At 41.3% G+C, this 67,138-nt stretch overlaps 5 protein-coding genes, 2 non-coding genes and 1 pseudogene across 11 annotated transcripts in view; 3 read left to right on the top strand and 5 right to left on the bottom strand.

The window, feature by feature from the left end:
* Positions 1–11,827: 11,827 nt before the first annotated feature.
* On the top strand, positions 11,828–19,259 carry LOC133929248 (kinesin-like protein KIN-14K). Its single transcript, XM_062375937.1, has 21 exons — positions 11,828–12,076; positions 12,455–12,609; positions 12,703–12,816; positions 13,404–13,641; positions 13,911–14,008; positions 14,095–14,178; positions 14,264–14,341; positions 14,424–14,516; positions 14,610–14,639; positions 14,888–15,229; positions 15,306–15,387; positions 15,476–15,571; positions 15,658–15,837; positions 15,925–16,031; positions 16,143–16,319; positions 16,457–16,620; positions 16,700–16,953; positions 17,051–17,214; positions 18,038–18,384; positions 18,537–18,637; positions 18,898–19,259. Exons 1-21 carry the CDS (start codon positions 12,037–12,039, stop codon positions 18,966–18,968), a joined length of 3,015 nt encoding a protein of 1,004 aa, XP_062231921.1. The 5' UTR covers positions 11,828–12,036; the 3' UTR covers positions 18,969–19,259.
* Positions 19,260–26,333: 7,074 nt separating this feature from the next.
* TRNAK-CUU (transfer RNA lysine (anticodon CUU)) lies at positions 26,334–26,406 on the top strand. Its single transcript has one exon. It is a non-coding gene; the product is annotated as a tRNA-Lys (tRNA).
* Positions 26,407–26,845: 439 nt separating this feature from the next.
* LOC133928169 (E3 ubiquitin-protein ligase APD2-like) lies at positions 26,846–30,161 on the bottom strand (annotated as a pseudogene).
* Positions 30,162–31,861: 1,700 nt separating this feature from the next.
* On the bottom strand, positions 31,862–33,025 carry LOC133929877 (uncharacterized). The gene has a single exon (XM_062376633.1). It carries the CDS (start codon positions 32,957–32,959, stop codon positions 32,066–32,068), a length of 894 nt encoding a protein of 297 aa, XP_062232617.1. The 5' UTR covers positions 32,960–33,025; the 3' UTR covers positions 31,862–32,065.
* Positions 33,026–41,122: 8,097 nt separating this feature from the next.
* LOC133929876 (uncharacterized) lies at positions 41,123–42,008 on the bottom strand. Its single transcript, XM_062376632.1, has 2 exons — positions 41,804–42,008; positions 41,123–41,580 (listed from the first exon to the last, which is right to left on the bottom strand). Exons 1-2 carry the CDS (start codon positions 41,840–41,842, stop codon positions 41,170–41,172), a joined length of 450 nt encoding a protein of 149 aa, XP_062232616.1. The 5' UTR covers positions 41,843–42,008; the 3' UTR covers positions 41,123–41,169.
* A 5,373-nt stretch (positions 42,009–47,381) lies between these two features.
* Positions 47,382–47,454, top strand: TRNAK-CUU (transfer RNA lysine (anticodon CUU)). Its single transcript has one exon. It is a non-coding gene; the product is annotated as a tRNA-Lys (tRNA).
* Positions 47,455–47,659: 205 nt separating this feature from the next.
* On the bottom strand, positions 47,660–60,847 carry LOC133929247 (E3 ubiquitin-protein ligase BRE1-like 1). Of its 5 annotated transcripts, none has more exons than XM_062375932.1 (21): positions 59,729–60,847; positions 59,208–59,391; positions 58,933–59,094; positions 54,536–54,697; positions 54,345–54,432; positions 53,769–53,993; positions 53,510–53,677; positions 52,974–53,167; positions 52,806–52,889; positions 52,529–52,648; positions 52,248–52,434; positions 51,997–52,157; positions 51,835–51,906; positions 51,605–51,681; positions 51,058–51,273; positions 50,809–50,881; positions 50,638–50,724; positions 48,819–48,956; positions 48,541–48,743; positions 48,299–48,464; positions 47,660–48,217 (listed from the first exon to the last, which is right to left on the bottom strand). In XM_062375932.1, exons 3-21 carry the CDS (start codon positions 58,984–58,986, stop codon positions 48,086–48,088), a joined length of 2,607 nt encoding a protein of 868 aa, XP_062231916.1. In that variant the 5' UTR covers positions 58,987–59,094; positions 59,208–59,391; positions 59,729–60,847; the 3' UTR covers positions 47,660–48,085. The 5 variants fall into 5 exon arrangements, with proteins under 5 accessions (XP_062231916.1, XP_062231918.1, XP_062231917.1 ...); XM_062375934.1 differs by having other exon boundaries at positions 60,419–60,847; XM_062375933.1 differs by having other exon boundaries at positions 60,440–60,847.
* A 5,374-nt stretch (positions 60,848–66,221) lies between these two features.
* Positions 66,222–67,138, bottom strand: part of LOC133929246 (GATA transcription factor 12-like) — a 2,060-nt gene continuing 1,143 nt past the window's right edge. The window contains exon 2 of the mRNA XM_062375931.1: positions 66,222–67,138. This exon is cut by the window's right edge and continues 285 nt beyond it. Within this exon, the coding sequence (XP_062231915.1) occupies positions 66,578–67,138 (561 nt within the window). The 3' untranslated portion in view covers positions 66,222–66,577.

Genomic DNA, 67,138 nt, shown 5'->3' with positions numbered 1-67,138 from the left:
CACCACTACACAATAGCTCACTACAGCCCGAAACGTCCAGTAGATTGGATTCAAGACGATTTCGTAGACTAAGAATCAGATTTCCTCATGACTGGACTGACTATTGCTATCCCAATCACAGCTCTTACCATCTCGACTCTTCACCAAATTTGACAAGAAAAAGATGGTTCCGGGATTCAATAAGCAACAAGAGGCTAACGGGACGAGTGAATCGAACCCATTGCATGATAAATGGGCTTGAAAATCGGCTAATCTATTTGGGATTTGAGGAGAAAAATAAGCTAAAGTAAGCTTTTTCACCTTTTTTTTCTTTCTTTCTTTTTATAGTGCGTGCGCTCCTATGCGGGGGCTGGAGCTCCTCGACGAAGGCGGAGGTGAGCATGGCAAGAAGGCACTCGAGCTCATTGATGAGCGCAACAATGACGGGCTTGGATATGAGGACCTACTCTGCTCACGATTGAGTAGGACTTGTATCGCTTTCCAATTACAGAGGTATGGGAGGGGTATCGAATTTATACACACGTATTTGATTACATGGAAATAATTACGACAGGGTGAAATAAACATTAACTAATGTAATAGATTAACACATGTAATCCGTTTATATTACAAATGTTCTAACCAAATACTATCTTAATTTTTTCATGTTATTGCTGTCATAACAGAGGTGACGGTAGTAACATATATGATATGAAAAATCATCCATTCTATATATGCCACTTAACATGATCGTCATCTGGTCTTTGTTAAGACTATCATAGCACATAGAAAAAAGAAAAAAATTAAATGATAGTATGAAAAGAATTATAATTTTTTTATGATAAATCAAGAATTTTATTAATATTCAGTAGCACTAACGAACTATCTCGATGAGGAAAGGACTGCGAGACGGACTCACGTGGTCTTCCTTTTCCTTTCCTTTTCTTTTTGGAAAAGGCAAATTGTTTGTCTGGGCCATTGGAGGTGAAATTGGATTAGGCCTATTTAACCACGGCCCATGAGCAATGCAGTCCAGGCCGTACGTGATGGCGTTCGCGCTGGGTTTGGTTGCTGTTTGGGGTTCAATCCGGGCTCTATCTTCTAAACAAATATAATCAACGAAAAAGACATATTGCCTCTCTCAACTATTGTTCCAATCTATTTGTCTCGTTTGAATTGTAAAATTAGGTATCCTGTCTTTTTCAACTATTTAAACCGGTATAATTTACTTTTTTAACTAGTTTTGATAATAATTTTTATATAAAACTATCTAAATAATATTTTAATTAATCATTAAGACGATTATTAATATAATTAAGACTATAATGATTAATAAGAATATCATTCCGATAGTCTCGGTACGTGTTTTGTGTCCAAGATTAGAACACGTGTATTTTCAATAAATACATCACAACAAAGTTTAAGAAAGAGCGAGTAATTAACATTATATTACAAGTTCTTAAACATTCAACTATTTACAACAATTTATAACAAAAGAGATAAAACTGTGCAACGGAAGAACAAACCAAAAAATAAAATTGGTGGCACCATTTGCCCACAAGGGCACCAAATGAGGGCTAGAGTAGTCGGCACCTAACTCCACCTGAAAAGAAAATAAACAACGTGAGTACGAAAGTACTCACAAGATTTAATCTATAATAGGCACATATAAATAGCCCAACTCCAAGAATTATGTATTTATATGTTAGAAAAAAAACGGTCATATGGTTAAGTAACTTCATAAGCGAAAGTAAATTCTAACATAAACATGTAAGCATCTATGCTAGAATACATAAACCAGAATTATCATGTCGACAACTTGAACATAAATATAACTGGAACCAATATAAATATAAGTGTAAGACAGAAACATATCCACCATGCCCCCAACATACCAAACCACCTCATATCATTACATATTCTTGACTTTATGACCGATGCAAATAGATAAAAGCTTTCTCGATAATCGAGAGCACGCAATTCGAATTGATTTTACACCCTACATAGGTACTCCTAGACCCACACGACACGAGACCACTGCTCACACGACCCGTCAGTCGCGAGTGATGATTCACATATCAACCGTTCACGTACCCACCCTGAACCTTTGTGCCTCTGTCAAGAAATATGTGGAGGCCACCTAGGTCCCGAGCGTAACACAACTTATCGAGCACAATCTCAGGCACCCCTAATAGCATTCTCGTCCACACCTCGACTCATAAGTCAAATAAACACGGTGACTTACGATACTTATCTTATCATTCTCATATGCGACATGTAGTAAGTACAAAAAAGTGCTAAAGCCAACAACATCTATAATTGGTGCTTAAACGATGCAAGTGATTTACGGCATCTGGACTACTCTTCCAAACTACCTCGAGAAACTCCTCCAAGGCAATTGATACCCCTAGCACCACCCACATCTCGTCTCGTCCTCACAACTCATTCAACCAACATCCTCAATCTAACATTATTATCATTGTGAAAATAATTAAGCCTATTCGATGATCACTAAATAAAATAATGCATCATAATAAGTATGATGAAATGCTACAAAATATGCTTTATAATTCATGAAATAATTTTTATAGTTAGAACAAGTCATAAGAAAACTAGCAAAATTGGTTTCACCAATTTAGGACTCATAAAGAATTAACGATGAATTAATAAAGACTTAAACTAATTAATTTATCTCAGAATTTTAATTAATTATTTTATGATTGGGGACATTTCTAATAGGTATATTAGGTTATTATGAAACAAATAAAATTAGTTTTATAATTTTTTGAGCTACAGAGAATTTATTATGAATTTTACAAATTTCAGCAAATAGTGAACTGCATTGAAACGGTTCTGTCTGAGTTGACTTTGGTTTCACCAATTTAGGACTCATAAAGAATTAACGATGAATTAATAAAGACTTAAACTAATTAATTTATCTCAGAATTTTAATTAATTATTTTATGATTGGGGACATTTCTAATAGGTATATTAGGTTATTATGAAACAAATAAAATTAGTTTTATAATTTTTTGAGCTACAGAGAATTTATTATGAATTTTACAAATTTTAGCAAATAGTGAACTGCATTGAAACGGTTCTGTCTGAGTTGACCGCAGTCAGACCGCCAACATGTGCGGTCGGACCATGGGAAAATGTGATCAGACCGCCAGAGTGTAGAGAGATTTAGGGTCTAACGGTCAGACCGGACCCTTGGACGGTCTGACTCTTGGAACGGTGGTCAGACCACTGGAAATATGGTCAGACCGCTGTGCTCGGCCGGAGGCACTTGGTGAGCTCAATGACGATGATTCCGATGGATTTTGGGGTGAGGATTTAGACCTAGATCATAATCTTGACATCCTCTACCACGTAGGACAACACGCACATGTCAAAAATGAATGAAACACGATCTTACTTCTAATGGTGATGGAGGCCATTGTTAAGTTTGGTAAGCTCAGATCCGGTCGATCTAGCCACGATGAAGGAATGGGAGGGTGTTTAGGGTTCTCACCATGCCCTAGCAAGCTTGTGGTCCGGTTGTGGAGGTCGAGGAAAAGATGGAGCTCGAAATGGTCATCGGGGAGGTGGTTGGCTGGCCCGTGGGGGAAGAAGACGTTGCTGAGGGACTTAGGCTCGATGGGGAAGATGAACTTCAGTGGCTGCAGCGGGGGAGCTCACCGGAGACCTCCTCCTTTGCCTCCACTTGCTCCTTCTCCTCTTTTCTCCTTGGTTCGGTTGGGTGAGGGGGGAAGCGCAGATGAGTGAGAGTGTGAGAGAGAGTGAGTGGCTGGCGGGTGGGCCCCACGTACTAGAGACACCATTTTCAGTTGAAAATTCTATTATTTTTCTCTCACTTTCTTTCTCTCTTCGCATTGATCCAAAATGAGGTACTCTAGTGCTTCAAAATAAAATTGCTTAACAATTAAATATGATCTTTATGATGCATGCTTATGTTTAATTACATGATTATGAAATTTAGGACATGACAGTTTCGTCCTATGTGGCGACAACTCAGCATGTCATGTTGGCAGCGTTTCGCTAACACGGCACTGGTCTTGATGACTCAACAGTTGGGGCCCACGCGTTAGACACTCCTATGCGTTATCGACAACATAATACATGGATGACGAAAACGGTGGCCCTGCGCCACCAACTCACTGACAATCCTTCCATCGGCGTTGAGTGCATGCCTGTTGACTGGACTCCACGCGATCTCCTCAACACGATGACATTATTCACGGCAATAGTGGCCCAACGACGATAGGTACATAGTAGCTCCAGCGGCGATGCATCTCGGCCCAAACAGCAAGATCGACGGTGACACACGATGAAGACCAACAAGCTTCGCAAACGACAGCTATGGCTGGTAGGAAGCCTCCATGAGCAACACAACCATCGCAAGGACCTACGGTGGGAAGCTACTAAAGCATGACGACGACGGAATAGGGCATACACATGACTAGCAAACCACGGCGACTGAAACTCAACAACGAGTGTCCACTTACATCCATCTATGCCTGAGAAGCTCAAGGACAAGGGAATCGGGGCGAGGACCTACCTCAAGCTCTGAGGGGCTTCAATGGCGCCGTTGGTCGACAACCACAAAATTTGACCTAACGAACGCTCTCATGCGAGTTCAAGCACAACAAATGGAAAGAAGAGGTCAAGGGAGTAAAAGACGAGAGGAATTGAAGAATGGTTGAGTGAATACCGAGATCCGTGCCTCTACAAAGGGCATGGCCATGGTCCGCGACTTTCTTCTCTGAGTCCGGTGGCAAGCTCACCGTGTTGATCTCTGTCCTTAGTGAAGGGACCGGTGAAATCCTAAGATTGGGGTGAATTGGGACACTTCAAACTAATTGGCTCTAAAACTTCACAAGATAATTATATATCAATTTCTATCTAAATATGCTCTAGATTTATCTAGTGTGTCTACTTTACTGTTTAAAAGAGATTGCAACCTATCTAGAAAGGTAAATTACAAGTATATAAATGTGGAAACATAAATAAGGTAAAAAGAGCAAACTCGGCGCAAGAGATTTTTATCTCGTGGTATTGATGGCATAAACGTCACCCCTAGTCCATGGTAGAGCACCCTCTTAGGCTATAGCTCCTGGATGGTACCCGTTCACGGTCCTTGAGCCACCAAGCTACAAAGGAAGGCCTCACCACAAGCCTATCTTCCGATCATTTATTGTCGTCTTCACTTCGGAGCTTAAGCCAACAAGGCAAGGGTCTACACGTTCCCGTACAAGAGTCTTGTCGCCGCTCCACACCAAGTCAGATGGTCAAAAAGCTTGAGTCACTAAGACCTAAGGTGTTGGTGAGTCATCAAGACTCTAAAGTGTTGACATAACACTTGGTACAAATTAGGATCAGTCCTTGACCCCCTCTCTATGTAGCAACACCTTGACATAACTCTCTCTAGGCATATTAGCACTAATCACTCTCTAATTATGTGCTTAATTGGATGATCACTTTAAGCACTTTAGTGGCTTTGATGTCTTCTCAAGTGTATGTGAATTTCTATAGACTTCAGCACTTTCAAATGACCGAGTGGAGGAGTATTTATAGTCTCAACCCCGTGGACTAGCTGATGCCCCAATGGTCATATTTCGTTGTACTCACTGGAAGGTCCGGCGTGTGCAACATTACAAGCGCCAAAACATCCTACGTGTACTATCTACAAACTAGTCGTTGGAACTCCACGTTCTTTCTTGTGAACGCTGGAAGGTCTGGCGTAATGTCTCTTTGAACGTTGGAACATCTGGCGTGCATACGATACCAATCGAGCCATTTGCAATATCTTTAGAAAAAATAGTCTAGCGTGTTCATTTTATGAACGGCAGAACATCCGACGTGTATTAGATTTTGATGCAGACTTTTTGTGAACGTTGGAGTATATTTCTTTGTGAACGCCGGAGTATTTTTATGAACGCCGGAGCTTTTTTTCGAGCACTAGAATATCCGGCGTGTATAATTTTAGTAACAATAATAGTATATATTTTAGGCATAACTTTTCGCTCCGAACTCCGATTTTGATGAACTTAGACTCTATGGAAATATTGTGAAGAGCTCTGTAAAGAATGTACAGAAATCCATCCCATTTGATCACATAAAAATTCATAGGACAAGTCCAATTCATTTCTCTCATTGTGGCTTTGGATGACTTCTCTTTTGTTACATTCGTGATACCTACTAAAGCATATACTTGACAAACATGTTAATCATATTGACTATGTTGTCATTAATCACCAAAATCACATACATACTTTAAGAGAACTATGTTCGCTACAATCTCCTTTTTGGTGATTGAAGATAATATAATCAAAGCAAGAGGTAAATTATAAATGATACCAATTGTAAAGGACATAATGCTACAATCTCTTTGCTTGGATGTACGGTAAGAACAACCAATTGATACCAAATGCAAGGGAAATATCATATCTTGCCATACCTTGTTCTTACCTTCACTTTATCCCCATTTTGTTGTAGGCGCCATGAAGATAATTCCCTCTCTTGTTCCATTGCCACTTTCTCCTTTGACCGACCCATTCAAGAGCTCATTGCTTCTTTTCCCCCTTTATCAACCTTGGCGTCATTAGGCATTTTACTTCCTTGCTTGTTCTTCCACTAGGTATGCCATCTTGCTTCATATAACTTGAATTTGTTTTGGTCATCAAAATTCTCTTCCTTTGTCAATAATCTCAAAAAGGCTATAAACACATGTTGAACTAAAAGGAAAATGTTAGAGCACATGAGAGATCTTTATAAACTATGATCCAATAAAATGATATCAATCATAGGGATTCAATTCAAAGATATGATACCAATTAAATTGAAATGAGTCATGTGGATACCATTTAAAATCATCTGAAGATCTTCTTGACAGGGCATTAGCCACTGTATTTTCTTTGCCCTTTTTTATTCCACTGCTAAATATGTCCGTCCATACCAACTAAAAGTTCTGTGCATGCAGATATGCTAAATATGTTCGTCCATACCAACTAAAAGTTCTGCGCATGCAGATATCAACCTTGTATAGAAGCGATACATATCATGATGTTACCCTCACGGCTTATTTCACTTGATATAAGGACATTTTGATATGTTTATATTGTAACATCTTTACATGTTTATAGTTTATCCATTCTTAACATAACACAGCTGGTCACAGCATTGGTGCTTCTAGGATGAAGAACGAGTGCACATCGTTCAGGAACAGCTGTGGAGATGAGAATACTTCCCTCGTTCACATGGTGGTTTTTTGTCTACTAAACACGCTTGAATAGGGATGCTAAACCAATATTGCATGGTTGCATCTTGCATGGTCCAATACTATAGTGACTACTGACCCTCAAGATAAAACTGACTCTCAAAATACTATGGTGGCCACACTAGCCGAATGTGTGGATTTTGCAAATTGACTTTTTGGGGTTTGAATTTGTGGCTGGATTGTGAGTCTTAAGATGACTACACAAGCTAAATATCTTGCGCTCTCTTAAGAAAGAAAAGGCATGGTAAAAGTACTTTAGTTCCCATTGATTTTCGAGTATCCACGAGCACTTTGCAGAAAGCACCAAGACGACGAGTGCCACCTTGTTGGAGTTAGCATTTCTTGGCCAAGGCAGGTAGAACTGTACTGCTACACATGTTCTTGTGTTAGACTGTCAATTAACTCCACATGGATTGGCACTAGCCTGTCTTGTCTCTTGATCGTTTCAAGTTCTAGTTATTTTTTCTTCCGGCGGCTATTAACTTTTTTGGTGATCAATACTTATTATTCATTTCTGATACATCTGCTTCCTATGTTGCGCAGTTGCCTGAGATCTTTACAGAAAGTGAAGAGGGAGCATGCTGTCCTCAAGCAGAAGCTGGAATCCTACTTCCAGGTAATCTTTATAAACCAACCTCATACCCACAGTCATCACCTTGCTTATTTCGCCGCATGCGCTAACATAAAACATGGCTGTGTGCAGCTGCTGCGACAAGCCGGTCCTGCTGGGACAGCAACCAGGCCTGGGATGATGGAAGCAACCGGTTGTTGGCTTGCCATTCTGGGCAGGTGCACCGGTACGGGATTGTTACAGACTAGCAGTAAAAACCGGCCAAGAATAAGAGACTTTTTTCCCGTTTGTAAGGTGGGAATTTCTCTACCTACTGCAGGAGTTTAACTGTATCCTGAAAAATTCCAGCGTTCGAGATAGGGCTTCTCCAACGAACTCTGCATCCGCACCTTTTCTAGCGCTACAGTAAAAATGCCGGATTTCTTGCCATATTCATCTCCAACGGACGTCGTTTCTGCCCCTACAGTGATGCGGAGGCTGCTTTTTACCGGACGCTGGCTGCATTTTTGCGGGAGATGTTGAGCTGCCGTATCACTGTACTGTACGTATGCGGGTGGGTTCGAGAGGAAGAAAGGAGTAATAAAAGGTAGGAAATATGATAGCTGTTAGAGATGAAAAAAAATAGAAAATACTGTAATAGTGTTAGAATATACTGTAATAGTATTGTAGAGGATGAATTTTTAAAGTATCTGTTGGAGATAGCCGATCAACCAGCTAGCTGGTAAATAAGAGCAGTCTGTTGGCGTCCTACGGTGATATGCTCTGACAGACGTGTGTGCCATGTCTGCTTCTATATATGATCAAATAAATTCGGTCGAGTCTGCAAGTGTGCATCATGCGATCTCTGTCTCGCGCCCTTGCCATAGGTTGATGTTCTGATGTGCAGTTACTCAAAACTGCCGGCAACCATCGAAACCGACGATACGTTGCGATGCATGCAATCAAGGTCTGATGGACTTCACTGAACTAACAAGGTCTGTGATGGGCAAGAATGAGCTAATAGCTAGAACATATATATATTCTCATTTCCCAGCCTACTACAACCTATGGTTGCACTGTGTTTCTACCCTGATCGCTAAGTCGCAACCACTTAGAAATGCTGTGACGCGTTGGCTTCGGCAATCAGCACGGCCGGCCTTCGGAGTTGAGATGGAGGTTCCATTTAGATACGCTATGGTTTTAGAGCTTTTGTTTGATTGAAGAAATAATTATGATTGTTAAATTTTGGTGGTTAGTTTTTATAATAAATTTTAGCTTCTTAATACATAAAAATCAGAAAAGTTTATTTTAATTTATTTCTTAACTTTTAATTTATTTCAGCTACAATTATTTTTTCGGCTAAAATTCTATATAAAAAACCAACCCATTATATTACGACCGAAACAAGTTCACAAGTAGCACAGGCACGCAAGCGCGGGAGCAGATTGAATTGTTTGACGTCGTCAGTTTTGTCGAACGTGCCGGCCACCAGCTGGGCCCCACATTCCGGCTACGGAAGGATCCTTCGCTGAACCATACTAGGCCCATAACTCGAGGGATTAACGTAAGTGCCATTCTGGTTGCTACGGTGGGAGTATTGCGAGAGGGTATACCCGTGATTTTTTTAAGAGCCGGGGTCTTTGAAATTGGGCTTCCTGAAGCTTCAAAAGTTCCTGGCGCGCACGTTGTGTGGATGTTGGAGCCATGGGCCCATGGTATACGATCCACTGGTCATGAGCGATTTGACGTTGTCAGTTCATGATCCTTCCCTTCAGTGGTCTTTCTCATCTTTTTTAAGGTTATGAGAATTTTGATAGGTAAGAACTGCAGACGGACTTTATAAACTTCCACTATTTTACACCTATAGAGAGGGGTGACAGGTTATAAACTTGGGAAAACTGCAAAAACCCCCCCAAAAGTCACTTGGATTTTGACTTTCCCCCCCAAAAGTTGTTTTGTTGCAAAAAGCCCCCCAAAAGTTTGACTTTGTTGCAAAAAACCCCCTAAAAATTCAAAAAATAAAAAAATTATTAAAAAAATTCTAAAAAAAACTAGAGACAATTCTAAGACCTTCTGTGAAATTTGTTTTCAAAAATAATATCCTTTGCATCATATTTCATGGAGAGGAAGTTTGGAAAAAAAAGAAAAATGTGCAGCTCATTTATTAACTCATGTTATTTTAACTTTGTCATGTCTACCATTATTTTTCCTACACAAATAATTATTTAAGTAAACTAATAAAAGTGGTTTCACTAATTTTGGGGGTGTTATGGATTAGTTATGAATTAATCTATCTGCAACCCATTTACTGAATCCTGCACGTTACAATAACTATTTCAAGATTTCATGTATTTTTACAAGATAGAGGATCATGTAAGAAGACTAAAAAATTTTGTTTCATGATTTTTGGATTAGTAAATAATTAACTATGCATTTAACTCGAATTAATAAATGAGTTGCACATTTTTCTTTTTTTTCAAACTTACTCTCCATGAAATATGATGCAAAGTATATTATTTTTGAAAACAAATTTCACAAAAGGTCTTATAATTGTCTCTAGTTTTTTTTAGATTTTTTTGTGATTTGTTTTAAATTTTTTTGAATTTTTGGGGGTGTTTTTGCAACAAAATCAAACCTTTGAGGGTTTTTTTGCAACAAAACAACTTTTGGGGGGGAAAGTCAAAATCCAAGTGACTTTTGGGGGGGGTTTTGCATTTATCCCTATAAACTTCCACTGGTTAAAGAAAGATTCGTTTAGCTTAGCCCTTCGTCATAATTTATGTTAGAATGTTATATTGGTTACATCTTTTATCCTTGTAGTTTTACACCAGCAAATTAACGCGATGAAAGGCAAAGTCTCGTATGCGGTCTCACATTAACCCCATTTCCCTTCTAAAATCCTATTGCTAAACTCTGAAACAGGGGAATTTAATTTTTTGCTATTCTTGAAAAAATGACACCTCTTCAAATGCTATTTTTTTTATTGTCCTTCATAATTTATCACATAAGAGAGTACTTTCTTATTCAAGTGGCTATAAAAACACCATCAGAGAAGTTTTATCCCTGTGTCGCTCCTAAGTGACTCAATCGGCATCTCAAATCGTCATCACCCTCTCCTTCCACCCTCCACCTTGTCACCTCCTGAGCATGTTGTCGGAAGCCCATGTAGCTATAAGGACGATGATAATAGGACTACATCAGCTGACCATTTTTCTTCCCCTCCCTCCTCCTCCTCCTTTCCCCGTTCTCTTGTAGGTGGCGGCGGCCGGCGTGGCGCCACCCTATTTTTGAGCATGGACGACTGGTTCTTCTTCCTAGTGGTTGGATCTCTCATCCAGTATCGGTGGCCTTTGGGTTCATGTCAATGGTCGGATTCCAGCGACGTCGACTTGTCCCAGTGCGTAGTTGTCGGATCTAACATGGGATCTCACGCTCAGTGGCTCGGATCCATTACTGTCCTGTTCGGCTGGTCACTGAGGTGTGCGAGTGACTACGCACGGGGACAAATCAACGCTGTTGGAATCTAGCTTAAAAAAGAATTTATTTTTTCACCATATAAACTAGAAATGGAAATAATTTTAGAAATTAGTCTATCGTATAAGAAGAAGAATATTAGTGAATTTTTACATATTTTAGGATTTTATTTGAGACTCTAAAAATTATTAGAAATTATAAAAATAGTCTTTTTTAAGAATTTTAGTTTAAATCATACTTAGAATTTTCAGATAAATCTAATTAAAATAAGTTACACATAAATTATAGAACACATATAAATTTTTTTAAGATTTTTAGAAAAATATAAGACCACTTATTTTCAATGAGCGGAGTACAGCTGTGGCTGTAAACAGTATTATTAAAACCGATGGTACAGAAGTAAATTTAAAATTTTCGACGGCATAAAGGAAATAAGTAAAATTTATAATGGTACAGAGGGAATTGCCTAAAAAACTCACTCCCCTCATCGGCTCAGCCTTAATGACAACGGTAACGGTGACCCCTCACGACCTACGCGAGGGAACAGACCAACCATTCCGAAACGAAACGAAACAAAGCGCACAGAGGCCAACGCGCAGCCGCAGGCCGGCGCCCGTGGCGGAGGCAAAACCCTGCGGCGCATTGTCACCGGACCTTCCGATTCGGCCCGAGCCGAGCTCGGATCCGCCCAATCTCTCCGGCGGCGGGCTCGATCTGGAACGGCCCCCCCGCGCGCCGGTGCGGGCGGCGAGGAATGGGGAGCGTGGACGGCGAGGTCGAGGCGATCCACGCAGGTGAGCCGGCTGATCTGGATGCCCCTGGGTTGTTAAATTCGAGCCTAGGAGCTCAAAGCTTGTGTTAGAGTGAGTTTTCTCGTGATTTTGAGGTGATTGTGCTGGCAATTGGTCAGCGACAGGCAACCGGCTGATTTGAAGCTCTTATTTACTGTTTATAGAGTTGAATTTTAGGTCGGGGGCCTCATTGTTTGGATCTCGATGTTTGATTTATGTTTAGTAGTATATTTACCGAAGTAGCATCAGTGTGTGAGGCCGTTGCTGTCAGGCTTTTGTTTGCTCTGAGATTCTAGTTTGCGGCTACTGAGCTCGGAGTCGTGTTTTTTTCCCTTCATTTTTGTCTTAATAATTTCACAAGATGTTGTGAAAACCTTGCAGCTAATCAACGTGCGGATGTGGTTGAATGGCTCAATTCCTTACTCCCGGAATTTAGTTTGCCATCGGATTCGTCCGATGAAGAGCTGCGAGAGCTGCTCAGTGACGGCACGGTCCTGTGCCATACTGTGAACACACTCATCCCCGGTGTTCTCGAGGCGAGCCTTTTGCACCAGGATAATATATTTTTAATTTTTTTTGTTGAACTGTGGATATGATGTTTGTGCTTTGAATGCGGGCGTTTTGTTCAGGGGTCGTGGGGCGGTCATGCATCGTCCGATCAGAGGTCAGGCAATGTGAAGAAGTTCCTCTCAGTGGTTGCTGATATGGGGCTGCCAGGTTTCAGTGTGAAAGATCTTGATGAGGTGAGGGTTCTCGTCACACGAAGTAGTTGGTATGCATGCCAAAGCTTTGAATTGCTATAACCGCCGAAGCTCATTTCTTATTTCATGAATGTTGTTCTTGTTGCAGTATTTCATACTAAGGTGCTTAGCATTGTTTGTCATATTTGTACCTCTGACATCTTTCTAGTCATCTATGCACAGATAAGTAAAAGTGAGTGTGTGTCTAGAGGCTATTTATTTCCATTATGTTTGGTGGTAAATATCCTCTTTATATCATCTCAGTGTGTAGCTATGATTGAACTTCAGCGATAACTTAAAACTCTGGTTCCATGATACAAGATATGGTGTTAATTCTGGTTTTTGTACTTTGCTGGCTGCTTTCAAGAAACTGGACTACAAAAATGATCGACTGTAGCTTCGTTTGTCACAACATAGTTGTAACTCATAACATGGTATTCAAATATTTTTAAGTTGCTGAGACTCGCAAGCATGGGAACTTGGAGTGAACTTCCCCAGTTTATCTATTTCTGAATCCAAGATGTGACATACTATTTCCTATATTCCTGGTTGTCACATTCTGTTAACGCACATAGATTTGATGATTACAGGGATCAATGTCTTCGGTAGTGGAATGTCTCTTGGTTTTGAGGGACAGTGTGGATCCTAGATTAGGTGGTGGTACTCGACCGGATGTTGACAGGATTCCTTTAAGAAAGCAATGGGGAGTTCCGGAAATGGACATGCCTCAAGTTCCTGGTGCAGCACAAGGGAAGAGATCCCCTGGAGAGGACAGAATAAATGGTGTTCCACATCCCAAGGCCCAGCATAAAACTTCTGTCTTTTCTGGTATGCAAATATTGTTTTAAGACAATTTTCATGAATTCTCTGGAAAAGAAATATTCATATTCATATTACATCTTAAATTGTTTATGCAAACATAATAATTGGTATTACTTTAATATCATTTCCAAGCTTCACATTCACATCCACATCCACAATATTATAACATGTTGCACTTTGTCTCAAGTGCCATGCATTATGTAGGCCTGCTTCTTGCCTGCTTCCATATCTTCCATACCCTTTTAATCTATGGTATAATGTTACATATCCTGCAGGACAAAAGTTTCACGAAGTTTTCCAATTAAAACGTGGATCCTATTCTGATCTTCCAGCTGCCAAGATTTCAGAGATGATGCATTCTAACAGCTTGGATGTAAGTTCTTCAAGGATACTGCTCTGAATTGTGTTACCCTGTTAGTTTATGTCCTTGTCCTAACAGTAATAAACTTCTTCTCACAGAATGCACCAACTCAGTCACTTATTAGTGTTGTTAATGGCATTTTGGATGAAAGCATAGAGAGGAAAAAGGGAGAAATACCACATGTATGTCTTTATTTTGAACTACATACCTCCCTTTTCTATTGCTGACTGTTTACAGCAATGCTTAACTTTAACCTCCTCCCCTCAGCGTGTAGTTTACTTACTGAGAAAAGTCGTTCAAGAGATTGAGCGTCGTCTCTGTATTCAAGCAGAACACATAAGAAGTGTAAGAAAATATTCCTAAAACATGCATTTTCCTTTTTTGGCTTACAAATGCTAGCCTTGAATTAGATGATCCCATTCTGCAGCAAAATATTATCATCAAGACAAGAGAAGAGAAGTACCGTTCAAAAATTAAAGCACTTGAAATATTAGTAAATGGCACAAATGAAGAAAATCAGGTAATGATTCATTTCCCTGATGGTTAGACAAAATATGATTGTTCAAAAAGGTTCCCCCCTTATAATATTGACACATGTAGTTTTCTTCCTCAGATGGCAATAAACAGGCTTCAGATAATCAAGGTGTGGCCCCTATCCGACATAATTTCCTATATTTTTGGAAGTTTCCTCTTTGTTCTTCACTTATTACATTGTGTATGTTTCAATAATAGTATAGAGATGTTATATCAGTGAAATAACAAATACATAAGATCTAACCTGACAAAAAGGACGGCTCAAACATCATTCTTTTACCATTAATACTGTTAATAGAATTATGGTAATGTTTAGGAGTACGATTACATATTGTAATGTCTTTTTTCTTCTTATAGGATGAGAAGTCAAAAATTGAAGAGAGAAGAAAACTTGGTGAGCAAGATGTTGTTCGGTTAATGAAAGAGAAAGAACATTCTGAAAACATTATAAGTAGCCTCAAGAAAGAAATGGAAGACACAAATAGAATGCATGAACACAAGCTTGAGCAAATCGAAAGGAAGGCAAAGCAAATGGAGGAACAATTAACTACCAAAGTTAAGGAAGTTGAGTATCTTTTACTGCAATCAAACAAGAAAATTGAAGAAGTTGAGGCTGTTTCCGAGCTAAAATCACAATTGTGGAACAAGAAGGAGAACATTTTTCAGAGTTATATGGATAATCAACAACTGCATGTCAAGGTTTGTTTATCTTTAGTTGTTTAAATTCATTTTGTGCCATTATTTTACTTACATGCTATTCATTAAAAAATTATAGGACATAAGGTTATCATCACGATCAATAAAAAATGACATGTATACCCTTCAATTGAAGTGGAGAGATGAGATGTCCAATTTAGGTACACTTTTATTGTTTTGTGCTGTACAAAAGCTCACAATTACTTTAATGTTTAATATGATTTTCTTTTGCTGCTCAAACTTGTGTAGGATCTGGTTTGAAATGTTTAGTTGATGCCGCTGAAAATTATCACAAAGTTCTGGCTGAGAATCAGAAGTTGTTCAATGAAGTGCAAGAATTAAAAGGTATTTTGCTTCTCAAAGCATTCTTTATAACATTAGCTCACAGCTGTGGATGTGACTATTTTATATCAATATTTTTTCTCTTTTAGGCAATATAAGGGTATATTGTCGTGTAAGACCATTTCTTGCGGGTCAAGACAAAAAATCTACCACAGTTGACTACATTGGTGAAAATGGTGAACTTCTTATTTCAAATCCATTTAAGCAAGGAAAGGATGGACATCGGATGTTCAAGTTTAACAAAGTGTTTAGTCCAATGTCTTCTCAAGGTATGTTTTTGTCAAAACTAAAATCGGTTGATAGTTTATTTTCACAATAATAGCCTTGCATGCTGATTATTCTCTTTCATTTCACAGCTGAGGTTTTCTCAGACATACAACCATTGATTCGATCAGTTCTTGATGGATTCAGCGTGTGTATTTTTGCATATGGCCAGACGGGTTCTGGCAAAACTTACACTATGGTACTAACTAACTTGGATCTCAATCGTAATTAAATTATTGTTGACCCTATATTAGTAATATTACTTATTATAATATCTGTTTCTTTATTATCTGTAATTTTTATTCTTTAGAGTGGACCTAGCACATCGAAGCAAGATTGGGGTGTCAATTATCGAGCTTTGAATGATCTGTTTGATATTTCACTAAGTAGGAGAAATGCCTTCTCGTACGAGGTAGGAGTACAGATGGTTGAGATATACAATGAACAAGTGCGAGATCTTTTGTCCAACGATATTGCACAGAAACGATATCCTTTTCTAAATTGTCGCTATGTTTTTTTAATTACATTTCTTATGTCCTTTTCAATCAAAATAGACTGTGTAGAACAATGATGTTATTCACAAGTCTAAAATGATTATGATATTCTCCTTAACATAAAGAAACACTTGGAATTTGGAGCACTTCTCAGCCTAATGGGCTTGTTGTCCCAGACGCAAGCTTGCACCCAGTTAAATCGACATCAGATGTATTAGACTTGATGGAAATTGGGCAAGCAAATAGAGCAGTTGGTTCAACTGCTCTAAATGAAAGGAGTAGTCGGTCCCACAGGTGGAGTAAACTGATAATTGAAGTTTTTCTATATGTATTTGAGTATTTCAGCTTATTTTAAAAGATTTATTCCATGCAGCATTTTGACTGTACATATTCGAGGGCTGGATTTGAAGAATGGATCCACCTCTAGGGGTTGTCTACATCTCATTGATCTTGCTGGGAGTGAAAGGGTTGAGCGGTCTGAAGCAACTGGGGATAGATTAAAAGAGGCTCAACACATAAACAAATCACTCTCTGCTTTAGGTGATGTGATTTTTGCTTTGGCACAGAAAAATGCCCATGTGCCATATAGAAACAGCAAGCTAACACAAGTTCTTCAAAGTTCTTTAGGTAATCAAATATTTACTTACCATTAGTAAATCATGAATGTGGAAGTAGATTCATGTGGAAGTAGATTCATGTGATTGCTGTAATTTTTTTCTTGCAGGTGGACAGGCAAAGACACTAATGTTTGTTCAAATAAATCCCGACGTTGAGTCATATTCAGAAACTATAAGCACTTTAAAGTTTGCTGAAAGGGTGTCTGGAGTAGAGTTAGGTGCTGCGAGAAGTAACAAAGAGGGAAAGGATATAAAGGAGCTGTTGGAACAGGTTCTTATACTCTTCCGTCTGATTGTCAATAAATGGATTTGTTTGTTTTCCTTTTTCATGCTGGCTGAGCTATTTTTAATTCTAAAACAAAGTGTTCCAAAAAAAGGCATGCCTTTATATAAATGTGATGTTAGTATTTAGCAAATCTAACTTCCAAAGTACCTTTTTTAATTCTACGATCACTTCTTATCCGTTATCCCAGCTTAGGATTCGATTTCAGAACTCAAGTGGTTGTGGTGATTGCATTTAGTTAGTTACTCAAAAGCTATGGACTCTATTAGCTGATTTTGATTGCTTATTCAATCGATGTTAATAATGCTCTTCACAATATTTGTGCAGAAAATGTGTAGAATCAGCATGTCTTGGAATCGTTATGTTCTTTTTTTGTAAAGAATAGTAGAATCATTCCAAGCTCTTGTTAGCTGAGTTTTCTATAGGTTTATGTCTAGTATTTGTTTCTGTTTACCGGTTAGCACTAAGAATACACCACAAACCAGTAAGGAGTCAGAACCAGTAGCATCAGTCCTGCTGAGGTTATTTTGGAAAATAGGTCACAACAGCCTGCTGCAAATATACTTTTGGATCAATTATAAAAGGAAACAAGAAAGGGAAACATATCAATGTTTAGAACCTTCATTGCACCATTTATAATCTCCAAATTTTATGTCGTTCTAGATTTCTAGAAAACTAGGACTTGAAGTAGAACTGTTGAATGGAAATCAAGTTCTTTTATGTTGATAATGATGTAAATTTTAATAAACATGTTACTATGAATATTTTGGCATCTCAGTTTGTAAAGCAACATTTTACATATTTTACCCAGGTTGCATCTTTGAAAGATACGATTTCACGCAAAGATATGGAAATCGAGCAGCTCCAACTCATCAAAGACAAAGTCAAATGCCCAAATTTTTCGTTTGAAAGAAATGGGGCTACCTTGACAAAGAACATAGTAAACCAACCAAGCCAACTATTATCGAGTGAAAGAATGCTCAAGTCTACTGATAGAGTTCTATCAGATCCGCAGAGTTATGCTGAGGTGAATGGAGATTCTGATCATAATTCGCCCACTGACATTGCACCTGTGGGCTTGGATGAAGCAGAATATGAAGACAATGCATCTGATGATGGTTTATCTATGGGTGAAACTGAGATGACAACGGAACGGATGTACGTCATCTCAACTTGCTTAATCAGTTCTAGCAAATCATCATTTGTCTGTCAGTTGTATCTTTTTTCATTTTATGATTTTATTCATCATGGGAGCTTTTCATCTATTTTCAATGATGATTGCTTCTTTGGTAATGCTAAATTTTTTTCAGGCATAGAGTTCCATCGAGAATAACCAGATTCACTCTCACAAAGAATGGGCAGCCAGCAATGTCCAGATCAAAACCAAGGGATGCTGTTTTCAAGACTCCAAGTATGTATTGTAAACCTCCAAGTCATACAACTTATTTGATATAATAGGTTGTTACTATAGTATCTACCAAATTTAGTAACACTCAATAACGATTGGACATTCAGAATTCAGAAAACTAGCATGCTGCTTGGTGCTTGCACATCTTGGCATGATGACATATGGTGATACTAATGACAAATTATATTGACTCACGCTGTAACACAAAAATGCTATATGATAGTCATGTGGCTACTCAAACGAGAGTTGTATTGATTTACCAGGTCATACAAAAGCTCCATCGAGCCAGTCAACAGGAGGCTCTTCAGTCAGGGGCTCTAAAAGATGGCAGTAGAAGAGCACGATTCCGTTTGCTTTTTTGTATCTTGTATGTCCATTGCAATCCAAGAAATGTGAATTTGTGAGGTAGCTGTAGGATTGATGTATGATTGTAACTCTAGAAATGCTGAATATTTCGTTGGTAGAAGATGTGTAGTCCTCATTTGATCTTTTGTTTATTTAGATCAAACATCATGCAATACCTTTTTGCTGTGAAATGTTCTGGCTTGTGACCGTTTGGAGGGATCGGTGCACCTTCAAAGTTGTACATCGCTACACCACCTATTTGTTACAATGAATTTTCCACCTTTTCTGTGATCTTTCTGGTCACCAACAACACTAGATTTGTTTTGTTCTCCCATGTACTGCCGATGCTGTTGATTGGTTTGGGGATGTGATTTTCTTCTACTATGGGTCATGGAGAGGGATGTGATTTTCTTCCAGTATGGGTCATGGAAAGTGGCTAGTGGTTATTCTGATATTGAGTTTCTACGAAAAGCAGTAAGTTCACGCGTATTGTAGACCTTTTTTTTTAGACGAAGGCAGAGTTTATCCATTCATAGTAGTGTTTGGTACAGGTATAAAATCTGGAGGGTGAAGCAGCCAGACATGCCTCCCCACCTGTGAAGAACAGAGATTTTTGCAATTTGACTCTGCCTTCATTCTTGAAACTGATCTCGGGGATCATGTGTTTTCCGGATATGAATTTCCTTCAGGATCATGCTATACGCACACTGTCAGATTGTTGATCACTTCTAGGCAATCCGATGCCACCGCACACTTGAAGCACCAATGCCAAGAAGGAAATTTTATGATACTTTTTACCGAAAGATTCTTGTGAGATTCTGATTCATGTCCGTTTTTACTGATATAATAGTTGACACGTGCAACTGAGAGAAAGTAGTGAGACACGTGACATGTACAATAAGTGACATGTACAATAAGAGGTTTTTCTGTGAGACTGAATTTCCTTCCCTATGATACACCCTCATTGACTGCTTGCGCTTCCAAAGTGGCTGGATCCGTGAGACCTTCAATAATCAAGGCACTTGCGCCTACACAATGTCCTGTGCTGTCTCTGCAAATAACACCAACAGCTCCGCGGTTACCCGATCGAGCCACAACAACATCCACATTTATCTTCAAAGCACCAGCTGGTGGCAGGGGCGAAGCCCAATGGACCCACCTGGTGCACAGGCACCAGGGCCCAATAAAATTTTCTAGCTGTAGGCCCATATCTCACCTTTTGTGCACCCCATGCCTTAAGTGTGTGCAACAGGGTGGGTTGAGCTCTAGCTTCGCCCCTGGCTGCTGGAGGGATCCATTTTGGAGCAGAGCGTCTTTCTATTTTCCTTGCTGCAACATGATCCTGCTCAGTGTTCGAGAAAAAAAAACATGATCCTGCTCAGTGTTCGAGGAAAAAAAACATGATCCTGCTCAGGTTCAATCTCCTCCAGATCCTCCAAGAACCACAAGTGATAAGTAGATAGAGGACTGAAATTCATCGTCATGAATAGCCTTTCTCCGTGCCCTCCAAATCGCCCAGCAACAGATCAAAAGTTTCCTCAAGTGTACCTATGACAATGACTTCATCAAGAAGAAGAACCACTCTTTTGGATCGGTAGTACAATTCTCAGCTATATGTTTGATTAAATCTTCATCCACCAGCACCCACACACACCTGGCTAGAGTACAACTGAAAAGCATGTCTCCAACTATCACAATCACAGCCACAAAGCTTACAGCCTGCATGTGTTGCCATGGACCTATTATTCAGCACTTCACCTATCGACAGTGAGTTAAGAGCTAATCGCCATGCAAAAATGCCAACTTTCGGTGGTATCTTAAGCTTCCAAAAGTCCTTCCATTCTTCTGACTTGCCAATAATATCAGAACACTCGGTTCTGCTCTCTAGATAATCTTCGCGCCTGAACTTGTTTTGAACCAGCATTCTGTACGCCGATCTAACAGTGAAGATTCCACTCCTTTCATAATGCCAAGCCCAAAAATCATCTTGCTGCACAGGGCTGAGAGATATCTGTTTTACCAATTCATAATGTGGAGTTTAATGATTCCCTGCGATAAAACATCTCTTCCATCTAGTATTGCTCTCCATATCTGAGACGGCCTCTCCCCAAAGATGCATTCATAAACTCCACATTGGGGAAATAAACTGCTCTTAGCAGCCGAGCACTCAAAGATTTAGAATTCTGAATAATTCTCCATGCTTGTCGTGCCAACAGGGCAACAGGGACAAATTAAATAACTCGATGTTTCTGAACCCAATGCCTCCCATAAATTTTGGTCGAGTCATTTTATCCCACTAAACCCAGCATGTCTTTCTCTTCCCATTTTTGCTACCCCACCAAAAATGCTTGATCAAGGAATTTATTTTCTACATAAACCCCTTGGCAATCTGAAGCAACCCATGGAATCTGTGGGGATAGCCTGCACAACTGATATAATCAGTATTTCCTTAACTCCTACTGATAGAGTTTGCTTCATCCAACCTTGTACTCTTTTCCAAATCCTATCTTTCAAGAATTTGAACACACCAGCCTTTGATTTCCCCACATCTGTCGGTAGGCCAGGATATGTTGGTAAAGGAATATATGTCTTCCACGAACAAGGTGCGACGAGAGCCAACCCACGGGGATGACTTAAGTTTGGAGGAGAAGTTGAGAGGAATGGAACACCATGAATGATTTTCTAGGCTAAGGTTCCCCTTCACCGTGTATCAACGGTCTGTATTTATAGTGTCTTACAGAGGGTTAGTGCACATGTATATCCCTATGGGAGGGGTTGAGATACAAATTGTTGCTATATAACCGGAATTTAGGATCAGCCTAATAAAACATTGCTCATGCCTAGATAATTCTTTACTTACTCTGATGACATCATCTAACCGTGGCACTACAATGACGGCAGGTGACTACCGTGTGCGATCGGTCGCCGATTGCGACGCCCGTCCTACACATGGTGTCAGACCGACCGTCAATTAGACCGGCATTAAACGCCGGTCACTTCATGACAGACGGATGATGACTGATAGGCCCTTTCTACTGATCATTTTTTGGGGAGAGGGGTTCAACCGCCTCACCAAAACCTCCGAGAGTTAGTGCCTCTAGAGGTCCGCAACCCTATGAAGACTTGGGGAGAGAGTCCGGAGCCCGTAGGCTACGGAGGCTCCAAAGCCAGGTGATCTTCGGATCCAAGCAGACGGAGTCTAGACGCGTCGGGGGTCTTGATGACGACCCCCAACAAGATACTTCTCAGTTAGAGATTCAGTTGGAAGGTCCGCTATATGTTTAATCTCGCTGCACCCATTACTAAAGAAGATACGTAGAAGATTTATCATAATTTATCTGTTGACCCGACGCACTGCAGTACCTTGTGAGCAGTAGATTAACTTCTTCAGCCGCTCGTGCTGAGCTCTTTAAGAACAACAAGCTATCGTCAGCCAATAAAAGGTGACTGACGCGAGAAGCTGAAGCCGCAATCGTGATCCCCAAATCTGTGCTATAGCCTTTTTTTTATACAGAAAGAGCCTTTATTTACCAAGCATGAAAGTCCCTCGGCACAAAGCGAAAAAAGATATGGGGAGATAGGATCTCCCTGCCTTAAATCTGTTGTCGGTTTGAAACTCTCCAGAATTGCTCCATTGAACACTGAAAAGACACAGTTGTAACACATTTCATCACTTTTCCCACCCAACATCGATGGAAACCCAACTTGATCATCATGGATTAAAGATAGCTTCACTCCTCTCTATCGTATGCCTTAGCTATATCAAGCTTCATCGCACAACGTGCATTCTTCTTTGACATGTTTGTTTTCATAAAGTGTAAACACTCATATGCAGCAATTACATTGTCCGTAATAATCCTCAACTTTTTGCACAAATGTTTGAGTTCAAATTTTGAGCTCAACTTTTTTGATACAAAATTGCTGATTCAAACTTTAAAAAAAAGTTTGGTGAAAAAATTTCAGTTCATTTTTTTAGTAAAAAGTTCCTGTCCAAACTTTTTTCACAAATGTTAGTTCAAAGTTTTGAGCTCAACTTTTTTGTTACAAAATTACAGAAATAGTCATCAGTGCCAGCTCAAAAATACGATCAGTAGCGATTTTTGAACCGGCACTGATAATCAGTATCAATGTCAGTTCCTAAGAGAGAACCAGCACTGACCAACACTATCAATGTTGGTTCCTATTCTGACTGGCACTGATACATATTATAGAGCCAAAAAAAACTTAGATCGACATAACCGTATCGACATAACTACATCATTTCAATTTAATCTATTTTTTCATAACCACATCAACATCGTTCCAATTCACATAAAGTAATAACACACTACTTAGCGCGCAATAGAACAAATAGCCTACGCGCCAGACAGATTTGCTCATGGTCCCCGACGCTGTCCACCGCCACCAAGATCTACTCGAACGTCTACTCAAGCGGACAATCGGTAAAATCGGTGCCTTCCTCGATGAATTTGTCCCTTCCCGCGCTCAGAATCGAGAGATCGAGATCGAGATCGAGAGAGAGATAATACTGATGCATTCCTCGCCGATGTTGATCTTGAGCGCTAGAGGATAGGAAGAATAAACTAATTAATCAAACTATGGATGCATGCAGCACACAAACCCACAACAATCTGAATGGAGAGAGAGAGAGAGGGAGAGAAAAATCAAATCTTTATATGATAAGCTCATCAATGGTGCTGCAAGACATCTTCAATCTGCGTAGCCTAGTTGCGGACTTGAAGCGAGGCATGGGAGCTCGGTTGAACCCCCCGGTTGAACCCCCAACAAGTCCGGTGGTGTTGATCTTGAGCAGCAGAGAAGAGAAAGAAGAAACTAATTAATCAAACAATTCATGCATGCAGCACATAAATCCACAACAATTTGAATGGAGAGAGAGGGAGGGAGAGATTTGGATCTGAGCGAGAGAACAGCGTGGCAGGAGGGGTGAGGTGATAAGGTTGAGCTCTGAGCATGATGAGAGAGCAGCAGCAAGAGGGGTGAGGAGATAAGGCTGAGCTCTGAGCTCATAATTGTACGAGGAACTTTGTTCATTTTACCTCCGAAATTTTTTGGGTTTGGCTCAAATATCGCTGCCATTCCTACTAACGAACCAGCACTAATAAAAGTTATCAATGTCGATCCATATTGACGAACCGACATTTATAATGAGTATCAGTGCCGGTTGTTAACTAGAACCGACACTGATAACGAGTATCAGTGCCGATTCAACCTGGCTCAATCATGGATCGAGCTCAGAATATAACGAACCGACACTGATGCTTTATTAGTATCGGTTTGTGCTTAACCGGCACTGATAAGGCGGCACGGATGATTTATTTTGTTGTAGTGCTTCCTATTTTTCTAGGGGGAGATTTCAATCTTTTATAATTACGTGAAAAGGAAAAGATGAAAGAGTCACCGCTTACCTTCCTAAAAAGGGAAGATGGGAACCGTAGTGCTTACCCACAATTGAAAAGACATGTTGTGTAAAATCATGCGCTAGCGGTTCCCCTAGCGCGCATGCGCTAATTATCAGCATCCGTAATCATGAGTGCGCATCACTTATGATCTAGAACGAGTCCGACTCTGGTGCAAGGCACCCTGTATATACTATATACAGGGTCAATAAAAGTGTGACACCTATCTCCGTCTATTGACAAAACGTTTCATGCTAATCGATCTTCTTTCCCACCTAGTCTGCTACACGAACAACCTAGTTCCACCTGTCCTCTATTTCCCACTGGTCGCCTCCTGATGCACCGCTGTGCTGAGCTCACGCTTTGCTTGGTGAATCCGTCTATGGCGCCTTCGCCTTTGTCGCCACTCCAATCGGCTTTGGCGGCACCACTGCCATTAGAGCTGCTGTTCTTGACCCCTGCCTCCCCTAACAACTCTGATCATGATGTCCCTATCACTATCACCGTCCACCAGTTGTCCTCCACCACCACGACCGGCGACGCCCCACCACCACCTCGTCTCGCTCACCACCACTGTCGGGCCGATTGATCTCCCTAGCCATCCCTAGTGTAGTACCCACCAAACCCGAACTCCAACCCTTAACCCTAACCTCACAGAAGAAGACAACCTCATGGGAGAAGATGATGACATCGTCGGGGATGATGATGACCCACCCGTGAGCACGAATCTCCTCACAAATCCTGTAGCTACAAATTCGAATGAGTTCACCCCTAATTTTCATGCACATGACATTAAGCCATTCGATATTTATACGTAACGGAAATGAATATAAAGATGTTGAAAGCCACCTTCGCACTTCGCAAGTACAATGAAAGAAAAAAAATACAAGTTAACCCATCACCAATATACTTTTGTGCGCTTATACTTCCTCTTCTTTATTTGCCGCAGTTTTGACACACCTCACAATTTTTCAACCCTGGGCACTTGTCATGCAGTCATTTCCTTAATAAAATCTGCAAAAGTTTTTGTGAACGCTGTTGATTTTACCGCCACAAAAGTTTCTCGAGTCTCGACATAGCTCGACAACACAAAGTGTGGCAGAACAGTTATCGACCAAACTTACGTTGTGCCCCTTGGTATTATCCCACATGCATGATGAATCCTCATTAGTTTAGTACAGGGATGGAAAAAACAAAGCTTGCCGTACGTCGGTAGTGTTTTGTTTGATTAACTGTCTTTGGTGTTCTTGTAGGTAGTGTTTGGTTCAGATAACTGTAACGTGATTTGATTAAGGGGCAACCAATCCTGTTGCTTGATGTTTGTTTCGGACCTTTTGTAATCGAGTCCTAGCTTTATCAAATACGGCTTTTTACAAAGCCCATACCGCTCCCATTATAATCAGATATCATCTGTACTCATCTCAGCTCTATACAGTGTTATGGTTCCACCTTCACCTGCCTGGTACTTGTAGCTGGAGCAACTCCACTCGTCCGCCAGAGACCAAATTTTCGCCCCCGCGCTGGTGAGTCTAGTTGGTTTCTCCTCTCTCACCCAATCAAGTAAATCCTCTTCTCACCTATCTCTAGATCTGGGGAAGAGGAGGAGAAGCAGAATGAAGGGGACGATGGCGCCACTCGTGACAATGGCAAGGTCCTCTTCGTGGCTTCTCCTCAACCACTCTAACTTTGGTTGGATTCATGTTGATGGAGGTTGCTGGCCTGCAGAGATTGGGATTTTTTTTTTCTTTTTTGCGTGCCATCATGTATGCACATATTGGTTTTTATGTTGAATCTCTCTTTGGATCGGTGCTTCATTCAAGACTCGTTCGACAGTTTATAATTCCAAGTCCGTTCCGTTTTTTGCAAAATGAAGCGAATCATGTTATCAAATAACATACATAGTACAAGACTATAAAAAAGGTCATCACAATAGCAAGGCCCGTCTAGCTCAGTCGGTAGAGCGCAAGGCTCTTAACCTTGTGGTCGTGGGTTCGAGCCCCACGGTGGGCGCAGCATTTTTTGTGTTCTCCTTTTGCTACTGCCACCCTTGCCCATCTAGCCGTGCGGCTTGGCCGTGCCGTATCGACAGCCGGGAAGGCCTTCGTCTCGCCCTGCCTGCACGTCACTCATTATTGCTCCTCGATCCACCAGGATGCTTGCCACCGGCGCCACGTTACCGCGCCCCTGTCAGGCCGCACGACGGCGCAGGGTCACCCCGCCTGGTCGTCAATCTGCTTCGAGGGCCGCCGGCGGCTGACCGCGCCCCCACCATTCCGATGAAAAAACGGGAAACTCTGAAGCCTTAACATACGGTCGGACCAATTGTCCTCGGGTTCTCACTTCTCAGAAACAGCACCAGACGTTCAAGACTTGGAGGTGTCGGTTCATGCCGGCCATGATGGCGATCGGTACAGAGCAAGACCATCAGAGAAGCCAGCGGTCAGGTCAGTCAGACAGCGAAGATCCTTCTCACTTTCTTCAGCTTCCTTTGGCAGAACGGGCAGCCACCACCTTCTTCCACAATCCTGCAACATCATTCTCCTCATTAATTTATATTGGCCATGTCTCGTATGTTAATCTTGTATTTAACTTATCGATTCTAATGATGTTTGTTATTAAAACTCTAATAACTTATTATCACATTATATTAAAACTGTCCAAATGTATCGTGTCTACTAAACTGACCTGAGACATATCACTGTAAGCATGATCCAAGCACGGCACGATCCGAGCTTAGCTGGATCGGGCCAACACGGCACGAGCATTAGACCGTGTCTAGGCTGAGCATGCGACATGCCGAGCCGACACGACACAACCTGGCTTAATGGGCTGGCACAAGCACAGCCCGCTTTGGTTGCCCGATCACCCCGCTCCCACCTCGCCACTCGGTCCCGACCACCTTGCCCCGTCGCTCGGCTGCTCGACCTCGCCGCCACCGCCTAGCCACCCCATCCCGCCACCCCATACCGCATCGCCGCCCGACCACCCTGCTGGGCATGGCACGGCCCGTCGTGTCGTAACCGTATCCGGACCGATCTGACACAGTACTATGCTTCACAAACCGTGCCGTGGACCATGTCTCTGACACGCGGACTGACACGGCACAACCCGGTTAACTGGCCAGGCCAACCGGACGGCCCATTTAACAGGTACATCATATCATTACACGTTCTCGAAAAACGTCACATCATACGCACGTTCCAAAGTTCGACGCTTACCTCGCATCGCAAGCGTAGCAGGTTGCGGAATGCCCGCACGGGAGGAAGAGGCAGTCCTTCCGGGCGACGCAGCAGACCACGCAACCGTCGCTGCCGCCCTCGCCCCTTTCCTCCGCGTCCTCGTCGCCGTCGTGAGAGACGGAGTCGTAGGACGAGCCCAGGCTCGCGCTGTCTTCCTCTTTGCTCGTCAGCAGTGGCGTTCTCCGGTCTGCACCGCCGCCTCCGGTGCAGGGGCCGAAGTTCCGAACAGCATGCTCAGTATTTCGTACGAGACCAGCAGCACAACAGCCAAGATGCCTACAACGGTACGAGGGATTTCCATATTTAGTTGGCAAATGGAAATCACAGGGTATGCTAACACTTCAGAGATGTTTGAGCTGGAGTAGTACCTGACCCGACAACGTACACTATCCAGCGAGGTTGGTATGCCAGTTTCACGTACTGTTCAGCAGAGTTCAGTCCCTGACGAAGGGTCATGTATTAGATCAGTGCATGATACTAAAGTGAACATGGAATATATGTGAAAGAAGCTGAAGATTACAAGCCTCAATGTTTATGTTACTTATTTGTGGCCGGATGACAGAACTGCAACATTTTGTCCTAGAAATTGTAATCTGTACGTGCAAAGATGCTGACCCGGTGAGCATCTGCAATCTGCTCCTGTGGTGTTGTAGAACAAGGTCCTGATTCTGAAGTCCAGCTGGACCTGCCGAATGAAACCTTCAAAAGAAATGCAAATGCTGTTGCACGGCATCTAGGAACTCCAGGCGTTCACCTGATGATGGCTACTTTACCGTTGTGTCCTGACGATCGTTTAAGTTGTGGACGGCAATGTAGTACTCAGAAGAGAGATCGATGGTCTGCCCGATCGTTCCATTTCCTATTGTTGGGCAGTCTAATAGTATTAATATTTCGAATGTTACTGAACTTGTTGTTGATTGCTATCACATTTCTTACCTTGCACTAAGTGCCAAGATAATGTGGTATTGTGTACTGATGACTTCTCAACCCAATGTGTAAAACTTTCCTTACCTATGGAGCACCACTGGAGATCACACAACCAGAATTTCAGAGCAAAATAGAGATTAACATGGCACTTTGCTTGTACCGATCGAGCAGATGAGTGGTGTAATAGTACTAGTATACATATATAGATAAATAATACTGAATACTCTTGTTTTCATATCCTGCAGATCATTTTCTTTGTGCTTACTTTGATTACATCTTTATACCGTTTAATGTGTTGTGTGAAGATGCAAATGAAATAAAAAAAATTTCATATATTCAACTATCCGATATCTATACAACAATCCGCTCTGACTCCGACTTCGAGAACAAAATATAGGATAAGATAGATGGTGAAGAAATAATTATTTAGCACTATTTGCGTCCAACTCTGATTCTGAGAAAAATTATATTATAGATACATGATGCGCTATCCGATCCGATTACACACCTATGGAAGATGGCTGCAATGTCAACACCTCAGCAAGATGGCATGTTTATTTTAGCTTTAAATTGTGAGAATTCAGTCTAATTTGTAGAATTTATGAAAGCTCTTTAATAGATTATAGATTATAAAATTTTGTAGTGTAATTTAGCTTGTGGATTGTGAGAATCAAATTTTATATTATAATTATTTATTTATACTTTTGCTTTTAAAATTAAAATTTATAATTAGAATAAAAAACAAACAGACTCTTAATAAATGGATTGTGCTTGGGGAAGGATAATGCTCTCCGTAAACGTACTGGGAAGGCATACTTTATGAACGATGCGAAAGTTTATCTGATCATTTGCTTTTGATCCAACGGTCGATACGAGTTTCCATTCTCCCGTTCCTACTTCACCTCACGGCCAGCCGCCTCTTCGAATCATGAAAATTCCATTCCGAATATATAGTTTATGAGGACTGGATTTGTATGGAAAGAATAGGTAAAAAATTATAAGTTAAATGAGATAATTAACAGATAGATCGTGCGTATTAGATGGAAAGGGTGATAGGTCGTGCGTGCACAGCGGCCGACTGCCAATCCGTCCGCAGCGACCACGACACACGCGAAAGCAACGCCGACCAGCCGCGCCGCTCGCTCGCTCGCTCGCTCGCTCGCTAGATCAATGCGTGCGCAGGCGCAGCAGCTCTTTCCGCCGTGCCGATCCCTTTCCGCTCATCAATTCGCGTCCAACTCCAGCAAGCAAGGGGGGCGCATGAATTCGACGCACGCCGGCCCGCCCGCCCGCCCGCCTGCTCGCGCGCTCTGCTCTGCATTATTGCGCGGGGAGAAAGCAATCCGAGGAGGAAACTGCACTGTGAATTAAATACGGTCGCACGAATCGTCATTTTTTTCTCCTGCAACTGTAGCATCCAGCACGTCTACGGTTTCGCTCCGGTGTTCGATCTGACCATCTCCCTCTCCCGGCGCGAGGATTCCACACGAAGAACGCGTGCTTCGGCCGATCATTTGGGTCATATTTCTCTGACCAAACCTGCCATGATTTGGGCCGCGATGACCCGGTTGCATACGGCGTGCGGGCTTCCATTTCCATGCTGGGAAACGTACGTTGGATGCCTGAACTTTCGTGTCCCTGAATGATGGAGGGATAGTTGGTGACAATGATCCGTGATAATTCGCTCGCAATGTTGACGCGACGTGTGGCGAATTTCGCCGATGCGTGAGCGAGGCTGAATGGTCAGTGATTTGCTCGAACTGATTGCGAGGCAGTTGATGGTCTCTCCCTCCCCCGTGGTCCTGGCAATTGAAGGAAAAAAGTCTCTTGCCGTTTGGCTTGAGCAAGTGTGACTGTAGGTCCGGGAGAACCATCAGAGTTAAATTGTCATGATAAGCTTGAATTATGAAAAGAGAAGGAGAACTCACGATCAACTTGGAAGTCAGTCCATACAGACACTGCTGCTACACAAACTGACAAGCCGGACATGGAAAATTTGCATCTGTTTCTGAGGCAATTTGTCAGTTCAAATTACATTTTTCATGTAGTCAAGAAGTACTGGACAATAACATACAAGCAGAAGTGTTACAAATTTACAAGGATAAAGCAAGCCAAATAGAGAAAACATGATACACTACTAAAGATCAAACACGGTAGAGAATGCAAAATTTTCAATTTAACTAGGTATCAGTTCCTCTGCAGTCCGAAGATGAGATGCTTATCCGATTCTCTGCACTTTCTTGGAAAATCAGCAGCCCACTCAAATTGTGAAAGTTAAGACATATGGTTCGAAACATCTATCAATTCCTTCATTTCTTTATGAATGAGCAAACTAATAATGCACGGACATTATACCCTGCACTTTCAACTTGTCACGAATCAGAGAAAGCAGCCCATACTTCTTACAAAAGGCAGCAGAAATACTACTGCACTGGTTGGAATCATGGATCGAAAATACCAAGACAGTGACTTTCTTTCGACAAAAATACGACAAGTGTATGTCTTCAAATGCTCTAATTACTAGCATGATTATGAAAGGCCATTTCATTCTACCTGGTAGTTTCTGCCTCTTTAGATGAAATAACATGATTCTTTTTTACCAGAGGTAGCACTGATGAACATCAAATACGCGTGAAAATATATCGTTCTTCTGGTTTATGCGTGAAAATCCCTGAGACCCTGGCGACTAGGTCGTTCAAGTAGGTGATGCCGGAAAAAAGGTCATGGTACGATCTCAAAATGGGGGAGGATATGTGCAGCCTGATAGCTTTACACATCGACGAGAGACCTCTCTATATCTAGTGTTACTTTGGTCAGTGCTATATAGGCTAGTAGCAACGAATGTGATGCATATATGAACACTATCCTTCTCTTTGCCCAAGTCTTGACACAAATTCAGTTTCAGATTTCGCAGTGACGTCAATTCCGAAGCATGCATCCCTAACCTGATGTTATAGGCGAAAATTGACTGCGCGTCACAAATTAAAATTTTCTCAGCAGCGATCCCCAGCAAAGCGGCACATTCACAACCAGCAATGTAACCCTAGCTCAGTGCTCAACTGAACTTCCTGGGACACATCTAAATATGCGTAACTTCAGTATACTCTGCTAAACACCGAGGAGTATGGATCAAATCCAACCGTCAATTGTAAGAGATATTATGGACTTCTGTGTTAACCTTTGGAACTCTACTAAATTAAAAGCACTCATAACTCTACTAAATTATTTCACCACATATTTGGAACTCTGCTAGGAATGTAAAATAAAATATGAAAGTTTAAGAAGAATTGGAAAAAAAAAAACAAATTCAAGCACTGTGTTCGGAATAACAAAAACCAAACATTGCAACTTGATCCGATACATCAACTGTCAAGATGGTAGGAATGGTTTACGCGCTCATCGATCTATGCATGTAATCTTATCTAATAATCCATGCATTGATCATGACCATGCATGAACAATTCACAAGACTAGAGGCCGTGCTCTGCTTCTGCACCCCTAACCTATCTGACCAAGTAGTGCGCCGTACTGCGCTGCTGCTGCGTGCGCAGCTGCTCGTGGAACCACATGATGAACTCGTCGGCGCGCCTGTCCACCACGCCCTTCCCCTCCTCGTCGATTTCCTCCCTCGCCAGGAACGGCGAGTCCGTGATCCGCACCTGCCGCGGCGCCGGCCCCACCGCCAGTGCCGGCCACGCCACCGCGCTCTCCAGGTCAAGGTCGACATCGTCGTAGTCGACGTCCGTCTCCTCGGCCGCCTCCTTCACGTCCATGAGTTCGAACAGCCTCGTCACCGCCGCGGCCGAGCCGTAGTACTCTGGCTCCGACGGTTGGTCACGTCCCTGATCCGCGGCGTCGTGCTGCAGACCCAGGGCTCGGCGCTGCGCACGTCGGCGCTTGTTCAAAGGCGTGCTCTTGCAGCTGAACTGGACCTCGCGGGGCCGGTACTGGTACTGGCACACGGCGGCGGCGGGGTCCATGGACCGGCACGAGAGCGAGGAGAGGGAGGCGGCCGCGGGCCCTGACGACCCGCGTCGGTGACCGTGGCCGCGCGGGTACGAGTGCACCACCGCGGCGGCCGGGTCCATGGACCGGCACGACAGCGAGGACAGGTACGTCAGCGCCGGGTGCTGTTCCCGCGCCGCGGCGAGGCCGCGGTGGTCGCGCATGCTGGAGAGCAGGTGGTGCAGGTGGACGCCGAGCGCGGCGAGCTTGGGCTGGTGCTTCTTGACGAGGACGAGGTAGACGGCGCGCATCACGCGCCACAGCTTCTTAGCGCTCACAGCTAGGGCATCGCCATGAGGACGTGGGCCATCGCTGGACTCCATTGGCGCCTGATCACTGCTCATCGATCTCGCCTTGTCGCTTTTCTCGTTTTGGAAAATTTCAGCGTTCATGGCGTGCCTTTCAGGAATGGCTATGTGTATGACAGTATCGCAAGGAGAGGAAGAGGTATTTAAAGGCTGGGGTGGACTTGGCGTTGGGAATGGGTACCCAAATTTTCGTTTTTGGAAGCTTTGGTTTTGATTGCTCACACAAGCTTTGGATTTGATTACTCACTAAGCAGGTAAGATCGGGGCTTAAAATTTCATTGAAAATTCGGAAATTTTGGAGAAAACGAAATATCTAATCCTAGATTTTTTTCACTGACACGTGAGACCTACAAAGCTGAGAATGAAAAATGACTGAAATTTCGTTGAAACTTTGCAAATTTTAGTTTTTTAGCTGGTGAAAAAATTTGTAAAATGAAATTGAAATCCATGTATAAGATATCTATCTCTCCGAACAACTAAATCTTAGAAGAAGAAAGAAAGATACATCAGCTCACGTACAACCCATTTGTACAACTATATGTGACAACCAATACTCTGGCACGACTCAACTAGTGTAATTAAGATGCATTAGCTCATCCATAAACAAGAAAAAATGTGTTAAAAAAAACAAACATCTCTCATTGCGGCAATGAAGCAGCACAATGACAGGGGGTATGTAAGGTGTATTGCACAAGCAGCTCCACACATTTCAACAAAATTGAGTGCTTACAACGAGCCAAGAGATGCGGCACACAACAGACAAATTAATAACAATATTAAGTACTCATCAATAACTCGCAATATAGCCATGTAATTCATTGTTTTTTTTAACAAAGTGTCATGCCACATCATATCAAATGTTTGGTGTTGTCTAATAACCATCCTATAGTCCAGGATATTTCTTTTAGTTTAGGTTATGAACCCGGTTATAAACTTATTCCTAGTTATATTTTATAATCCATTGTTCCATTGTATACCCATAATGTCTATAATTATTTTCATTATAGCTTATCCCAAAAAAAATTACAAAACTTATCAACATTATGGCTATTGTTAATCAGTTATTTATTAAAAGTCTCATGGAACAAATTTACCTTCCTTATCTTACCAAAAAAAATTCAAATGGCACACATTTTGAAGAATAAGCAAAACAATTTCAAAAGTAACACATATTTAATTTAGAATATCCTCAATATTACAAGGGTAGTGCTAGAATTATATAGACTACAATATTTCTATAAAGCATTTATAGAGATAATATATTTATGCAAAGGAGTAGTTGTGATCTTGCTATGTGACGCTGACGATGTTGCACAGACTAACACCTAAGGTTATCAATAGAGTAACAAACATCAATACAAAACAAGAATAATCCATCACCAGTATATAAGTTCTAGATCTGGTTACATAAGAGACATATAGTTAGTTAGCTACCAATAATAGTTATTTTAATCAAGAGATTAAAAAAATGATTTGAAGATGTAAAGCGAACCAAAGAGTTGAAAAGACTAGATAATATGTTTAGGATACAAGTAAATATTGAACAAATATTTGTATTAACTATGCACACCCCTTTTGGATGTTGGGTCCGCCACTATTTAAAGGAGCGTGGTGAGATGATCAGTTCAATCTTGGCATTAACGCTGGCAGAATTATTGGTAAACAGTATACGGAATGTCTTTGTATTGTTCTTTTTGTGGATATTTATGAGAGATTAGGTACTCCGTCTGTTTAAAAATAGTAGATATATATTTTTAAACTCGGTCTTTAAAGTTGGATTTTAACTAAGATTTTCTTACAAAATATATCATTATTGTTACAAAACCTATATAATTTCAAATTATTTTATATTATGAACCTAGTTGTATAATTTTTATACATTAAATATTCTTATAATTTGATTAAATGTTAGTCAAAATACACAAAATTTGATTTTTTTTTCAAAGAAATACGACTACTATTTCTGAATGAATGGAGTAGATCTTAACCAACTTCAATTTCAAGAATGCAGAGCAATTATACTTTGTGCTAACATAAATGTGGTCAAAACATACTATTTTCATAAAAGATAATGTTTCAAACATGTAATTTTGACATATGATAAAAATATATTTTCGAAGGAAATTGGCAATAGTTTTGCCTTGCGATTAAAAAGATAGAATGTTGAAATAAATTATATCATTGCACTTTATTACCTTAAGGTATGGTAATAAAGTTTAGTGGTGAAAGTTCCATATATTGACTTAAGATGACGAATCACTTATATTTTGATTGAAGGTAAACGTTTTCAAATATTTCAGAGGTTGTATGGAGGCATTCGATGATTCCACCATCATCTTCCTTAAGTCAAGACAATTAGAATCTTTCTGATTGAAAGTGACTCGAAAATCATCAATCATTTGGGCTTGCTTGGGCCTGTTGATAGGAATATGGAGAAAATGATACATAAACTTTTCATTAACTAGTGTAATTAGTTCATAAGGTCGAGATCACCATGATGAATATTCATGATGATGATGTATCCAGATCTGAGAAAATAATGCCATGAATCCTTATGAAAGCCAGAGATAAGCATTCTCGCGACAAATTTCGAATCTTAACATTGAAAAGAATAAGTGCGAGGTCGATGCTAGCTCTAGCGAAAGCTTCATAAAAAATTTACCGAGAGTATCAGAAGCATATAATTGAATTGTGAATAATAAAAATATAGTACATTAACAGTCTACATGGGAGATCTATCGTGTGAAAATCATGCTAGCTAGCTAGGTACAAGAAAGATTTGCTAAAAAGATGAAGATAAATATGCATGTTTTTCTCCCTTCCATGAATTATGACACAAAAACCAGTGGAATTTTGATGTCACCACCCACCAGCTGCAGCAGCAGTAGTCGAGTCAATGTTCATTACTAATTCAAAGGTTTTATTCACTACTCCCTCCGATCTTCTAATTTCTGACATTTTAGACATGATCTCATATACCAAAGAGAGAGTAATTAGGATGCTTATTTCCTTTTGTGTCCATATATTAAATAGCTCGGAGTACTACTTTGATCAACAAATGGTTACAGTTTATGTGGTTAGATACCTACTCCCAAAGCTAAGTCTAATCGTGGGTGCGCCAGACATTCATTTTTTGCACTCGCGCCACGCCAGCCTAATCGTGTTCCCGCTAATCTACGCTGCTGCGCGAGTACATAGTTGTAGAAGAGAGGAACTCATAAGCTACCTCTAAGCTTGATATCACTGTCCAAATTTAATAGCACCCCACCAATAATACACAGCCCTGGCCAGCTCAAATAAATACTCCGTAGCTAATGAGTAATGACCAACAGCATGCACGTATTCCAATGTGGTAGAACCTACGGATGGTGGCTGAAACTACACGTTTGATTTTGATGATTATCACGTTGGACGAGCACTACTTGGATAATTGTTTGTTTTCCAAAGTACTACATATGTAATTGGGCCTCAAATACCGTAGAGATAAGTTAAGCATTGTGATTGATGTATTACTTCCTCCAATTTCATATTAGATATTATTTTAGATAGGATTTAAGATACAAGATGACTTAAATAAGATTTTTTTACTATTTTATCCATCATAACTCAAGTACCTGAAAGTTATTCAATACAGCAACAAATATTGAATAAAATTAATGGTATATAAAAGACTATAGTAATTGTAAGGGTAAAACAGATTAGATGATCCTTACAATTCTTAAACGATAACTTTTCAAACACCTCATCTAAAACTCTCCAACGACATCTAATATAAAACCTGAGGGAGTATATTATTATTAAAAAAGATCATCGGGTTCGCTCTTAAATTCACGAAATTACTATGTTAATCGAGATAAAAATGATTTGGACCACTCATTGTTATGAGCACCTAATAGTCTAGATTAAACCAAAGAGTACATATTAAATATGATTAACAAATAGCTAAATCTGAAAACCAACAAGTCGATATCTAATACAATTAATATATAGCTAAATTTGGAATAAAATATATGAAAAAATAGTAGTTCAATTTTCATACAATTTGGGAAGCAAATTATTTAAATAAAGAGTCCAAATAAAATATTCTTAAGTCACGAGATTACCATATTAATCGAAAAAAGAAAAGATCTAGGCTACTCATTTATAAACATCTAATGGTCTAGATTAAATCAAATAGTTAATATCAAATATGATTAATAAATAGCTAAATTCGAAATTAAAAATTATGAAAAAATTAGCAATTCGATTTTCATACGATTTGGAAAGCAAAATATCTTACTAAAGAGTCCAAATAAAATATAATAAATAATAATTAAATTTTACCTAGAATAAAGAAAAGAAGGATCCATATCAAATATAGTTTTAGAAAAATGCATTATTATAAAAATTAAATACCTAAATAAAGATTTCATGTAAAATACAATTAATCAATAGCTAAAATTCATAATAAAAAATAATAATATAATTAAAATTCTTACTAAGATAATAGATGAAGGTCTTGTTTGGCACAACTTATACTCGTTGATTCTAAAGGATTCTGCAAAAACTATGCCAAACGTTAGGATTCTATATCAGACTATCAGTAAATAGATTATGAGAATGATCTGTATAATCCAGGGAAGCAGAATATATTTTTCACATGATTCTTTAGGAAGCGGATTGTGTAGAAGCACAAGTTGTACCAAACAGAGCCTAAGAAACACGGTGTAGCTCAAGGTCGTCGCCTCGAGCAGGCAACAGACAAGTCAAATATATTCTAATTTTGGTTGGACTGCCTACAAGTGACACATAATTTTGGTAGTTAATCAAAACATATACAAATCGAACCAATACATATATAAAATTTGGGTACAAGTTTGAAGTATAAATAATTTTCTCTTCCACTAACATATTTTGTATCTCTTCTTCTAATTTTATATATTTTATAACTAAATGATACTAACCTCATAAAAAAGCTAAAAATACTCTTTTTTAATTAAAAAAATATTATAGTGAGACTAGCCACACTATTAATGTAGACCACCTTACTCGTTTATATACAGTTACATACAATTAGACTCCTTTGAAATAAAGAAAGAACATACAATCCTATAGGAAAATCATGTATGTCCCTTTGAAATGAAGGAATGCAACATACGGAATTACTTTGGATCCTACAGAAGGCATGAATCTATAGGAATTTTGAAGGAAATCTGCCACAGGTTAGACCTTATGGAAACTTCTTTTGCGTCTCTCTCTTCGAATTCCTATTTGCATCCAAACGTTCTATCTGAAACTTTCCAACATTCTTATATTCTGTAGGATTACAAGTGCCGAACAACTTCAATATTATGTTTATCATATTCATGTATCTTTGAAATCCTTCGTTGACCATTAGTTAGAGATTCATGTAACTAAAAGATTATAGCTGAAAGTTGTATGCAACCAACTCTACAAATGCAGCAACCATTATTCTCTCCAAGCATGTAATTAAAATACGTATGATTCATCGTTCATCCACTTTGATCCGTTTTGGGGGCTCGTACCCTTCTGCTAGATATTTCTTTGGTATATTGAAGCCTATCTCGATCTAGATCACCCATAACGGTGACAGGTGCCCGGGTGCTGACTGGTCAACAGCATACAATTCAGTATTACCAAAAATAACTAAGTTTGGTTAATTCTAACTCAGCTATATATGATAGCCTAATCTAGATCTTTTTGTTAGGCAACAAATTTTGTTAGCCTGAAATGGTGTCTGGCGACTCGATTCGCTATCCTTGACTTAATTGGGCCGGTTAACTGGTATGGTTGGCCACTTGGCCTAACCATGCACGAGATAATTAAATGAAAATTTGTAAAAATTCGCCTGCAATTTTAAGAGTTTGCCAAAAAAAATCTCTACAGCTTGTTTTTTTATCAATCCACTTAAACTCTTATTTGGTGTCAAATAGCTCGTAATATCGTTTAACCGTATGATACGGTGCTTGTGTGACTTCCAAAATGACTTGTTGGCTTCTAGAATAATTTTCCATAGTCTCTTAACCATTAAATTAGATACATCACTCTAGTTTTAGATACTTAAATAAGATTAATATTCAAAAGTATGTGAATAAGGAGCGTAAATGTTGAAATGCTATGCCGATTTAAATAGTCATCTGGATGTCTAAATCGAAGCTAGATATCCTTATGCCACCGTAGCAACCTTAGGAAGTCACGCAAGCATCATATCGTCAGATCAACGGTCATAGGCGGGTCTTTGACAAACCCCAAAGTTGCGGATGGAAGACCCAAGAAAAAGAGGTTGTAAGGTTTTTTTTACAAATCCCCAAGTTGCGATGGATTTTTTCAATTTTCCCATAATTAAAAGGGTTGATTTGCTCTGGTCCGGTTACTTAAAGCAGAGACTTTTGATTATCGTAGGAGTTCAAGTAATCCCAATTGGATGATTGAAACTTTCCTTTACTCGAACTTCCGAGTATTCTAAACACGAGCGTAAACTTCATATTCATTTCCGTGTAAAAAGTTTGATGACCTCTCTCTCTCTCTCTCTCTCTCTCTCTCTCTCTCTCTCTCTCTCTCTCTCTCTCTCTCTCTCTCTCTCTCTCTCTCTCTATCTCTCTCTCTCCAAGACATGTTTTCCTCCGAGATTTATCTATTGTTGCATATGAACTATAAATACACACCTACTGTTCTGTTTAAAAAAAAAATACACATCTACTGTGTTTTGTTACGGGGTCATGAATTTCCATGGAATTCTACTATGCTTTCCTTAGGTTTTTCCATTTTTCCGGACAGGACTTCACCGCGGTAAATTAACCCACTACAGTTGTACAAGGAGGTGTAATTACTGGAGGAAAAGTTTAGCCCAAAAGTAGCCCGACCCAGTTAGTCATTTCGAGCCCAACTCAGCCTAAACCTCCGAACAGAGCCATACAGGGCCGGGCTTGAGGCCGCCAATCCACGGCCAGTTTTCTGACACGGCAGGTCGCTTCTGACCAGCCAAACGCAACCTGAGAACGGGGCCCTAAAGAAAACCTGAGAACGGGTTGCTAGCCCGGTGGTAAGAGCGATGGTTCGCTACGCTTGTGTCTCACCGGCGCTTGCTCATACTTCTGTTGTCTCTCACACGTGATGTCACCAGAAAAATGTGACGTGCTCATCACCTATGAAATTTTGATTGGTTCCACCGATTCCCTTAGGAACACGATCTTATAAGCTACGTGTAATTATAGATCTATATATATATGTATGGGTGCGAGTGAGTGTGCGTGTGTAGGAGAAGAGGTGTATATTTGCATATAAATAGATACTGCAACTATATTCTACAGGGATGTGTAAAAAACCAAACCAGAGGTCATGTTGATTTGAATATGCAGTGTAGTATGGACGCACATCTAGGGGGGCTAGGGGCACCAGCCCCCTTCCTACTTCATAAGCAATGAAAATTCATTAGAGCCTGCCCCCTTACTGCTTGGTAAGTAATAGAAGCCCGTTGGAGGTTTGTCATGGATGAGAGAGAGGGGGAGAAAGATGAAAAGAGAAGTAAATGAACCTCTCCTACATGACTTCTTTACATTCATCACTGCACACAACGTGGGCAGAGACCGCCAATCCACCAGAAATTTTATTATGTAACAATTACACAAATTAATTTGTGTAACAACCAACCAAAACCCCATGTTAACCATCCTGAAAAATTCCACCTAGGTTCCCTAACAAGGCAGGTCGCTTCTCACCAACCAAACGCAACCCGGGACTGTTCCCGAACCAGAGGCCATGCTGATCTGCAGTGTAGTATGCACGCACAATTGTTGCTGGGGAACCATCCGCGCGTGCATGGTTTAATTGCCGACTTCGCGCAGGTACATAGTAACATACATCATGGACCAGGCATGATCTAAACGACAGAAACGGCACAGATCATATGAACAGGGTACAGCGTACATCACAAGCACAATACCTGCACAAGAAACCCAATTGAACATATATATACACACACACGTACTGGCAGCGTATGGACTAATAGAAATAGTACTGCCCATGTATACAACATAGTGAGTGTGCTGCTATGTATCACGCATAAATACCTTTCGAATTAATAGTAGACGCAACATCAGTTGCAACTACAGTACGTACCAGCTACATGCATGGCCTACGCAACATATACATGCACGTACGTCGCGTGTCAGTGTATATATATATATCACGGAGAGCAGTAGTGCGCATGCCGTCGAGCTAACGCGCTCATGCTGCTGTGTGAGGCTGTGTAAATCGTTGGCGATCAGATCGGGAGCCGCGCGTCCATGCATGTGTCAGACGTACGGCAGCGCGCAGCTGGCGGCGCGGCTCAGCTTGTCGCCGCCGCAGGCGGATGGAGGGGTTGCGGTGGCGGCACCGCTGCTCCGGTGCTGGCAGCTCTTGCGCGCGATGTCGCGCATGGAGCTGGCGAGGGAGAGCTTGGGGTTGAGCCGCACGGTGGTGTTGAAGTGCTCGCACAGCGACGCGTGCGCCTCCACGGCGGCGCCCACGGTGAGCGCCGGCTCCCGCGCCTGCCGCTCCTTGACGGCCTCGGCGCACAGCCCGCACACCCACTTCCCCTGGAACCGCTCCCGCACGCGCCCGATGTACGTGGGCGTGCACTCCTCCGCCATGCCGCAGCACTCGCACCGCACGCTCCGGGCCTCCCCGTCCACCGATTCCCCGCCGCCGTCCGAGCTCGACCGCTGCAAAAAAGCACGTCGTGCAGGTCAGTACAAATTCAATTCGCTCTCTGGCTACTGATCATGCATAAATCCGCGTGTAAACATCGAGCAGGTAGCTAGGTAGTCCATGTCGTGTTCGTGCACATGGAAACATTCACGTATATGGTCGCGTTGGTCGATCGATAGAAAGCATAACCATGGTAGGAGGTAGGAGTAAGATCGAGTAGATCAGGTGTCATTTTACCGTGGGGGTTTCTGTCTGTCTAGCTAGACGCCACGGCATTACGGCCAACCGACGGTCTCTCTCGAACCTTCGGTAACCAGCTTTTACGCGCACGGTCTGCTGCTGCTAATCAAGTAGTTAGCCCTGATCTATCAGTCGGTCACTTCTGCACACGGGCTGGCTGTGGCTAGCGAGGGCCTCCCCCGGGGGGCCTATTTATAGGCGCCGTGCATGCCGGCGGCGGGGTTGGTCCCGCCCACAGAATCGCAGTGAAATCCATCTCCTGGAAAGCGAAAATCCTGAACGCGCGGGTGCGGCGCAAAAGGGGAGGAACCTCCTGACCATGGAGCAACTTGGGCCAGGCAATTGTTACCCGAAAAGTGACCGTCTCTTTTCCACGGGATCGAAATATCCTGTTCAATCTCTCTCTCTCTCTCTCTCTCTCTCTCTCTGGCAGAAACTTGCAGCTCTGTTAATCTGCCAGAAAAGTGCACGGCCACGGTGCTCTATCTAGGTCTTTCCGAGCTGCCAGATGTGAGCTGGGATTGATCAGCTGCAGACATTTGGAGCCTGCTTTAATCTCTTTCTCGTCAGTTACCGCAACTGTTTAGTGGAGTGAGCCCCAGGCTATATTCCAATCCACTGTCTGCATTTCCATCATTTACATGTAAGTGTGCTGCCATTTGCAGGCATGCGCAAGCAAGCATGGCGGCCAGATACGTGGATCGAGCAGTGGGTTGTCGAAATCGCGCCCCGCGCGCCTGTGAGCGGCTCACGGGATGCTCATCGGCGGCGGAGTTCTGCCATGACAGAGCTCCACCGCCTAACCTGATCTCCTGCAGGATGACGAGTCACTTTTTTTTTGTTCGTTTCTTTTCTTTTCCTTTTTCAGATCACTCGACCGGTCGTCCTCGTTCGTCTGTGCCTCGCCGAGACGACGAAGCTTTCGCCCGGCGCAGGGTGACAGACTGACTTACGAAGAGCTAGCAAGCAGGAGCACCCAGAAGCTCTGAGTGTCAGAGGCTCAAAGCTAGTGTCCCAAGTGGAGCTCCCAGCCTCCCAGCTCCTGCAAACTGGTAACTTCAGTAGCAGAGATGATTCTGTCCTGGTTGTGTTGCACGGGTACGAATACCGTTGTATGCAGATCACACCATTCAGCAAGGAGCAACAGGGAAAGCATACGCGTATGTACCGCCGCCAACAACATCCGTCCTTGGGGATCACATGGCAAGGCATGAAGAATGAGAAAAACAAGCTGAACGTACACACGGGTGGCTGTACATGCACGAGTGCAGAAACACCAACCATATATCATAATTAAGTTTTTTTTTTCAGTTTTTCAGGAAAATCTGTTCAGTTTTTTCAGGAATGCTGTGCCCTTTTTTGCTTGTACTATTTCATAATGTATTGAAGGAGCACGATCTTTCATGTAAAGACTCATAGGTATGCATATGATCTTTTTAAAAAAATAAGAGAAAGAAAATGCAATGACTATACAATTCGATTCATATTCCTTAATCGCTAGGGTTTACCTCCCTATATATAACCACACCGCCCTTCTCACTGCATTCACTCAGTTAATTTTGTCAGATTAACTTCAGGATTCATACGACTAATTGACAAAAATACGTGGTTTTCATTGGAGAGATTACTAAAACTATGTGTATATATGAATGATTTTAAGCTTTCGAATATATATGGAGGATATATTATATCGATAGAGATAAATGCTACTTTTGGGAATATCAACTAACCTTGACTCTTATTCGATGTTTTTTTAAATATTTGCAGAAATTTTGAAGTAGTTAATTTGCCATTTGCATATGAACATTTTTTTATATTTGCATTGTTATTTGGTAAATAATCTGTACAAACACTCCTCAATATGGAGAGAAGAATTTTGAAGGGAAAGCCATAGATGTTGCTTATGGTCTCTCTGTCCTACGAAGCATTCCTCAATGTGGAGATAGAAAAAAAGGATCAAATAAGTTTGGAGAGATGTTGCTACTAGTACACAACGTGGGTTTTTTTTTTTGTGCGAAATACACAACGTTCTGATTTGATTTTTCTGTCACAGATTTAAACACCTGGGGAAGTTATAAAACATGACTGGTCCTTAACAATAGCTAAGGAAAACAATAATTAATAGAAATTAGACGGCCAGCTATGTGTACGGAGACATATAGGTGATCAGTCCATTACTTCAACAACAGCTTCGCAATTACTCTAATGAGATAAAGTAGCAAAGTATACTTAAAATTTAGATATTGTGGTGCAATTTTTAAAATTATATGTGTACGTATTTTTAAATAATATTTAGGTTATGCCTTCCTATTTGTTCAACTCTATATATCATTTTGTCATACTCAATGCTAACTATTTCTGGGTCCAGACTTATATACAAGATAGAGGCTAGAAAACTACAAAGCAAAATGAAACAGAACACATAAAAGTCACATTGACATCCGAAGTACACGAGTCATAAGCAAAACCACTTCTGATAAAACTTACAATCTTTCCAACATAGCGCCCATGGTATATTGATAGCCCTAAAAGGTAGCTCTCCTAGTAGTTATATGTATGAGTTGCTATAATCTATTCAAGATTTTATCGAATCAATGGTAAGACAAAAATGAACCAATTTTAGTTTCTAAGTGGGTGAGACAATGCAATTATCTATAAAACATTTTTTAAACGATAGGTGTATGCATATGTTATGATATTGATCATGTCAATCTGATAATTGTAAGGCTCACTTATAAGTGTTTGTTATAAATAGACATTATGCTACATGTGTAGGTATGAGATCACCTCTTGTTTCCTAGTACAAGATATAAAAGTAGAGGAGAGATTCACGAGATATAGCTGGTGACAAATATAGATCTCCTTACACTCACTTTTCCCTCTTTCTCTAAAGCATCATGAGATATCTAATATTTCCCTCACCTACAATGAGGCTACAACTCCACGGTAAGGAAAAAACCACTGTCAGTAATTGGCGCGCTCCGTTCACTGCCCCCAAAAGCCACAGCAAAGATAAAACCGCCAAGATAATTCACTAACGGGCCTTTTGTGCTGGGCCAAATGTAGCAGCAGCCAGTGTGTAGACCGAATGATTGTTAGCAACTTCACGTGGGCCTCTAGTCCCTTCCTGAACCGAAACATGGGCCAGCTTTTTTGACATATTTGCGAAGAAGAAGAATGATGGTGACACTTTCTGCGCATAAATTTCTGCTTCTTTCGCCCTCAAAATCGTCGAGATCGCATTTGAATGAAAGAAAATTCGTCGAAACCGGTCCTTGAATCATCACGAAGAATTGATAGGGTGGGCTGATCAAACGAAACTGTTCATGGTTAGAGAGTTTTTCAAGCAATCTCTGCGGTTTGGTTCAGCTTGCTTCCACTGCCGTAACTGAAGAATCCAGAAGCAGATCATCAGCTCGAGAACTCACGCATGCAGCGCTCCGGGTTCAGTGAACACTTCGCTGGTGTCTTGGATAGTTGGATACGCAGGCACCGGATTAGGGATGGCAATAGGATTTTGTTCTCTAATAATTTATGGGGAATTTTCTTATTAAGGAATGAGTATGGGAAAATTTGATTCCCGTATAGGGCTGGGACACGAACGGGAGAACTTTCTTCGTCCTCGCTCACTGCTATATCCCCATATCACACGTATATATTTTTTAATCTATAAATATATGAACATTACTTTACATAGAGAAAATAATAAATTACTCTTACCTTTCTTATCTAACCTACAAAATTTAACTCATATTGTATTAATTAACCATATATATATCAATAGATTATTTATTTATACTGCAAACATATTCTTAATATATAAAAATAATCAATTATAATTCAATTTTATATTCTCATTCGGAACACGGTTCTCATAAAATTCTCCATAACGACATGAATAAGAGAAAACTTCTCCTAACAATTAAATACTTCCTCCGATTGCAAATATAAGTCGTTTTAGACTTATGCCCAAAGATTAAGAAAGTAGATCAAATGACCTTGTTACATCTTATTTATTCTGCATTGAAAAAGATAACTCATTCATTTATGAAAGTGATAGTATTTATTAAATAAGAGTAAGAAGAGAATAAAAGAGAGAGAAAAATGCATAGAAGTTTGAGAATAATTTATATTTAAAGAATAATTGAGAGACTAAAATGACGTACATTTGAAATTAGAGGGAGTAGTGATGAGTATGTAGATATGAAAACACTTTTAATAAAAATTGGTCCCGTTGCCGTCCCTACACCGGACAATTAATGGCGTCACGGGCGCACGGCACGGGAAAGCTACCGCGAACGTAGCCTGCTAGCTGTGTGCGCAGCTCGTGGGGTTCTCACCGGACGCCGGGGGCAGTGCGCCAGTGTGCCTCCGCCGGGCCCAACCCCAAGCGCCGCAGGCCCCGGTGATAAGGCCCGCGCACGCGCCCGTGCACGCCGGCGCATATCCGCGCATGCTCAGGGTCGGACGCTGCGCGCCTGCGCCACCCTTCGCAAGCTGCGGCCTGGCTGCCGGTGAGGAACGTCGGTCCAAAAGTTAGCGAGCCAGGCGAAACAGAGCGGAACGCGGCCGCTTGGGCTTTGGCTTTGCGTGCTGGCCGCTGCCGACTTGCCGCCGTCTCCGGAACCCAAGGGCGCCGCGGCACGTCCGTGTCTCCATGTGAAGTCCCGTTTCGGCCACCCGAATGGATCTGGCTTCGGTGAAAGGCTCTCTCGCTGCTGTCTGATCTGACTAACCTGGCGTGCATCCATCTCCCGTTGCTGGGAGGAGAAATCCGATCTTGGTGTTCCCCTTCCCGTAGTCCGGACTCCGGAGTAACAACTGGAGTATTCCTCTGCCTTCTTTTTAACGGAAAACAGTGAGGAAAACCCCCTACTGCACAGCTTTTATTAAAAGACGAGAGCATATATAAAAGAAGGGGGAAAAAAGGGGGGAGAAAAGAAAGAACGAAAGAGAAAGCATTAACAAATATTCTGCAACCAGGCTAAGAACAACAATTTGAGAGAAGGGTTCATTCTGTGAGTATGAGCATAGACTGTCTCCTGAAACAATCCTTCCATCTATAGAAGTTTTCTGAAGATCTCTGAGAATTCCTCTGCCTTAATTTGGATTATACAGGGTGACCTGTAGGCTGCACAAGGGGCAGAACTATTCCACGCGCGTGTGAGCAGAGGAACGAGAAACTTTCCAATAGCAACAAAAAAAAAAAATCCACTTTTGGAAAAAAATTGGCCGCAACTTTCCTTTTTTGGAAAGTTTTCCATAAATTTTTTCAGCATAAACATTCTCGACAAAATTTTCAACACGAACTTTTTTCAACAAAAAAAGTATCAGCACAAAAATATTTGAAAAAAAAATGGTGGACAAAGTTTTACATGTCCCATTATTTTGTGTTTACAACCACGGTTTCGCACGCATTTTCGTCAAAATGGTCCAAACCGTTCGAAGCCCAGGTGCAGCTTCCTTGTCGGCTCGCATTGATTGATTGTGTCACTAGGTTGTACTGCACGTCTGCACTCAACAGCGTTAAATGGCCGAAACAGTTTTATGTATTATCGAGCATCACGTTCGCAAGGCCCGTCTAGCTCAGTCGGTAGAGCGCAAGGCTCTTAACCTTGTGGTCGTGGGTTCGAGCCCCACGGTGGGCGTTCTTTTCTTTTTTTTTCCTCATGCGTCCACTCCTGCCGGCACGAACCCGAACTGCCAATTTGCCACTGCCTTCCCCGCCCATGCACTCCGTGCGACGCTTGGCCATGCCAAGTGCCAACCGACTGTTATTACCAGGCATGGCTGCCAAACAAAGAAAACCGAAGCTCAAGTACAGGTTCACTTGTTCAAGTGCTCAGCAAACAATGCATCCAACTGAAATCTCACTATTGCCAATCTCCTGAAATGTACAAACTGGAGACCAGTCCAAAAAAACTACAATCTTATTGTCAGCTACATCAATGAGGCTAACTAAAGCTATATATTGTACATTGCTCGCTATGGCGGGAAGCACTAATTCCCATGTGTTGGATCTTTTTCCCGAAACAACTGAGTCATAATACGGTCAGACTATTCTAATTGCTTGGGCAGGGCAAACAGACTTTACAAAAGGTGCATGAAGCAACACTGGCATTATTATGCCAGCATGGGCACCTGCAATAACATGTAGCATTACATGTTCGGTTGTACACGCAAAAGCTTATGCTACATCTTCGACTGAACCACCATGGTCATCTAGCGGATATCAGCAATTAGTAAGCACCAAAGCAGCTTGACCTAGATGCCTGCGTTTCATATATAGATAGGTTTCACATCGTTAACCCCAAAGCTTAGTCCACAGGATGGACACCTCTTCTGACGGTTACCGAGTGACTTCTGTATGCACTGATTACAGAAGAGATGGTAACACTTGGCAATCACAACCTACAATCAGAAAAGATTGTCATTAGATTAAATGCACATTGTTCATTGTCAAGAGTGTCATGAATGAATCAAGAACGCTACCTCTTTCTGCCTATCATGACAGACACCACACTTCAAAATTCCCCTGTACTCCCTGACCTCATGGTGAAGCTTTTCCAGGAGTGCTGATTTATCAGTCTTAGCTCTAAGAGAACTGACTTTACTTGACATCAGATCTAAGTCATCCTCTATTCTCTTCTTACTATACCTGGACCATAACTTCTGTTAGATAAAATATTAAGAAATTAATTGCTTACAGAGAAGAGGATGTTTGTATCGGCCACCTCTCCTTCTCTAGTTCTATAAGGAGTTCAGCAACTTCCAGTCGATTGCTTCCGACCTTTGCTTGTATTCCATCCATCGACTGCCTGAGCTTTGGAGCCTCTCCATGTATACCCACCAGCTTTCTTTGAAAATTGCCTAATGAAATAGATTGCTGTGATCCATCCTCTGCCAGCCTCCTGGCTCTCTCTGACCAGACTCTTAGCTGGAAATTGATAACGAAAAATATCAGCTCTCCGGCCAGAATAGTATAACATTACAACATTAATGTCCCACCAACCTGGTCCTCTAAGCGGACAATTTTCTGGTTGTACAGATCCATCAAAGTGCTTGCCTGGTGCACATTTATATGCAAGGACCGCACTTCCGAATGCAAAGCATCATGCGACTGTTTAGCTTTAACACCCTCCATGAAAAGCTGCAGTAGCAATTCAGTAACTAAGATGTCACTTCACTAACTACTGAAAAATTGTATCATGCTTACAGCTTGATATGTTCAAATGCATCTACGTCTAACCCCCAAATGGATTGAAATGCTCAATGCAATTTGCTCAACCTCACTCAATACATCGTAAGTAACCAAGCATCACTATCAGTACAACTCCAAGAGATTATCACACTAAATTTAGTAGGGATGAAAACAAAAACAGTAAATCTCATTTTACCGGAGCTCATTTTTGAGGTCTTCCGACCGAAGCAGCCAAAAACGATATTCTGATAAAACGAAAATGAGAAGTACACAGAAACAAAACGATTTTGGGATTTACCTATCGTTTCCAAGTTTTCCCATTTTGGGCCGGTAATTACCGCCAGTAATTCCCGTTTTCCCCAGTCCATACTCATCTCAGCGTGACCCAACAGGCCCAGCTGCTCCTGAGTCCCGACGGCCGGAAACGCCCGACCCTCCTCAATTCCTCTCTCGTATCGCAGTGACGAAGAGCTGTCGCTCTCAATCTCTCATTCGTCCGTCTCGTTCCCCTCGCCGGTTGCCACACCTCATCCAAACCCTCTAGGGATGTCATTTTCAAACATAATTTTCTTTGTTAGTGCTGTTCCCTAACTTTTGAGAGAAACATTCTGATGCTTGAGGTAAATCATTAGTATATGCATGTGCCTGTTTAACATCTTGTGTGTTCCAGGCTTCCAGCACTAGTACTGGTAGATTATACATCATGCAGGGTGGACTTAATCGTTTGTATTAGACATTTAAATTGTACTTGTCTTATGGAACGCTTCTTGTTGTTTGTCTTATGAGATGTGTCATGTAAGACTTGTGAGATGCCATCATATATTCCTATGTTATGGTGCTAGCACCTAGCACTATTGTTTGGTGTTTTCCATTCTGAATTATTGATTCCCGATCGATACCGGCATGTTTCTATTCCAACATCGTTTCCGATTTTCCCATAGGACCGATGCCGTATCCGTTTCCAGTATTATCGTTTTCGGCTCCACTTCCGAGAACATGTGAAAGTAAAAGTGGTTTAGGCCTTTACTGATCGTTTCCGAACCATTTCCACCCCTAAAATTTAGGATCACGACATAACTAACTCAACTATGACACCTTACCATCTCTTGGTGGTTACATGCTAAGACATCTTAAACAGATTATCTGCATAAAAGTTAAGTAATGATTTATATTATTATTTTTTTCTCAGGACCCTTGGTAACCCTAGGTCCAAAAGTACCTCGTGCACCATTGCATTGCACAATGATAACCTACAGCATTTCAATCTGTAGTTATGGTGAGACCTAACCCACCCAGTGGTTCTCCCTAGCCATGTTGAGCCCTTGTCCTCCAGATCCTCTCCTTATTCTTCCTCTAGATCCTCTCCTAAATTGTTTCTCTCACTGTTTTAGGTGGCAGGAAATGGCAGGAAATGAACTGGACACCAGGCCAGCCATAGGGACATGGGTCGACACGGCACAAAAAAATGGATGTGAATTGCGCAAATTGACTTGGTGGGATGGCAACCGGAACCTCTTCTTACGGGGCTATGGATTTAAGTAAAATAAGACAGGAGTCATAAACAATAATGCTGAAGAGGAAGCCACATCTACACAGAGTAATTGCTTAAATCAGTTCATTGAATCATCACCTTGGTATTATGATCATCTCTTTCAATGATTTGCTGTAGCAATTGTTGATTTTGTGTCTGTATGTCTTCGTATGCATGGCCAATACTCTGGAATAGCAAGTAAAAACTTGAGACCTCAAAATATTATATTGATAACCATGCCCAAATGGTATACATGAAGATGGTCCACACCTCAATCTCCAACAAATAAGCTTCACACTCTTCATGTTTAGACTTCAGTATATCAGATAGTCTCACTAGATCTCTGAGCCATAGAAATCCAGCACTTGATATCACTTTACGTTATAAAAGAAAACATGTCTTCCATTCTATTTCAACAGTCTTGAGCCCACTCAGTATAAAAAGTAGAAATAAATTTTCTTTTCTGATTGCATTTCTAACAACTAGCAGGAACAGTCTACAGACGCATGAATGAGATACCTTCTAGAAGTCTCCAGCTTCTGCCCTAATTCAGCAATTTCAGCTTCAGCAGTTGCTAGTCTCTGCTGAGACATTGCTTCAGCTTCATTGGCTGCAATTACACGCTGCTCTAGTTTACTTTCATCAAGGGAAAATTTGAGGATGTGGACTCGAGCCCATTCACAGAGCTCCCTATGTCTGGATTCCAACAGCTGTCTGCCACAAAAGTGTAACAGGCTATGTAAATATAGCAGAAGTTCTTTCCCACAATATAAATGAACTTGATAGTTGAAATGCTAAATAAGCTTTTTTCCATCATTAAAAACAGGAAAACAGGAGAATCATCGAATAAAAAAAGAATCACGAATTACAACAGCCAATGTGAGACATGGGCCAATGAGAGTCAGGAATGAACTACAAGAGATATTATGCCATAAACAAGAAGTAACTTGCAACAATAGCATTAAATTCAATACTTTTCATATAAAAGAAGTCCCCTCTCCAGAAATGTTAACTCTTAGAAGTTGCACTATGTTGAGTGGTGATTTTTTAAAAAAGATGAACCTACCTGGAATCAGTGGACTCATGCTTATACAATTCCACAAACAGCTTAAGCTCCTGTGTATTTTCCCTCAGATCATGAACCTGCGGTATGTTATTTTGATATGTTAGTAAACATCGCTGACATAAACAAATCTGCAGTAGCTAAACCACCGCACCTTCTTTGATCACTACAGAAAATATTAAATAGTTTTGAAGGTAATAAGGTATACATCAAACCATTAGCAAAAAAATTACCACAGATCGAAGTTGGCTTATATCAGATCCAACACGAGCAGATATAGATGATGTTTCTTCAATTTTGTGTTCCTATAAAACAAAATATAAAAGTGACCCATCGGCAAATCAATGTCATAACACTTACCAACTGATTAGGCAAGCCAACAACATGAAATTTACCTTTCTGGTCAGGATACTAGAAAGTGAATGAACTTCTGCTCGCAAAGAGTGCAACTCTAAAGAAGCATCCTTGTGTTTGGACAATTCCCTTTGCATGGCATCCATATCCCTCGGTAGTGATGACACCAGAGCTTTAAATTCTGAGATAACTTGGTTCCGACCTGACAGTTCCAAAACATTCATTATTACCTGTTTTAAACAGAGAACGGATGGAATAGTATTTCAAGCAAGCTCTGCAGTAATTACAGCACCAGGTTCTCTTGAAGCCTCTTCAAGTTTCAGCACCAGCATATTCTTTTCATTGCATAATTTCTGCACATCCTTTTCGAGATCAGCAATTCTAGACACGTGGTATGCAGAAACCTTATGGGGAATTTCAGCCAGATCAACTTTTAGATTAAATTGCTTTTCTTGCCAAACAGAGCTATCCATGTCAACCTGAAACATGGCAAGTAGAAGTTAACCGAAGACAAAATCTTTTAGGGAGACACTTCTGCTATACAGCCATATAAATCCAATGACCAGTAACCACCTGTAATTTCTCTAATAATGTTTGGTAGTGATCCAATTCTACTTGTGACTTCTGAAGTTGGTCATTAACAAGCTGAAAAGCTTTGGAAGAACAGATGCTTTTGAAATCCGTCAATATATTCTGGGAATAACAAAAAAAGAAGTATAAAATAGGTCATACAGGACTTGATATTAAAGGTCTAACCCTCAACCACGCAATAAAAGTCAAGCATGGGAGCCCAAAACTACAAAGCAATTGTGCATTCTGAGCTTGATCAGGTAAATTTAGTTCAACAAACCTGAAAAGTCGCTAACTTGTTCAAAATTCCAATTCTCTCTTTATGCAGTCTCCTAATTTCCTCCAAACGCTTTGAAATTAATTCCTGCTTATAATAGTGTGTGTCAAACTTAAGTTCATACACATCTAGACAATAGTTTGAGCTCTAAAAATACGAACTTGCTATTACCGTTAACTCCTTGTGGGTAGCTTCAAGATCTTGCAGTTCCCTTTGTTTATCTCTGACTTTATCTCCAGTTGCATTTTTATTTCCCAGTGTAGGAACAAGAATCGGAGTCCCTTGCTTACTGTCTCCCTGTGCTTTCAGTGCTGCCAGTTTGTGCTTGATTTCTTCCAACTTGGCAACAGCACTGGTCCACTCCTCTTGATAAAATACATAAAATGCCTGAGTTAGTTTTACTACTTTTACATTGGTTCTAGACGACTGCTAGGTACAAATAGTAGAACAAAATATACAATATTGGTATGTCAGGTGATGGCAGTGGCACTGCAAGGAAAATAGTAGCTGGCAATGTCACAACAAATTATTGCCACAAGGCTTTCTTGACTGATTTCGGCTAATTATTAACTTGTTTGACAATTCAAAGGTACAGAATAGAACTTTAAATATTGCTGAACTACTTTCGGTTAAGGACATAAATATTATTCGAGTTTGGAGCCCCTCAAAAGATTAACTCAATCATCTACAAAAAGAATACAAAATACCTTTCAGGCGTTTCTGTTCAGCCCTGTTCGAGGCACTCGAATCTCTTTGTTTTTGATAGTTCTCTGCTAACTGCATGTGTTTAAAGTGAAGATTATCTACTGCCTGTAACACCTTATTAAGCTTGGATAACACGTCACTGGTAGCACTGTGCAGTTGCCTGCTGTGTTCTAGAGTACATGAGCAATAAGGAAACTTTTAGCATAACATAAATGACATGTGAAAACTACACTACAACAGAAAATATGGACTCAAACAAACCATTTTCTGGCAACTTAGTGAGAGCGGCAGAAGCAAACTCGTTAATTGAATGCCACAGATCACTTGATGGAAGTAAGATCTTCCGCAGAACATTAACCATTGATGATTGTTCTGGAGGGACATCATTTCCCATATTGCAACTGGGAGCACAACCTGAACTTTCTGTAGCACCAGCCTCCAAAAATCTTCTAAAAAAATCCCTTTCAATGGGCATGCATGTACCATCTGACAAGCAAGATTTATATGTATATAAAGGACTAAATGAAAAATTAAGAAACATGAAGAGTAGACAACATAAAATAGCAAAGGGTATCTAGTTACTATGCTATTTGGAGAAATAATTTAGTAGCTAACAATCATCAACTGAAAACAGCAAGCTCTGCCGCCAAGCATGCAAAACTTTGGCACAAAATTACTTTTGAAAGATAAATGAACCACAAACACTGCTAGATCATTGCTTCATTAGAAGAAAGTATACAAGCTAACAAAATCAAAGAATTATTCACTCCTCCACGTATGATTCTAGAACAACACCAGTTCCAATATATTTGTAATACATAAAGTACGGCTTCATACCCTTTCGTACATTGCTGTGCCCTGTACCGCAGTCTGAATGCAGAGATTCACTTATGCAAACAGAAATTGACATGAGATCTGCTACAAGCTGTTTGAATAAAAGAATTTCAGCAGAGCAGCTATAATGTATGTATGCATGTATTTATGTATGTATGTTCTATGGTAACATGCACAAGGTTAGAATAACTTACTTGCTCCCAAGAACTTTTGACCAGGACAAGTGTCTCATTATGTGCCCTCTGCTTCTCTTTTAAATCATTGAATTTACTCTCGAGGGCACGGAACTCGAATTTGTGGACTTCCAGTTGTTCCGCAAGCTTTTGATTTTTGTATTTAAGTACAGCAAAATCAAGCTGCCAATTAAGAAATTATAAGATGGCAATGCAGCACAATTATAAACTAAAGACTAGAATTGGATTAAAATATGTCATAGTACTTCCAGTGCAAACAGGAAAGCATAGACAAACATTTAACACCTTTAATGTTCAAACTTCAAGAAAAGCAAATATGCCATGAGATAAAGGAATAACAGTGGTATTATGAGAGGGGTGTAGTTATCATTCAGAAGAGACACCTATATGCTCCCCTCATGGAATTAAAATTGGGTCTCACCATCTCAGCATTGCCCACTACATCAACCCCGCAATGGTGAGTGCTGACAACAAAGAGAAAATTGCACCAGGATTACAGGTGTGCTTCTTTAAGAATTTTGTAACTTTTTCAAGATTTCATCAGAAATGGTTTCACTGAACAAGCGAGTGCTAACTATCTATTATTTCGATTTGCTGTGTATGAGATGAAATTAGCTACAGATCCCAAGTTTGAATGCTAAGAAATACATTAATCTTGCTGGTGATATTGCTGGCAGGAGCTCTTGCATTCGCTAGAGGAGAAAATGGACACACAGGTTACGCGTTTTGGGAGGTTAAATAGTCTGCTACACCAGGCTACTGGAATGTTCCCAAGTCTTCTAATATGTGCACCCTTAGAAGCAAAGAATGCATGCCAAATATGAGAAATTATCACCGGAGAGCTTGGTGCCAAGTGTTATTGCACAAAACAACACGGAAATAGGTGAAGTTCTCTATTTCTATGTTCAGAAGTTGCTTGGAAACAACTGTAGGTACATTTTTATGAAGAATAAATGTTGGAGCTGACATCCTATTGTTTAGGGGTGATGAGTCCTTGGTTAAGCCAAATATCTCCTAGAATCAGAAGTTCATATTGTTTTCTCATCATCTTTTTAGTTCGATCTTGTGGGTTTCATCTCTAGCCTACCCCAACTTGCTTGAGACAAAGTCTGTTGTTGTTGTTGTTGTGTTAGATAGTTAAGTGACAATTCATGCCCAGCACAAGCATAACCTTTGCCGATAGAGTGCACTAGTTCATGTGCCCTTTGCAGACAGATGCTCTGTCAAGGATAAGGTGTCATGGTGTGGTGGTTATTTAGCAGCACTGCACTAAGTGAGTTCAAAAGAAAACCTAACATACTTAACAACAAAGTTGGCGTAGCATAAGTGCAAGTCTTCACCTAATGAGCGCTAGAGTTCCCACTCCAATTGTTAGGGTCAAAATTTATCATGTAATTTCAACAATTTGCATTAGAGTAGCTGAGTTTACAATCAATATCAGAAAGCTAGTACTACCTTTTAGCAGTCATGTAGCCTTAACACTACTTATAAATTAGTGTAGCTTCAACAATCATAGTACTTTGGTCACAAATGTAATATGTTTTCTTAACATGAACTTACAATGATATTAGACAAAATTATAGCACCTTTCAACATATGTGCACTAACACTTATCATCTAATGTGAGATAAATCACAGTATTATTTTAGTTGGAAACATAAGATATGCTTTCTAACTTCAACATCAAAACACAGGTGGGAATTTGCTTCCTGCTGTTTTCAACTTGTGAGGAAGCTATTGTAACTTGTGAGCGCCTTAAATATTTCATTCTTGGTCACTAGGCTATGGTGTCTCAGCGGTAGGGTTCTTGAGTGGCAGCAGCGGTGATGGCTTGGTGCAGAATAATTTACTCCGATGACAGTTTGGGTCCTCGAAGTCGAAGTAATGCAACTATACTATTTCTATCTGTTATCTGTTTCTGACATTGCACTGCTTGTGCCTTAGTTCTTTTAGGCTAGTTCTTGTCTAATTTACATAAGAATATCTCCATGATTGGAGTAATCGACATACTAAGTTCATGACAGAAGATTACAGAATCTACCAAAATGGTATTGGCAGTTTCGGAGATGAATATATTGGTAGTTTCTTGGCATCACAACTAGTAGATTGTTCAATGACGGTATGTCTGTAAGAATAACTCATGTTGCTAGCTGCTGCATCTCTATTTGCCTCATCCTCTGGTGTAGGTTGCATGCGCACAACATATTGGAATGCTCTGGGCAGCAGACATGTATGTATTGTGGTAGGGGGTGCAGCAGTACTGCTGGAGATGGCTCTGAATGGGTGGGGTCTCAGAGGTGGCTAAAGTGATGGGGTTTTGTCACTTGGAATCAAGGCTGGGCCAAATTGGCCCAATGCCCAATCCGCACCTGACCATAAATGGTCAGTGGTGACAACAAAGAGAAAATTACATGAAGACTACATGTATACTTCTTAGAGATTTGATTGCTGGCAAGATTGCATGTACCATTCCAAACTCAGTTTAGTTACCAATTGAAGCACTTACTCTTTCCAAATATGAGTCCATCTAGCCTCCTTCCCAATTCTACAAATATAAGTCCACCTACAATTTCAAGGCACCTTTTCCCATCTATTTTCCTGTTTTGCCCCTATTCAAATGAATCCTAATTAATGTATGCCAACCACCATAACTATTGCAATAATTGATGGACAAGAGAGTCATTATACCACCCATCTTAATCCCCGTGCACAAGTCTTGAACTTATATTTGGAATCAGACAGAGTAACATATGGTTTAGCCATCTCTTTTACAAGAAAGTATTACCAAAAAAGTTAGAAAAAATAAATCACAAAAATCATAAAGAAGTACACACATATTCCTGGTGCAATTCTCTTCATTGTCAACAGTCACCCGTCACCACTGGTCATTGCTGGGCTGACACTGAGTGGGCGTTGAGCAACGGTGCGTCCCAAACTCAACTCCATAGGGTCAAGCACACAGACAACTCTTCCTGATGATAACTCCAATCCCCTCTTCGCACAGTACCAGTGTTATTCTCTTCTCTCATTGTGTCTCATCTCGCCCTCGTCCTCTTCTCCTCTCCTCCCCTTCTGCTCTCTCTAAAGTCTAAACACACACCGAAACTAATACAAACTCCTACCTCCTACACCTCCACGATTCAATCGCATAACCACATCCCCTCAAACCTTGGGGAATTGCACACTACATCTTTTTCTGCGATTTTTTGTTTCATGATTGCTTTAGTGATCCATGTTCTAGGATCTGGGAGTTGTCTGGATGGGTTTGGGCATTGTATTGGATAGGTAACTGGTTGGAAGGGTTAGCTTTTGTGCGAGGGAGGTTTCAGTCGCCACAAGTGACATGTGATGAATTGGAGGCCATGGGAGAGGCTAGAGTTATGGTTATCGGGAACATGCGGGAGATAGATAGGAAGTGGTGTTTTCCAGGTCCATTGCGTCCATAGGCGCCCCTGTTGCCCTGCCAACCGGCTGCCAGCAGCACCAGCCTCCGAAGATAAGAAGGCATATGTGCCATTTGAAGTCACCTAGTAGAAGATTTTTATCACTGAACTTCATGTTTATAATGTTAATTTTGCTTGGTAAATAGTTGCATGGTAGCTAGATTGTGCAATTGCAATAGATCTTAGCATTTTTTTTCATGTGCTAGGCTTTGCGCGTCGTATTTTGCTGCTTGTAAGGTATCCAACCAAAAGACCTTTCATCAACTGTTTGTCTGTAGATAAGAAAGGAGTTCCTTGGTGACTATTTTAATGTTTATATACTTAAAATGACTATTTATGGACATATTATATATTTCCTGGTGTTGATATTATGGCCATCTTAGTAATAATGAAGTTTATTTCTTAGTGATCATGTGGTAACCATCTATGACAAATGATTGCCTACCTAATTATTTTGTTTTACAAGTATGCCTAATGCTACTTCTACCTCATTGCTCCATGCCTTTGTTAAGTATTCCATTTTTGGTAACTTTAAGTCTTCAATCATGTGTTACCTCATCTGGCGCAACCTGGGAAACAGATTGCACTGCCCTCACTAGGATTACATCTAAAGTAGGATTTTGGGTAACAACATCAGATAACCTCTAAAGGACCAAACGGTGCACAAATATATCAAATATTGTTTACAAATATATCAGAAGGCAACTATTCTTTACAAGTCGATGTAATCCATCAAGTTGTATAACAGGGATTGCACATCAGAATATCATAGTGCTTGGTTTCAATTTTCCTAACAGATAGGAATCAAATAAGATGCACCAACCAACCAAGCAGAAAGCATGGAAACACAAAAGGTGCATATGGCTGTCCGATATATAACTCTTTCATTTTCACTAAACGTATGAGTAGGAAAACTTGTAGGACCACAGGAAATAACTGCCAATTTGTACTTACCGGACGAGACATTGCAAGCTTTTTGGGACCTTGGACGTGGAGGCAAGTTGACATTCAGCTGAACTTGAATTGCCTAAGATTTATTAATGCTTGAGGAAGGAAAGTACATAAGTAAGGGTGCAAACTCTAGACGCCCCACCAAAATCTGATTCTGACCAATGCCTGTGCATGGTTAGAGAGTTCAAAGCACTTATGTGAGAGGTACAGCCGTACAGGAGCTTATAGTGAGTTCGACGAACTGATATGATAAAATGTACATGTATCATGCAACTTACCTATCACCAAGAGGGGTAAGGTGAACTATGTCCTCCACCTGTGCGGGCGGTGGTGTCAATCATTGTAGGGCCTCAGCACCACAATTCGTCATCCACTCGAACAGCACCCTCTAAGCCAGCCTCGTCATCATAAGAAGAATATGCAACCCGCTGGGAGGAAGAGTCGCTAGATCTAGAGTTTGATCTGCCACATGATTTGGATTAAAAAAAAACTGGATGGAGCTACAATTAACTAATTGTTCTCGTTAGCCACATGATTAGCATAGAAAAAATAGAAAAAGCATTTTCCTATTCCTACCAGTCTCAGGGCCTGTTCTGGAACTTTAACTCATTTTATTTCCATTCATTCAACCTTGCAGTCTATACTCCCTGAACTATCCAGGGGAGGACTTAGCGTTGGGCATGGGTGCTCAGTTGAACACCCAATCTTTCTTGGAAAATTTGGATTCGATAGCTCACAAAGCAAGTAAGAGATCTATCTCCCAGAACAAATTGCATCCAAGCAAGTTAGGCTTCCTTACCAACGAAAGAAAACAACCCTAAATTGGGATGGATCACCAGTCCAGTCCAATCGACGCGTCAGCAAGGGAAGTGTGACTGGATGCCTGCCATTCTTCAGTGAAACCACCAGAGTCTGGGAGCTGCCGCTCTTCTTCTTCGGTGGCAGGAGGTTCGCGGCAGCTACGGAGCGGCCAAATTAAGTGGGAGATGAGGTGCGGTGCGGTCGGCGTTTATCGAGGGAGACTCTGAGTCAGCCTAGCGTGGGCCTCAACCAGTTTTTGGGCCGATCCCAACCCGACGTGGGAGGCCAGACCACCGGAAAACCAGATTGATTACTAATATACTTTTTTCAGTCATGTAAAAAGAATGTCTATTTCCACTTCAAACAAATAAGTTTCTGCTGAAAGACTATTTTGACAACACCACATGGTGTAATTGACCCGCTTTTAAGTGTATATAAATGGACATAGGCATGGGTATACGCTTGTAAGTGGTGTAAAAATATTGGAAGTACGTATAAACAGTGCAGCTTATTAGTTTCTAATTATAATATGACTAACTTACATTATATAAGAATCACCTATAAGCTATACAATCAACTAGTAAGCACATAAACTAACTTGTAAGTATATTTAGAAATATTTGTTAGTTTCAATTCGAAAACAAATTAGAAAATAAAAAAAATAGGGTTACACAGCGCGTGGTGGCACCAGAGGAGGAGATCGACGCACCACCGTGCGGCGCAGCAACGAGCTCCCCTCCTTCGGAGAGGGCAAGTGGCACAAGCTCGCCCCGCGGCGGCGGCTCGAGCTCGTCCCCGGCGCACGGGGTGACGGCGCTGGGACCTCTCAGGAGCAAGGGATCCTCACCTCCGGCGGATGCCGGCGGATGCGGAGCCCGAGTCTGAGAGAGAAGGTAAGAGCAAGCGGCGGAGCAAGGAGGCGTGCACGAGCGGCGGGGCGAGAAGGCTTGCACGAGCGGCGGAGCAAGGCGGCAGCGCGAGGTGACGACGGGCTCCCTCTCCGGCAGGTCGGGCGGCGTAGGAGTGGGCCGGGTGGGAGAGCGAGGTATAGGGTTGGAGAAAAATTGGGAAGGGGAAAAATGATGGGAGAGTCTTTTCCTTATCCGTATCACGTGACCGTTGCGTACGTTCGTAAATGCCTAAATTGTGTGCTCTGTTCACAGGCCCCAACTCCAAGCCTTTTCTACCGGGCCAAAAGTAGTGCGGGTTTGCAAAATCGTTTATTACTGAAAATCAGAATTCAACGATTCCCTGAAATTAGTGAAAATTAGAAAATTCAGTTAAAATTTGGTAAGATTCAGATAAATTCATATGGTCAAATTTATAAATCGAAGATAAAAACCAATCAAATTGAGTCAGCAAAAACCAATCAAATTTAACAAAAAACCGAGTGAATTTTCCACATTTTGAATGAATTCGTAAAAAATTGGCAAAATTTCACAATTTGCCAAACACATTTCTCGAATTTAAGTGAAGTTCAACAAAAAAAATTAAAAAATAGCTTAACATTATAAAATTAATAACTAATTCATCCGAGCTTCAAATCAAATAAAATAAATTTTATTGGTTTCCTTGTAACATGATTTATATGATAAAATTATTTATACTTCTAAAAAGTTAAATATTTTTCTGTGAGAAAATGTATTTATTAAATCTAATTAAATGTATAGTTAATTCTTTTCTAATCCAAAAATCATGAAATCAATTTTGTTAGTCTTCTTACGTAATCTTGTGTCTTTTAAAAATACATGAACTCATGAAATAGTTATTTTAACATGCAAAATTATTGAAAATAGTTTGCAACTAGATTAATTCACAACTAACCCATCACACCTCTAAAATTAGTGAAACCATTTTTATTAGTTTACTTATACTATGCTTTATGTAGAAAAAATAATAGTAGAATTAAAAAGTTAATTTTTAGTGTTGTTTCTTAATATGTTCACTTTATACATGTGAACTTTGTAAAAAATCATAGAGAAATTAATAAAACTATAAATGAGGTGAAATTATTTTTAAAGATTCTCTTAAGATATGTCCTACATACAAAAATATATGTTTGTATGTTAAGCTTTTCTTTAACATGATAGGCAAAATCATCATGCTCATACGACTAATTTTAACATTTTTTTCAAACTTTTTCTCTATGAAATATGATGCAAATGATTTTTTTTATATAAGGTCTTAGAATTGTCTCAAGTATTTTTAGAATTTTTTTTATTTTATTTTTAGAATTTTTTAATTCAAATTCGAAAACCGATCTATTTCTAAATGTGATGCGGATCGAATTGGCCGATATTCGCGAATACCGAGCGGTTTTCAGCAACTTTTCAAACCCTAGTTTATAGGCTATGTGAATAGTAGCTACTTTTCTAGGCTTTTATGGCCTGTTTGGTTTTGGCCCAGGCTCGCCTCGCTAAATCTGGGCACGCAAAAAAATAGTGGAAGAAACAACCGGCAGCGTTTTCACCATCATGGGCACGAAAAATGAACCGACGGCTAGCGTGGGGCGTGGACGAGCCAACCGCCGGCTCTAAACCAAATGACTGCGCTCTCGTGAGGTCAACACCAAAAAAATTGCAGGGCAAGCGTGGGCTACAAAACAAACAGACTCTTACTATCGAAACTTGGTCAATTTTTTCTTCTACTGCAAACTTGCGATAGCAAACATATCATGCGTATAAATTTCTGCATCTTTCTCTCTCGAATTGTCCCAAGAAAACCACGATCGGATCACACGTCGAATTGATAGGGAAGGACGCTTGAACTGTTTATTTATTTTGGAGTTTTTCATGTAACGTTTGCAGCTTTTGCGCCCTAGCTTTGCTCAGCTTGCTCCCGCCGAAGTAACTGCCTTGGATCCAGAAGCAGACCATCGAGTCATCGACCCAGCGCCTCAGTTCCTCACGCACGCAGCGCTCTTGGTTCAGTGAGCACGTAGTCGGTGCCATCGGTATGCAGGCACAGGACGACTAAAAACTTCACGGACGCGCGGCACGGGGAAGCTGTCGCGAACGAAGCATGGCCGGTGGCCGCAACTCGCCTTTTGTCCTACTCGCTAGCTAGGCGGCGCCAGCCGCGTGCGTCGCCCATGGGGGTTCTGTTAGGGTATCTCTAGTGGATGGATCGGTAGAATACGCGAGGAAGAAGAAGCTATAGGCGGGAGAGAGCTGTATTCAGAGGAAATATCCAGTGTTCATATCCCTTGCCTCCTGCCCCTCACGGCTCTGCTATTTATCGTTCCCATTACATGGTCTTTTTTTTTACAAATTGGCACGAGCGCTGCCTTTCAAATAGAAGAAAAAAAAGTCTTACATGATTGCGGCTCTAAATAGGAATCAAGGCTTTACAAAACATCACTTGTATGCTTTTATTACAAGATGGAAAACAGGATTACTGAAGAACACCATAATAATAAAAAAAAATTGCTAATCATTTGATTGGTCTCCTTGTAGCTACGACTGGTACTCCGTTTGATAGGTCATTCTACGTGCCCCAATGTACTGTTGCACTCTATAAATAACTTTCGGTTTGTAATTCATTTCCCTCAAATATTTGTATGTTCCTTTATTTCCGTGTATTCCACCACATATATATTATGCCTCCTGCTATTTCCCTCCTCTCTGATTTAAAAACATTTTGAAAATGTGCTTGCCACCATTCCGTCATGGTACCCTATAGCATGGTGGTTAGTTGATTGATTGCTCCAATTGTTCTATAGTTCAGTTTTTCTTCAAACCTCTTTGAACTCATATTTTTTAAGTAAGTGTGCAGATGTCTCTGGTTCACGCTTACGCTAAAGGGCATATGTGGTTAGGAGGCCATTCTCGAGTCACCAGACTTTCTGCTGTTAAGACCTTGTCGTGTAGTAGGATCTAAACAAAAATTATTGTTTTTGGCTCGTCCTTAGCTTTCCATAATCCTTTTGTATTGAATTTCGTTATGCCACCTGTGAACTGCATCCTGTATGCTATGTATTTATCATGAGTATCTTCACAGAATTGAATCTTTCTGATTTATATGAATAGTTACGGTTCGGATCTTGTTCCATTACATGGCCTCTGGCCCAACATTTCACCGAGCCCACTCAACTCCACACACGCGGGTTGAGCTTCGCGACCCGTCCTCCTCGGCCCAGTTGCGTCTTTGTCTTGTGGGAGCGCCGTTGTCGAACGAGCCTTGACAGGTTCTCGCCGGGGCAAGCACGCTAGTTGTGCATCCGCCGGCCCCACCAGGTACGCCGGGGCCCGGTGGTGGGGCCCTCCCACGCACCCGTGCACGTGGGCACGTGGTCCGCGCGTGCTCCGGATCAGACGCTAGCTGCGCCGCCCAAACTTCGCTGCCGCCTGCCTGCCTGCCAGCCAGTGAGCAGCGTCCAAAGGTTAGCGAGCGAGCGAGGCAACGAAACAGCGGAACGCGGCCGCTTGGGCTTGGCTTTGCGTGCTGGCCGCTGCCGACTTGCCGCCGTCTCCGGAACCCAAGGGCGCCGCGGCACGTCCGTGTCTCCATGTGAAGTCCCGTTTCGGCCGCCCGTTGCCGGTGCGTGCCACCCGAATGGATCTGGCTTCGGTGAAAGGCTCTCTCGCTGCTGTCTGATCTGACTAACCTGGCGTGCATCCATCTCCCGTTGCTGGGAGGAGAAATCCGATCTTGGTGTTCCCCTTCCCGTAGTCCGAACTCCTGAGTAACAACTGGAGTATTCCTCTCTGCCTTCATTTGGATCAATACAGAGTGACTTGTAGGCTGCACAAGTGCACATAGCTATCTCCATGACTTTGTAGGCTGCAATGATATCACACATATACATATATGTGTGATATGTGATTTTATGATATAATACATATATATGTGTGTATGTGTGTGTGTATATATATCAGAAATTCACATATCACATATATTTTGTCGTGTTCCATCTAATTATCTGAACTCTGAATAAATGATGGCGTCAAGCTGAGAATGCTCTATGCAATTTGGTCCTAGAGTTAAGCACCCACCAGCATTTTCAGGGAGACATTGTTGCTGGGATGTCCTACCTGGTGCATACTTACAACTGTCCTGAGAATGAAGTTACAACTGTCCTGAGAATGAAGTCGGTACTCAGTAGTATGAAGGAATTCAGGACACTCGCATATCTTTACTTGTACGATAAGGGCCAAATTTACTAATATGTACCGTGTGTACAATCATACCGTGTCAGGCCATCTTTATGAATTATGATATATGAAGGTAGTAAGATGAACAATACTACCAGTTGTACTTACGTATAAGTGCCTTTGAAGATAAATCAGGTATGTCTGTCCTACTCAGGGCAGCTCTAACGGTGGTATATCGCATATAGCTCTTTATTACTGTAGTATGTAGAGAGAAGATAAGTGAGTTAGATGAAAATAAAATTAAGATGGAGTAGAATCTTGTTGACGTGAAGAGAAATCTTACAAAGCTAGTTCTTGATTGTGAGGTATAAAAAATTAAAAACAGATTTTTTTTAAGAAATATACTGAGAGAAATAAAAAATAACAGTTACCTCTTATCGTTAGAGATGATCTTGTATTATTTATCTCGAACAATCAGTTTTTCCTCCATAAAAGCAGAGGGACGCCTTTGCTTCAGGCGAAATCTATCAGACGTCAATTTATTGACGTCAGTACAAGCATGTCCTGGCCTTGCTCTTCCCATGTGACATTTACCGGTGGCACGCTGTGCACTAGTGTCAGGCCTTTGGCAAAGCACGCAGAGCAAATCGTCACTCATCGAATGGTAGCATCAAATAGGTAAATCGATGCTTTCGGTGGTCAGGTACGTACCGATTGATCATCCCAAAAATGGACCCCGAACGAGGTGAGGTGCATAGAGAATCAATCCAACAGAGCCGGACCAAATTTTTACAGCGAAGTGGTTGGAATTGGATCCAATATCCTGCAAGGCTGCAACCATATCCAACCCCACATGCACAAAGAACATAGCTGCATGCACAGGATGCTTCTTTTGCAAACACTCCCTGACGTCTCGGCCCCACCTGCACGTGCAACTCACTGGCATATGGGCCCAACCGATGTGCCAACAGTCACTGTTGATTTTGTGAAAGAAGCAGCTGCGGATCCAAGGGGGGCTCAAGACCTCTACACATAGGCGCGTTTGGGAGCCCCTTTAATTTTGGTGCATGGAAGGTGAAAGAAGAAACGAAAACAAGAGAGAAGAAGAGGAGGAATTATGAAGAAGAGGAAGAGTCTTTAAGTTTTTCACTTTGGATTCGCCAATGAAAATAATGACTGGATTTTTTTTATGAACAAAGGCTAAGTGACCTGTGTTTGTTTTTGCAAGATGCTCATGATCACGTGCACCTTTCTCACCCTACCAGTAGTTCTTGGTTCGGTCGCACACACCGCACTAGTGATGGTTTTTGTGCGCACCTGCCTCCCTTGTCACAACGCTGATCGATTCACCACGGCAAGGGAATCATCTTGCTCGCCGAAATGCAGACAAGATTGGGATTCACATAAACAAGTAGAAGTTTCACGCTAGCTTTGAAGCTCGAGTTTAAACTGCTTGTTTTACTCTTCCTCTACGAGCTCTGCATTATACAAATTAAAAGATGCTAAGAAACAAAAAAAAATGCTAAGAAATTAACTCCCTAGAATTATTTTCTAAGGGGTCAGAAACTCAAAAGCTGAGAAGAGTCTAAAAAAGGTTCAAAAAGCTGAGAAATGGGGAGAAAAACGAAAATAAAGGTTTAGAAAAGATGGGTGCAAAATTAAAACAGGAGAGAAAACTCCTAAAAGTTTAGTTTTTGTTTTTGCTGAATTATTCCTGGGCTACTGGATCATTTCTAGAACGAGCAAAGACGTCCCTAGATGAGCTGACGGAAGTCCGGCCCTATGTGGTTGTGGATCAAGAAGTCGTCGCCGATGCGCGGCGCCGACGGCCCGTCGAACAGCAGCGGGCTAGGCACGTGGATTAGGCCTCCGCCGCCGCCTGCGCCTACATGAGCCAGCGGCTGCGGCTGATGCTGGTGATGGGGGTGGTGGGGCAGGACCTGCATCTCCTTCTGGCGGCGCAGCTCGAGCACCTTGCGGTGGGAGTTGGAGTGCTTCGATACCACGAAGGTTGGGCTCGCTGCCGGCCGGTACTCCGGCACGAGGCGGCCCGACTTGTAACGAACCCCGCACGCGTTGCACAGCGTTTTGGGCCCCATGGGCCCAGTCCTCCACTGCGGCGTCTTGTCCGTCTCGCAGTGCAGGCACCTCCTCCCCTCCCCCGCAGCCGCGGCCGTTGCCGCCGCGGCGTTCGGCGCTGCGGGCGCCGGCGCGTCCTTCTTCTTGGCAGGCCTCGCGGGCTTCTTGGCTGGGAACGCCGCCGCGGTGCCGGTGCCGGACTCGGACGGCGAGATGGCCGCGGACGCCGGGGAGGG

This window comes from Phragmites australis, chromosome 9 (assembly GCF_958298935.1).
Source record: "Phragmites australis chromosome 9, lpPhrAust1.1, whole genome shotgun sequence".
In the NCBI taxonomy this organism is placed as follows: domain Eukaryota; kingdom Viridiplantae; phylum Streptophyta; class Magnoliopsida; order Poales; family Poaceae; genus Phragmites; species Phragmites australis.
Note: the sequence above shows the minus strand (reverse complement) of the source record. Positions and strands in the feature narration are given on the sequence as shown.

Coding starts and splice junctions, on each gene's coding strand:
- LOC133929876 (XM_062376632.1), bottom strand. CDS start 41,842: ATGCCGTGGCGTCTAGCTAGACAGACAGAAACCCCCACG. Junction 41,581..41,803: donor GACAGACAGAAACCCCCACG/GTAAAATGACAC, acceptor GCTTTTTTGCAG/CGGTCGAGCTCGGACGGCGG.
- LOC133929248 (XM_062375937.1), top strand. CDS start 12,037: ATGGGGAGCGTGGACGGCGAGGTCGAGGCGATCCACGCAG. Junction 12,610..12,702: donor TCATCCCCGGTGTTCTCGAG/GCGAGCCTTTTG, acceptor CGTTTTGTTCAG/GGGTCGTGGGGCGGTCATGC. Junction 16,954..17,050: donor AGTTCTTCAAAGTTCTTTAG/GTAATCAAATAT, acceptor TTTTTCTTGCAG/GTGGACAGGCAAAGACACTA.
- LOC133929877 (XM_062376633.1), bottom strand. CDS start 32,959: ATGAACGCTGAAATTTTCCAAAACGAGAAAAGCGACAAGGCGAGATCG.
- LOC133929247 (XM_062375932.1), bottom strand. CDS start 58,986: ATGTCAACTTGCCTCCACGTCCAAGGTCCCAAAAAGCTTGCAATGTCT. Junction 54,433..54,535: donor TCAAAAGTTCTTGGGAGCAA/GTAAGTTATTCT, acceptor TTATTCAAACAG/CTTGTAGCAGATCTCATGTC. Junction 52,158..52,247: donor AGAGGCTTCAAGAGAACCTG/GTGCTGTAATTA, acceptor TGGAACTGTCAG/GTCGGAACCAAGTTATCTCA.